Raw genomic sequence first — 72,089 nt, forward strand, 5'->3', positions numbered from 1 at the left:
TTTCCGATGTTCTATAGAACAAACATCCATTTGCTTGAAAAAAAGAAGGTAGGAAAACACATTACATTTCTAAAGGGTTTCAGTATCCTTATAATAAACATTGTGCTATTAAAGCCAGACGGCTGCAAAGAGGTTGGAGTATGACTGAAAACACAGAGAAGTACTCGCAAAAAGTTTCAGAAATAAATTGTACTGCTAAATGCTTCTTGTCCCCACACCACCCCTGCACTTTGTGGCAATCGGTGTCTTGCCCACTGAAACATTATCATGTAGATTAGAGGATTGAAGCACTTCCTTCCAGTTGGAAGACGATCCGTTTTAGCCACGGATTCACAGTGTGCTGGTACCCTGCACATCATTGTTCCTCAGTAGCATGTCGTGTCAGAGGTACCCTTTAACGTCAAGGTCAAACTTAAAGGTGCATTATGTAAATAAATCTAAAGCAACAGGCCATAAAATCCTCCTAATGTGTCACAGAGACTCAGGAATAATGTTCATATAACAAACTGAACTCACCAACAACAACAGTACAGACAAAATATTTGCATTAAAAAAAATATTTTGCAGACTGCAAATCATGTTTATGTTTTGAAATCATGTTTTGGCATGTGGCGCCACCTACCGCCGTCTACCAATCATTGCAGTCAGTAGAGTCTCGGTTGCCAGTTACGTCAGAAAACGAAACCTAAAAGACCTCTGTATTTTGAATTTGAATGTAGTAACCGTTTTTGGCCACATTCTTACACATGGCACCTTTAATTACGCCAAAGGTGGATATTGACTCTGTAACATCAGGAAGCATCAACAGTGTAGTATCAAAACTAAGATTACATTGTTATAAAACAGCAATGTTAAGTCAGTTCTCTATGGCTCACAGTGCTGGAGAGTGGTGCAGATATTTATGAACAGAATCAATGCCTTCCGCAGCGGGCCATCTAAGGAAGATTTGCAACATCCATTGACCAAAGAAAATATCCAAGTACGAGTGGGCAGGCTCGAGAAAGTCGTCCCTGGGGTTCAAGAAGGATCAGATGGTTCAGCTGAGAATGTCCAGGACTGGAGACAGGATTACCGTCCTCAGACTCCAGCGGGTAAGAGAAAGAGAGGCCGACCAAAGACATGCTGGAGTCGAGGCATATGACTGTGATGAGCGCAAGAAATTAAATCACAGTCATATGTTCATACGTGAATATATAGGGCTGTAATCAACCAAAGAAACTCTTGGTCGACTAAAGCCCTGAAATTTCGACTAAAAATCGACTATGCGGGAACGATTATTAGACTAAAACATTGAAATATGCTAATTATTATGATATGTATACTCAAAACAGATGGAGCAACCTTAGCTTAGCGTTTTTAAATGATATGCCATGTTTGTAGTAGAGCTGTGAAAAGCAAACTGTTGCTCGCAAAGTTTGCATTCCACTTTTTTACCGTCATCTACTGTCTGTCGCTCATGAGCCACGGAGCGACAACAACCCACTGGGCTGGACTAAACCAAAATAGTGGAAAACAAGGGGGGTGTTCTCTGAAGACAGGCTGTTACCTGCGAAACACGGGTGCTCTAAAACACCCCTGTTAGACTTGGTACTTTCCTCCTAATAATATTCAACATAAAAAAATAAGCGTGTCGACCAGTCAGACAGAAGTCATTTTAAGAAATGTAATTTTTTGTTGTCAATATAGTTAGTCATTTTTTTCAACAGCTTGGTGCTTAGCACATTGCAATAGCACAAACCAGGGCCAGATGTTAGGTGAACAATAAAGAGAACATGTAAGTATAGAATAAGTGCTTCCAGTTGAGTACAGGCAGACATTGAATCTGTTTTTAATGTGAGCTATGTATGGACGTGGGAACACTATATATTTGCTCCCATAGGCTGAACTGTAAATTGCTGTGGACCTTTATGTTCTACTGATCACACAGTTGTGTCATGTTGGAAATAAAATTGACAGCAGTGTTCACTTTTATTTTTGGCCTTTTATGACCAATCATTATCACGATGACCATTATTATACCGTCTGAGAAAAATGGGCTTATTCTTAATGTGTTTAACATTTTTCAGAACTACACTTACTTCACAATTACCTTAATTACGCCCACAGATGAGATGGTCTGAGAAAGTGAAAAGGATTAAGAGTGCGAGGGAAACGTGAGTGTGGGTGAAGGGGATATTTGGAGAAATGGTTCATCAAAGAACAGCAAAAGTCCAGTGTTTTTCAGATTCCACCACTCTGTCGAACATCATATGAAAAGCAACAGTGTGTGGAAAAACTCTGGCCTACTGTGGACATGACCTAAGGCTAGACAGTAATACAGTAAATAGCTACATCAGCAACTGCAATATCTACTCCTGTTATTGGCCCTCGTCCTCATTACTTGTGGTCACGATTTCTTGCTGAACAAATGCCAAAATGTCCTTTTCCTCCCTGAAAATGATGCAATACTAGACTGGCTTCTTTTTGACCATCAAACAAGAGCCAATGCACTCAGGTTTAACTTTAAGGTTGTTTTATCCACAATAAAATATCTAGAAACTTTAAGAAATGATCAAGAGAGCACAAACTTCCACCACTGTGTTTCCCACAGTCTCAGTGCATATCACCCACCTTGCAAGTAAACAACGCTTTACCAGCTTCAACCACTAAAACATAATAACTTTCTCCTCGTCCCAGAAGCTACATCCCAAATAAAAGTTCATCCAAATCGATCCTATGTTTTTTGAGTTATGCTGATCAAATAACAATAATAATAATAATATATAGTATATATATATATATATACATATACATATACATATATACACACACATACATATATATATATATATACACACATATATATAAACACACATATATATATATATACACATAAAATATATAGACACATATATACATATATATATACATAAACATATATATATATACACATATATATATACACACACACACATATACATATACACACATATATATACACATATAAAATATATAGACACATATATACATATATATATACACACATATACATATATATATATACATATACATATATACACACATACATATATATATATATATACACACATATAAACACACATATATATATACACATGTAAAATATATAGAACCATATACATATATAGACATATATATATATATATATATATATATATATACACATATATATAAATATATATATATACACACACACACACACATATATATACACATATATATATATATATATATATATAGAGAGAGAGGTGTCAGGCCAAATACAAACGCCACAACACAAATACAATGCAAATGCTTTTGTATTTGTGTTGTAGCGTTTGTATTTGTGTTGTGGCGTTTGTATTTGGCCTGACACCTCTGGGCCACCGTAAAAAAAAAAGGGCCCACAAAAACTTTTCAAGAAGTGAAATCTTCCACTCCGAAAAACCCGATCTTTCAGGAGTTTAATGGGATAAATGCTTCTTACCCCTGCCCACCCCTGCTCGACAGAGCCTATTTTCATCAAATAATATTACATTGTTTTCTGGTTCACAATAACGAACCAGAGGCAGAATTATATCAGGAACAGAAATCACCCCAAAAATATGCACTGCAGCTTCAACATAAAAGTGAAATTCTGCGCCCCCCAAACTTCACAGTAGGATTATGTTGGTAATCTTGCCATTGTGTTCGCGGCTGAATTTAGATAACAGTGACCAGTTTGTTCCTCGGATGCTTTGTGATTTTAACAATGTGGGGGCGCTCAATGAGAAGCTGACAGCTGCCTAAAAATAACACCAGCATAAACATTAGCATCACACTTAGTTTTTTATGCTTTGTGGTTGGTGTAAGACTGGACACCGTCTGTAGTCAGTTTTAAATTAGGGCCTCAGAAACGTACACACGTCGATAAAAGTGTGGACTATCTGCAGCGGCTTCAAGTATTAAGTATATGTCTTTTAATATTTCAGTGTACTTGGGCACTGTTTCCCATTCTTCAAAGCCTCAAAAGCTTTGCAGGAATGGATCGCGAATGATCCACTAATGAGACGCATGCAGAAGCTAGACTGAGTTTTCTTCCCCATGTTCTTGAGAGTGTTATACTGAAAGGTGAATTGAATTGTGTATTGCATGGTCATGGCACAACTACAATCTCCCTTTTTCCAGTTCCAATACGGTTTTGATTGCACTCTCAGGACAGTTTTCTCTGGAGGAATTTCTTGTTTGGCTTTCTGATGGAGTTATTGCTCAAATCTCTGTGGCAGATATGATGACAGCCTCAAAGATGTAGCCACAGATATAAAGATACCACTATGTCAAAGTTAGCCGAAGGGCTAAGCATGTTACTGGACTGACGGTCTGTAACTCCGACTCTGTGTATAAACTTTGCTTTGAGGATGGCACACATTTCTCACATTGTATTATGTGTTTTGATTAAAGGTGAGGGATATTAAATTTGTACATATATTGCCATGGTAACTGTGCAGCCACTATAGAGTGCCAAGGTGTTTTAGCAATTGCTTTACAACAATGGAACATAAGCCACTAAGTGAACATTCTGAAACCAGCGGAAGCGTGGTTTATCAAATGTAATGTAATGCTTTGTCATATGATGTTTAAACTGATAGCACACTCGTATAGTGATAGAAAATCAACACCATCTGCAAGTAAATGTATTAAGGTAGCGTCTCCCGTGTGGCAGCAGCTCTTACTATTGTCTTTTGTTTTTTTTTGTAAATGTCCCTATTGTGAGCCTAATAAAGGACTAGCTTATCTTAAAGCCTAGTTTATACTTGTGTAAAGCACCGTGGGACACACCTGCGCAGATGGTGTGTGCCTTACCAACGGGCACAGAGGCGTTTATCGTTGACGCACAGTGTGTGTGCTTCAATATGCTTCAAACAGTGGCGTTCAAAGAAACAAATCTCAGGACAAACAGGAAGTCGATGAGGTAGCTTTAGATGTGTGTAGCGATTACATTAGAATAGATAAAATAAGTGTAACTGATTTTCCCAACTCTAACCTTCTTTCACGTATGTATGTGTTTATACTCACACGCCTCAAATATTTAAAAAGCTACATCAAATTAGTAAAGTGCATCTCATAGATGAGGGAAGTTGTCTGGTTCGACTTTGAGAATGTAAAGGATGTTACATCATTGGACCCCAACAAAGGACTGTTCCAATGTGCAGCCATATGCTCCACTATTCTACAAATTAAAGAGTAATTCCCTGAGATAATTTACAAGGATACAAAGTGTATCATCAATGTAGCGTAACTAGAATTGTTGCAAAACACACGCAAGTCCCAGAACACATGCAAGTCCCAAAACACATGCAAGTCCCAAAACACACGCAAGTCCCAAAACACACGCAAGTCCCAAAACACAAGCAAATCCCAAAACACATGCAAGTCCAAAAACACACGCGAGTCCCACAACACAAGTAAGTCCCAGAACACATGGAAGTCCCAAAACACAAGCAAGTCCCAAAAGACGTGCAAGTCCCAAAACACATGCAAGTCCAAAAACACACGCGAGTCCCAAAACACATGCAAGTCCCACAACACATGCAAGTCCCAGAACACATGAAAGTCCCAAAACACAAGCAAGTCCCAAAACACAAGCAAGTCCCAAAACACGTGCAAGTCCCAAAACACATGCAAGTCCAAAAACACACGCGAGTCCCAAAACACATGCAAGTCCCACAACACATGCAAGTCCCAGAACACATGAAAGTCCCAAAACACAAGCAAGTCCCAAAACACAAGCAAGTCCCAAAACACATGCAAGTCCAAAAACACACGCGAGTCCCAAAACACATGCAAGTCCCACAACACATGCAAGTCCCAGAACACATGAAACTCCCAAAACACAAGCAAGTCCCAAAACACAAGCAAGTCCCAAAACACATGCAAGTCCCAAAACACAAGCAAGTCCCAAAACATGTGCAAGTCCCAAAACACAAGCAAGTCCCAAAACACAAGCAAGTCCCAAAACACAAGCAAGTCCAAAAACACAAGCAAGTCCCAAAACACAAGCAAGTCCCAAAACACAAGCAAGTCCCAAAACACGTGCAAGTCCCAAAACACAAGCAAGTCCCAAAACACGTGCAAGTCCCAAAACACGTGCAAGTCCCAAAACACGTGCAAGTCCCAAAACACGTGCAAGTCCCAAAACACAAGCAAGTCCCAAAACACAAGCAAGTCCCAAAACACGTGCAAGTCCCAAAACACGTGCAAGTCCCAAAACACGTGCAAGTCCCAAAACACAAGCAAGTCCCAAAACACAAGCAAGTCCCAAAACACAAGCAAGTCCCAAAACACAAGCAAGTCCCAAAACACAAGTAAGTCCCAAAACACAAGCAAGTCCCAAAACACAAGCAAGTCCAAAAACATGTGCAAGTCCCAAAACACAAGCAAATCCCAAAACGCATGCAAGTCCCAAAACACAAGCAAGTCCCAAAACACGCGCAAGTCCAAAAACACAAGCAAGTCCCAAAACACAAGCAAGTCCCAAAACACAAGCAAGTCCCAAAACACAAGCAAGTCCCAAAACACAAGCAAGTCCCAAAACACAAGCAAGTCCCAAAACACAAGTAAGTCCCAAAACACAAGCAAGTCCCAAAACACAAGCAAGTCCAAAAACATGTGCAAGTCCCAAAACACAAGCAAATCCCAAAACGCATGCAAGTCCCAAAACACAAGCAAGTCCCAAAACACGCGCAAGTCCAAAAACACAAGCAAGTCCCAAAACACAAGCAAGTCCCAAAACACAAGCAAGTCCCAAAACACAAGCAAGTCCCAAAACACAAGTAAGTGCAATAAACAAAAACATTTCTGATTTAAGGTGAACTTTGAAGAAGGGAATCCTGATTAAATAATGAAAGCTGTGATCTAACCAATACGTATTAGTTATACATTTGAATTCACGTGTCTTATATTCTCTACATACAATGTTTACAATCATATAATTATGAAAATAGATGATCTTTAGACGAACAGAAACAATAAAACATCTATTTGCATCTATTTCTTTGCCACCGATTTAAGAGCTTTTTTGAAGGTCATGGCACTGCAGCACCAGCATGACTCTCTCACATCGGGAACAAATACCTCTTCTATATTTATTACCATTTCAGTCGAAGAGCTTTCATGCCATTTTATTTATGTGAGCATTGCAATGCATATTTTTCACTCCGTGGTTTGTACACCCCCCTCCCTCCCCCCCGCATTTCTCGCAGACTTGGATTTTACAGGTAATTTCATTCATTTTCCTGAATTTATACAATCATTTCTAGAATAGATTTAAACTTTATTATGAAAAGTAAAATGGAAAATTAACCCCTACTGAAGTCTTAATACAGCCATCAGTTTAACAGGCACAATCATACTCGAATGACTCTGTAGGAACATTCAGAACCAAGTGGGAGGTAAATGAGAAAAATGGGTGTTTACTGCAGATGTTGTGTCTGGTATTCCTTTAGCCAGTATGTGTTTGTTAATAGAAGAAAAAAAATCTCAAGCTTTCTTTAAAAGTATTCAGAAAAAAATGTCCGATTTATGTCTGAAAAAATGAGAATGAGATTCAGTCTGGTGTGGAGCAGACGCTAATTATAACCCATTATATGACCGTTCCAGCCTGGCTTATTTAATCTAATCAGGTGTGATGATTTTTTTGCCTTTTAATTGATAGTTCAGACGTCATCCATCCATTTTTTTTTTTTTTTTTTTTTTTTTTTTTACAGTTGCTGTAGCTGCTTATAACATACAATTAATTAATGATAGTATTAAATGCGGTCCCACCTGTACGATAACAGCAGACTCAGTTTGCCTGAGAGTGAATCTCGCTGGGCGACATGAGAGCTGAACCCCACTATACTGAGAAAGAGAGAGATCAGCGTTCTAACTAAACTAATTTGACAGCGGTTTCAATGTATCGGACATTTGTTTTCATTTAAAGGCTTACACACTGCAGCACTGTCAGAAATAATGTGCAACATTTGTACCTTATGGGGTCCAATAGCTTGTCACTGGGGCAGTACCCTCGAAGGTACACACATTGTACCCCTAAACAAGGGTACATATTTAGATCTCTTACAGTTTGTACCCTATTGGAGCAAATATGTACCTCTGGGAACAGTTATGGACCTAAATGCTTTAGGGTTAAAATGTACCCCTTAGAAATGGCACAAAAAAGGGGGGAAAAACACATTCTAATTAGCAACCAAGGCAACAATATGTTCAAAGTTATGCTTTATAATATGTCAAATATACTGTACATTAAGACATTTTCATAAATCTTCACAGTGTGAAAAAAATTATGTCACCTCAGAGTTCACCACCCCACCTTCTAGAGCATTGGTTCTCAAAGTGCGGCCGGGGGGCCAAAGGTGGCCCGCAGAAACATTTCTGGCGGCCCGCAATGAATGTTGCTAGTTTTAATCCAGGAGCTACTAAGCTTGTTAAATGTTTATTGGACGTTACTGGATACAGACCAATAAGTGTAAACAAAAATACTGGGTATTTACCTGGTTTCTATATGGTGAATTTTAGTGTATTATTGGGTAATAAGCTGGTAATAAGCAGGTAGCTACAGCCCCCAATTACTAGCTATTTACCCAGTAAATATAAGGTAACAGAAATGTGTTACTTGGTATTAACCTGTAATTAGAAGGTAAGAACAATGGCCAAAATACTGGGTAATTACCCAGTAAATTATAAAGCGTTATTACATTAATGCTTAAATTACATTATATTAACGCTTATATTACTTAACGCTAAACTGTAGAACTGCAATTGATATTGCAGTGCAGACTACAAATCTGCCAAAAGCTTCTATTTATATTTTAAGAATGTGTGCATTTGTGTAGAACAATATAAACATTGTTATTAGGAGTGCAATTATTGAAAATCATGTTTTTTATGTAAATGTGAGGAAAAAGTGTTCTCTTAAATGATGCTTTGTATATATATATATATTTTTAATTTTCCTACCTTTCTTTAAACAAACACATCTCCTAAATTGAAAACTCTAAAACTTAATGTTGTTGTCAGTTTTTGTTTTTTTTCATCACTCTGCTTTTAATGAACAGATCACGGTCCAGGAAAAACATTTGTTTTTCTTTCGCTCTTCTCTTTGTCCCTGTGTTCTCCTCACTTAATCGTGGTGCTTTCATACTCCCCGTTGTTGCCTAGCACTCTTATATTCACTCAGACGCACATCTGCTTTTATAGTCACGCACACACGGAGTGACACGCTGGTTCATACATTCATCTGTTTTTTTTTTTTCCATTTTGTCTATGAAAAACAACTTTGAGCCTGTTTGTTTAAAGCGCTCTATAAATATATCTGAATTGATGATGATGAATGATGTGATCGGTGCAGAAAATCACAGGTACTTGAAGTCTCGGTATGAAAGTATGAATCCTTTCAGACTTGTTTGGTTGACTCTCAAAGCCAAACTTCAAAAACATCTGCCTGTTTATTTTTGCTTCCACTGCATCAGAAAACAATCATTGATATCATCATCGCAGCAAAATATCAGAACCAGAGCCCTGATTAACCTTTGAATGCACACATGCAACAGAGCAGTGTTTACCAAAGACTGGAATTCATTTGCAGAATCCCCAACATTTTAGTTAAATGTACCATATGTAAGAATGTGGCCAAAAACGCTTACTACATTCAAATTCAAAATACCGAGGGCTTTTCGGTTTCGTTTTTCTGACCTAACTGGCAACCCGTGGTTGCTCGGCAGCTGAGACTCTACTGACTGCAATGATTGGTAGACGGCGGTAGGTGGCGCCACATGCCGAAACATGATTTCAAATCTTGGAGAGGGTTAAATATTGCAATATATATTTAAAGTACGCACTGAACTCTGACAGGTTTAATCCAGCTCATATCCCATTCATTTTTGCTGCATCTTAGGCTGCCAGCATTCACTGATGTCTGCTATTATCCTACTAATTTCCATTCAAATTATCCTTCTTTCTGTGATAAGCGCCACCACAAGGAATTCTGAGATGACCACAGTGAGTCACACTGGTAAGGAAATCTGCTTGGAGTGCCACATTTAAAGGTGCCATATGTAAGAATGTTGCCAAAAACAGTTACTACATTCAAATTCAAAATACCGAGGTCTTTTAGGTTTTGTTTTTCTGACCTAACTGGCAACCCGTGGTTGCTCGGCAGCTGAGACTCTACTGACTGCAATGATTGGTAGACGGCGGTAGGTGGCGCCACATGCTGATTTCAAAACATAAACATGATTTGCAGTCTGCAAAATATTTTTTTTTAATGCAAATATTTTGTCTGTACTGTTGTTGTTGGTGAGTTCAGTTTGTTATATGAACATTATTCCTGAGTCTCTGTGACATATTAGGAGGATTTTATGGCCAGTTGCTTTAGATTTATTACATAATGCACCTTTAAATGTTACGTGAATGTAATGCCTAAAATGGACATCTCTTCAATTTATTATTCATTCACCAATGATGGTGTTACAGATATTGTTGTAAAGTAGTTTCTACACTATACCACACGTGTCACAATTTGTATTCTCTTGGATAGTTTAAGAAACACTGACTGGGATTACTACTTTATAAATGGTGCCAAAGCAATTATGTGGCAGTTGGTGATTAAACCTCAAAGTTATTTGACTCATAGCTGCTTTGTCTAAAAATGTGACACAATTCCAAGAAAGTCCCAGTTCTACCTTGGCCAAGAGGGAAAGGGAAAGCTCCCATGAAGTATTTTACTTTTTAAAGATTAGGGATTAAAAATGTCTGATGTTGACTGGAAAACGTTAACATTGTCTTTAAGTTGTTGTATTATGGCGTTCATGGCTCTTCCAGTGACGACATTGTCCGCCAATCACTGGCAATCAGTCCGTCACATTTCAGTATCGGCTCAGCTCGCTTGGAGCAGGTAACAAAAGAGTTGAGTTGAGCCAAGTATGAAAAGTGCTTTTAGAAGTTAGATGGCCTGAGGGATTTAAAATGACCTCAAATGGAAAAATCATTTTCATCATTTTCAGCATCATGAGGGGAAAACAGCAGAGCACTGCTGCACCCCTCTGTGAATAGCCTCTGCTAAATTCTACATTTCATTGCTAAACACTCCTGGTAACTTCTACAGACGCAGATAGAACATCTTTGCATCTTTGGCCGACACCTTGGGAAATGGTTGGACTGGCTTACTGAAAACCAGGAAGTGACCGTGCATGTAGTCAATTCTGCTGCTTAGAAAAAAAAACACGTTGTTCAGCAGTTTGACGGGATAAATGCTTCTTGCCCACACCTGCCCCTACTGTATACACACAAACAATTAATTTGTTCGATTTAATTGTATTTGTATAGTGCCAAATCTCAACATACGTTATCTCAAGGCAGAAATGTTTACAATATTATAGCGAGAAGAGAAACCCAACAGTTCACACAATGAGCATCAGTGGACAGAAAAAACAACAACAACTCTCTTCTGAGAAAGAAATCTCTGACGACGAAGGACACAACTTAGAAATAATGTTCACCAAATGTGAAATGCTTCAACTTTCATGCAATACAGAAGATATTTTCAGAAATGTTAACGCTCCCATAGAGTGGTCCTGTTGCACATATGTTAGTTATGGAGGTCTACTTACATACATTAACTTGTTTTTATGGTCAAAAACCTCCTAGTTGCTGTAAACGAGCCGATTGAAATCCTCTTTTCTGACGCTGTTTCCCAGCCGCGAGATTTCAGACTCAACTCTCTCAGCCAAAAGACAGAGTCTTGTGATTGGCCAGTACCCGGAAGTGACATATTCAGCACACCCGCTCTCAGAAGCGCAGCTCCCCCCTCTGGAACGGTGGATGCACTGCTACTCATTACCAAAACATTGATTTAACAGTGTTTCAAAATAGCTTCTTCACGACTCCCCGCCGCAGTCCCTTTTATGACTTTGACCCGGAGTCAGACCCAGAGTCAGAAGACACTGTTGCTCGTGAAACACCTCCACAACGGACGTTATTCTTCTTCTGCGGTTTAATGTACGCAACCGGATGTGCCCGGACTAGTGCCCGGAGCAGGACAATCTGCTGTTCAGGAGAACCGGTGTTTACGTAACCGGACCGGGTTTTTTCAGAGATCTCGCTGAGCCCGAGATTACAATAAAACACAGCGTTCTCAGCAGTGGCTGAACTGCTTGTTTTGAACCTTCAGGGCTTCTTAAATATTGTAATGACGCAGATACACACTAAAAAACAGCGTTAATTGGAACTTCCGGTCTGGGTCCGCCTTAACGATGTGAACTAGCTGACAGACCTGTGACCCAATGAGCACATTGCACGTCACATGGACTTTGCACATGCAAATATCCTGGGAAATACTTATAATCGTGACATTTTGGTGACAAACCATCTTTAAAAAAAAGATTTGCTATTACAGTTTCTCTATTAGACATCATTCACAACCATTCACAAGCTGCCAGCATAGCTTCCAGGAGCAATTTGAGGTTAAGTGTCTTTGCTCAGGGACACATTAGCATGTAGACTTTCAGGAACCGTACCATACCAAGTTGGAAAGTGACCCATTAAACCACAGCTGTTGCAGTCATGCCAATGTTCACAGGATCTTGTTTTTAATAAGAGCAATTGAAGACACGGTAAGATAAATAATTGGAATAAAATATAACCAAGAAGTGTTCAAATTAAACTTCACATTGCATGTTTGACAACATGATGTGTTTGATACTTAGGATTATTTAAGCCGTTTACGTGAATCAATGTCATTAAAAAGCCTCAATGGAGGTTTCCTGTATTCCATCCATCCATCCATTATCTACCGCTTTATCCTCCACTGGACGGTCACAGGGGGTGTTGTGCCTATCTCAGCTGACACAGAGCGATAGGCGGGGTAGACCCTGGACAGTTGGCCAGTCCAATCGCAGGGCCACATACAGATCAGAACATTCACTCACACTCTCACACCTAAAAAGATAAAAACGATATCCAAAAAAATCAAATTCAATTTTAAACAAATTAGAGGATCTTTGTCAGATGCAGCTGCCTTAATGTTTTTGCATGCAATGATTTTTTTTCTCATCTCAGCTATTGCATCACCAGCTGGTCTATGTCAGGCTCTACTTTCCTTAAGCCAGTAGAGCTTCTGTACAAAAAGGCCCTTAAAACTCTATAATAAAAAAACCTCTCCTCGTACCATCATTGCAACATTTTAGAGAAATATAACCTATTGAGTTTTGATCATTTCTGTACATTTTCTTCTATCTGCTTGTTTTATAAAGTACTACATGGCCTGGCGCCACCACCAGAGCAGTAGTAAACAGGGACGTTGAGGTTCCATTTAGGAAAACCTCCTTCAGCCATAGTGTACTATCTATTAAAGGTAGTGCACTACGGAATACAATACCGTCAACTATAAGGGAATGTCCCACTCTGGCCAATTTCAACCAAACATGCAATCACTACTAAACATACTAATGAATTGTCCTGTTTTTTTTTTGTTCCTTGCTGTTTTGTTTAGTTCGTTTTATGTATATATTTTGTTCTTTTTATTCCAACATCAATCTTGCCTAATATGGACTACAGATGGCAATTAGCCCCTGGGCTATAATCTGGCACATTTTACATGTACTTTTGTATATGTTCATTAATGTGCATTGTCCTGGAATACTAAAAAAAAAAAAAAAATAATAAAACCTGAGGTCAATTGAGAGTGACCAATTCACCAAATCTCCATGTTTTTGGACTGTGGGAGGAAGCTGGATAAACCCGGAGAAAATCCCCCCCCCCACACACACACACACATAGGGAGAACATGCAAACTCCTTGCATAAAGGCCCTTGTTCCAACCCGGGCGCTAACCGCTACACCAACCATGTGGCCCATCATAAACACAGAAATATATCAAAAGACACAACATGTAACCACATCTTTACTCGGCACTCATATTACAGTCATAACAATTAATAGAGAAAACAGCTGCAGACATTACTGTGGTGCTATACTGTGCAGCTATATATATACACTGCACAAAGGAAGCAGCATGTTTGATAAAAAATCAAATTACATCTCCATAAGATAAAATACCCTTCTGCGTAACGATGTAAGATTAGATCAGACACTAAACAAATATATCCACATGTTCCCAAGGGCACCGCACGATCTGCCGTATATAGAGCCGCGATGATGAGGTTGGAGGAAGACACAGAGGAACACGAGACTGCTGTTTACAATTTAAAACACTGATGAATCGCAGGTCAACAACCTCTCGGCGCTGGTGTGGTTGCACACGCGGGAGGCTATAGGACGGGGAGAACGGTGCGGCGCCGGTTGTGCTGTAGACCGTAATCAGTGCTTACCAGTGCAGCTCTCTGTAGCGGGCGAGCAAATAAATCTGCCAAGCAGCAGCAGATTCATAAAATCCCTCAGGTGGTTCTGTTCATTTATCTACATTTGCCAGGGCTTCCAGCTGCCAAAAGCAGGTGGCACACTTTGGCTTGGAAAATTGACTGTTTTCAAGATGTAGCGCTCTTTAAAGAGGGTGGAAGAGCAGACAGCAGGATACCGGCGTGGAGGATTTAAATGGCAACAGTCGGTTATGGGTGACAAGGGTGTCAGGTGAAGGGTATTGCATGTGCGGGAGTTCTGCGCTGCAGCCTTTTAACTCCCTGCACCCAAATTGTCTCATCGGCAAGAACCATTAAAATGAAAATACCCTCATTTCTAATTTCCTCCACCTCCAAATTCAATTTCTATATTAGGTGGCGGGTAAAAGGCAGAGCCTGTGGGGGGGGGGGGGGGGGGAGAGAGAGCGAGGCAGTCGGAAGGAACACCACCAGATAAGAAATTATAGATGTGAATAATCTGTGGGGATCTCTAGCTTCTCCTCCCTGGTCTGCTGGAATTATGATGTGGTTAAGAGGGAAATTAAAAGTCACGATGATGCACCTCACTGCAGCTAGCACTTGTCGGGGAGCATGGTACTTCTTGGGACTGCACTTGGGGCCCCAAACAGCTGCTAGCCAACATGCACACTGACTGCTTGATTTATATTAATGCTCTGCTAACCTGAAACAGAATCCAGACTGCACCCAACTAAAAAAAAAGCCATGCTGAACAAAAATGTTAAATGCACAGTGCGTAATATTTAGGAGGGTTTGGAACAGAAATTAAATATAGTATCCATAAATATGTTTGTATGTCTAATTGCTTTAAAGGTACAATATGTAGTATTTATGGGTTTATATAACCCACAATCCACTTTTTTATACATATTATGTGCTCCTGCATTGTCCAGTCGCTGTATAATAGTTTTTGTTTCATTTTCGTAGTGTTTCAAAAAGTCATGTTAAATAACATGACCGCGGACCGCGGTTGCATAGCCACTGTTAGCAGCGAGACGCCATGTTTCTACCGGAGCCTGTAAGGACAAACGCGAGAGAACAAAACAAGCGTCTCTTTACTTGTAGCGGAAGTCCCGCCTCCTCTCTCTCCGCTTCGTCTGCTACGGCCGCGGTAGCTCGCCCTCTCCCTCGCCTCACGAACCTCATCTGCTGACACGGAGAAAGACGACGAGGACGACATTTGACCGGCTGCGGATACCGTAGCGCTCAGGGAAGGGAGGGGGTGAGCAGAGCAGCAGGTCTTTGTTGTAAATTTCAGCCTCTCCTCTAGATGGCACTATAAACTACTTATTTCCCCTTTAAAATAATGTTTTTTTTTAGCTTTAAAATTGGACTTTCATTTGTACTTTACTGATATTTGATCTTGCCCTGAAATGTTTCTACAACACCCTGAACAGACACTTTAAAGAAGGATCTTGCTATGCAAATTATGGTAAATGATATAAACCAGATGCTTAATCCAGAGTAACACCGATGATGAATGCAGTATTTATTTATTTGTTTATTTATTTAGTCAGTAAATGTGGCACTCCAAGCAGATTTCCTTACCAGTATGACTCACTGTGGATTCAAATTATGAATCTTGTTTGCTATGTAAAAATGTTCTCTATGAATGGATTAGGATGTTTTGTGTTTTAATACACCCCCCCGACACTGTGGTGTCACAATAAACCAAAAGTTTAAGCAGTTTAAGGTCATCGATCCCAAACTCCACACACATTGTCTACAGTAGAGAAGAGAAAATACATTCAAAGCTAAACATCTCACAAATCATAAAATATCACAGTCAACTCTCCAATCCCAGCCTTCTCTATTTGTTGTTCCAACAACTCTATCACGGTACCGTCACAGGAGGTGTAGTGTGGAGCAGCATGGAAGCAGAGCTGTCTACACAGGATCCATTCAGGCACAGTATTAAGTGGAAGTCAACCGCTGAGAGCCAACCACACAATCGCTGGTGTAGTGCAGTATTAGTAGCATTAAAGTGTAAAAAAAAAAAAAAAAAAAACTAAACAAAAAAACTGCTTAGTGTTGCATTTCTGAACCTACAGCACGAGTAAATCCTGATCTTTACAGGTGGGTCAACGAGCTGGATTGTTTATAATAAAACATCTACTCCGTCGAATGACCTTGGAGAAACTGCAGCATGTGTGGTCCACATTCAAGCTGTTCACAGGCACATGGGTGGTTTGCACTGAATTTTAACATTAAAGATCACATAGAGTGGTCCTGTTGCACATATATGTTAGTTATGGAGGTCTACTTACATACATTAACTTGTTTTTATGGTCAAAAACCTCCCAGTTGCTGTAAACAAGCCGATAGAAATCCTCTTTTCTGATGGTGTTTCCCAGCCGCGAGATTTGAGACTCAACTCTCTCACCCAGAAGACAGAGTCTTGTGATTGGCCAGTACCCAGAAGTGACATATTCAGCACACCCGCTCTCAGAAGTGTAGCTCCCCCCTCTGGAACAGTGGATGCACTGCTACTCATTATCAAAACATTGTTTTAACAATGTTTAAAAATAGCTTCTTCACGACTCCCGCAGTCCCTTTTATGACTTTGACCCGGAGTCAGACCCAGAGTCAGAAGACACTGTCGCTCGTGAAACACCTCCACAACGGACATTATTCTTCTTCTGCGGTTCAATGTACGCAACTGGATGTGCCCGGACTAGTGCCCGGAGCAGGACGATCTGCTGTTCAGGAGAACCGGTGTTTACGTAACCGGACCAGGTTTTTTTAGAGATCTCGCTGAGCCCGAGATTACAATAAAACACAGCGTTCTCAGCAGTGGCTGAACTGTTTGTTTAGAACCTTCAGGGCTTCTTAAACAAGGTAATGACGCAGATACACACTAAAAAACAGTGTTAATTGGAACTTCCGGTCTAGGTCCGCTTTGCGAAACACCGTCAGAAAAGAGGATTTCTATCGGCTGGTTTACAGCAACTAGGACGTTTTTTGACCATAAAAACAAGTTAATGTATGTAAGTAGACCTCCATAACTAACATATATGTGCAACAGGACCACTCTATGTGACCTTTAATGTTAATATTCAGTGATATAATATCACTCAATGGCAGCTGAGTTTGAAAGAGAGACTGAATCGAAAACACCATCATGACTGTAACGCAGTCATTGGTCTGCATGGTGATTTATTTATTTGTATTTATTTATATTTTTGCTGTGTTATACTAGCCTCTGCATTATTCTTTGATGAGTTGGGCGTTCATACCACATTCATGACATCGACTATGACTCACCAAAGAAAAAAGCAAATCTAAAAGCAATGGAAAAGGAGTCAATACCCCTTTTTTTTTTCTATACCCAAGGGATGGGATGATGAGACACTACTGTATTGGAAATTACAAAAAGTAAACTGGTGTATGATCCATGTATATCATGTAAGCACTTCAATAAAAAGCAGAGGTGCAACATGCCGATGGAACAATTATATCGAAATTGGTGTTTATAGGCAGTAAATGCATCAGTAAAAAGAGTGTAATTCACAGCTGAATTGGTGTAAAAGGCCGTATTTGTCTGATGTTGATCGGAATCAAAGGTTGTGATACTAGTATCTGTATCAGACGCTGCAGCAAAAGCGGTAGCAAGCCCGTCCCGAGTAAATGAGCTATAATAGTGACTCGATGACTGTTTCTCCTACTGAGAAATTCTATTTACGTAAAAAGAAACATTTCACAAACCAGATCAGGAGCTTTTTAATTGCTTAAAATACTTTTTTCATGCACTGTATTGATGGAGCAGTCACTTAATGTGGTGCATTCAAAGTCTATCCAAAAAGTACTAAACATGTTTTGAGCATTTAATTACGTTTCCAATTGAATTCAACTGTTGATTATTTTGTATTCAGTTTCTTTGTAGAAGAATATGAATGAAATCAGCAATATACAAACATCCGTTTTTCAAAAAGCCTCGCTCTGCATTTTCCCCTCTAAGAGCTTATAAACGGACAAACTACTTTTAATTTTATCCTCTTGCTCTCAAATGAGTGTTTGGATACCATGCAGTACACAATAAGAAATAATCTGTGAGGCCATTCCAACACACAGTGAAGCATAAAATGAACAAGAAATTAGACAAATTCACGACCTCCCATTTTCAAATGTGTGTGTTTTCAATGGTGTGCTTTTGAAAAAGAGTGGAAAAAATGTGTCATCTCTAATCTTGTCTGTTTAGTGAAGTAGAATATCACCATCTGCCGAAAATGTCCCTGGATATCAGTGGTGCTTGATGGTCTCTCCCAACACTGAAGGCATTATGCAGAGAAGCACAGTGATTTCACATCATTAGAGGTGGTGCAATGCTGCTGACTATTTTTTTTTTTTTTTTTTTTTTCTGAAGAGCAGGTCAGGGGTAAGTAACAGGGAGAAAAGTGCAGGTTTGGCAGATTTCTTCCTATGCATGTGGTCAAGTCCTGCAGCATCACATCATGCCCACTTTGACGCTGCTGCATTTTTATAGACACAGAAAAATTGCTTCGAAGCAGTTTTTATCACTTCAGAAGGAAGCTGATTTCGAGGAAGATTTAAAAAAAAAACATCACCACAACTGGAGAAGCACAAACGACCACAAAGGCGTATCTTATTTTCAGATTGGCTCTCTGTCTGTCTTTGAACGGTCTTGGATTTTGTAGTTGTGTTTTTTTTTTTTAAACCCAGAGATTTAATGGGTTTAATTTGGTCCAACCAAGTGGCAACTGGTCATAACATCAGTTAGAATCTGAATTAGCATTCTGAGGCTGTCAATCACACTGTTGTGTGTATGTGCATATTATGTTTCTGTCTCTTTGTCTATACAGGAACATAATAATAATAAAAATACAAAAAATACCTGATATGTTCTATTGCAAAATACCTGAGAAATTGTATAATGATGTTATAAATCAAGTGAAAAGCAGGTTCAATTTTACCGTATTCTTCGATTCAAACAAAAAAGTTATTTTTACAACCATTAGAGTCACCCCCTGGTGGCTATTTAATATATTTCCACCGTGGTTTGTAACTGTGTTAAATATCCTCACTGCTCAAAAATCTTTTGCAGACTGCAAATCATGTTTATGTTTTGAAATCATGTTTCGGCATGTGGCGCCACCTACCGCCGTCTACCAATCATTGCAGTCAGTAGAGTCTCAGCTGCCAAGCAACCACGGGTTGCCAGTTACATGAGAAAACGAAACCTAGAAGACCTCGGTATTTTGAATTTTAATATAGTAACCGTTTTTTGGCCACATTCTTACATATGGCACCCTTAAGTCAACATGTAATTCATGTAAAGTTGTGGTACGTGTATGCAAGCTTCCTCTATTGTACATGATGTGATGCTGCAGGACTTGACCACATGCATGGGAACCGCCGGTACTAAAATGCCACCACAGAGTTTATAGTCATTCATCGTCTACCCCTTTATCCTCAACATAAGGGTCGTGGGGGGGCGCTGGAGCCAATCCCAGCTGACATATAGCGCAAAAGCCTACTTTCTGGCCATGTCGCCAGTCCATCACAGGGCAAAATGAAGCCACCAGCACCAGATCCATGCCCTTCCAGGACTTAAAAATGAGTGCAGATGCGTCCAGAGTTGTGCTTTTAAATCAAAACCGAGTAGTGCAAATTGTATTGCATTGTTTGATTGGAAGACTGGCTGCTACTTTAGCTGTGACTCTTTTCTCAGACACGAAGCAGGAACGGAGGTGGGCAATGCCTCCAGCAGCTGGAGCCAACCTCACACAGGGGAGTATATCCTGCTTAGCATATACACAAAAAGCACTAAAAGAAAGGTTAGGCACACAGGGAGTGCGGGGCTCCAGCCTTTGGCCATAATACACTGCATCGGGCTCCCTTTAGAAATGTAATATGATTTTTTTATTTTTTTTTTAAAGCTTATTAGAAAAGCAGCATGGGCCACACTGCTGACTGGCTGGCTGTACATGGAGGTCAGCAGCTGTGTTACCCCCACTGGTACAATGTCCATATGCAGAGAAGACTGACAGAGCCAATGACATAGAAAGGCATTCTGACATTGAACCCACAGTTAGAGGAAACCCTGGTGGTTCGATTTGAAGATTGCAACATTCATATGTAAATTGTTTTATTTATTAAAGAATGACCAAACAAAAAGTCATGCAGAATTTGGCAGAGTTAGCCTCAGAAGAGGGTTTTTAGTTACCCTGTAACTTAAAGGTGAAGTAAGTAGTTTATAGTGACATCTAGAGGAGAGGCTGAAATTTACAACAACAAACTGCTCCTCTGCTCACCCCCTCCCTTTCCCTGAGCGCTACGGTATCCTCAGCCGGTCAAATTTCGTCCTCGTCGTCGATCCTTTGATTGATTAAAAAAACAAAACACATATTATTTCAACCAAACTTGTAACAAAGTTTGCCAGCAAGTAGCCTCAAGTTTAACTAATGAATTTCAAATCCAAATCCTTCATTCATGGACTACACAATACATGTATTATTGGTAGCCTTCATCTTTCAATCCTTCACAAAAAAAAACAACTTACCACCTAAACCAAAAGACCCTTAATGGGGAATCAAGCTCGATGAATTCTTTCATCTCCCTTTTCATCAAGGTTCTTCCCTTAGCTCACCATCTAATTAGGCTCTTTAAAAGAAACGTGACCTACTTAATGTCAGGCAGGAGGAATTTCAACATTTTTCCATGTTCACAAACAATTGCTCACAGTTCTGCTGCATGTCTGTCCAGTTAATAGAGTCAATTGAAAACTGTGACGATGGTTTGAAAGAACTGATCATTAGGATCTGAGAGGCAAGTGGCAACAGCCTTGTTGTCATGTCTGATTAGCTTTAGCATTGCTAAAGTGACAGTAATGCCAGAAAAGAGTGCGAAAGGTGTGAGATGATACTCACCCAGTGCTGGGATTGACCAAAAGTCCAGAATCATACAAGGGTTTCCGAAAAACTCTCAGCACAGAAGAGTTTGTTTGGATTCAAAAGATTATTTGAGTCCTTTACAGTGTTCAGCTGTGTCAGGTAAAGTCACCTCCACGTTTGGCTTGGGGGTGTGATCAGAGTAGGGGGAAGGTGCAGGTGATTGGGCCAAGGTAAGGAACAGGTACAGCAGCTGATTGGCAAAGCATACTGGAGGAGCCAATACCAACAGCATGCTAACAAATGGTGGGCCAACCAAAACCCATACCAGAGTAACTCACAGGTTACATTTCTAACAATATCGCTTGTATTTCTAATCCAAACAATGTCAAGGTTGGTACTGCACACACAGGCGCCCTTAGTGAGTCACCTACCAAGTTTGAAGCCAGTCAAACAAACCATTTCACAGTTATGCGCTTAACACACAGACAGACAGACTGCCCTTGAATTAATAGAGATATGTAACTTATAGACTATTTAAGGCTTATGTTATGTTAACAGTCTTAACTTAACATGAACTAACTACCAATCGTACCTCATAGTTAATTTAAGGGGCTGGGACTCGAAGCAACATTTTGCAGATATTTCCAACATAAATCGTTTTGCTGAATTGTTTTTTTTTTGTTTTTTTTTAAGCGGACCTAGACCGGAAGTTCCAATTAACACTGTTTTTTTAGTGTGTATCTGCGTCATTACCTTGTTTAAGAAGCCCTGAAGGTTCAAAATAAACATTTCAGCCATTGCTGAGAACGCTGTGTTTTATTCAGCGAGATCTCTGAAAAAACCCGGTCCGGTTACGTAAACACCGGTTCTCCTGAACAGCAAATCATCCTGCTCCGGGCACTAGTCCGGGCACATCCGATTGCGTACATTGAACCGCAGAACAATGTTTTGATAATGAGGAGCAGTGCATCCACTGTTCCAGAGGGGGGAGCTGCACTTCTGAGAGCTGGTGTGCTGAATATGTCACGGGTACTGGCCAATCACAAGACTCTGTCTTCTGAGGGTGAGATTTATGTCTGAAATATCGCGGCTGGGGAACAGCGTCAGAAAAGAGGATTTCTATCGGCTCGTTTACAGCAACGAGGAGGTTTTTGACCATAAAAACAAGTTAATGTATGTAAGTAGACCTCCATAACTAACATATATGTGCAACAGGACCACTCTATGTGAGCTTTAAATAAATGACTCCAGCTTCAGTTTAGCAAGTGTGAATCAGAGGGTTGTTGTTGACGGTGTGTTTAGTTCCAGATGAGTGTGAAAGTCTGGTGGGGGGTAGAGTTGATTAATGTTGCAGTAAATTCCATTAAACTCCAGCTAATGCTTCAGTTGCTTAATCTGACCACTCGCTAGGAGAAGAAGTGCCGCTGATTTGGTCTCGGCAGAGGATGCGAGATGTGAACTTTAAAAAAAAGTAACTTTATGCATGGAGCAGAAAGCGTGTAGTAATACATACTTAAAATGCTTGATCCACTTGTCAAACATGATAGGTTTAACTTGTTTGTGTGCCTTTTTTAGGTTGTGACTGACTTATAATATGATAATAATATTATCTTGTTGACATTTGAAGACTGAAATAGATGATAAAACATGCCAAACGGAGAGACTTTGTTTTGCAACCGGAAGACGACCTGTGTCCTTTTGTTGTCCTTTTTTTTATGCACAGTCGAGGGCATCCATGCACAAGTGAAAATAACAGATTCATACTTTATCATTGACGTATGGGCAGTCCATGGATGGTTGATGGTTTGAATCCCCACCAAAGTCCCAAGTTGGGATAAATTGGAAGGTGCAACTGGCGTCAATCAAATACATGCAGAAGGGGAGAAGGCGAAACGAAAGGAATTTTATCATTGATGCATCTCGTTTCTTGCCAGTAATTATTTTTTAAACTCAGAGGACTTGAAGTGAAGACTGAATGCAGATAAAATTGCAAAATTGCAGTTATTTTATTGTTGAGAGTGCAGGTTGACTTTCTATGGCAGATACGGATGACAAGCTTATGGCAAACAATGGCAGCTGATGATCTATATATGGTGCCCGTTTTTTGGCCAATTTTATTAAATAGTATTCCCCAAATGATACACAAAATTACAAAATTGAAATGAACACTTATGATGTGCTGTGCACCTCACTTAAAGGTGCCATATGTAAGAATGTGGCCAAAAACGGTTACTACATTCAAATAATAAAAAAAGAGGTCTTTTAGGTTTCGTTTTCTGACATAACTGGCAACCCGTGGTTGCTCGGCAGCTGAGACTCTACTGACCGCAATGATTGGTAGACGGCGGTAGGTGGCGCCACATGCCAAATCATGATTTCAAAACATAAACATGATTTGCAGTCTGCAAAATATGTTTTTTTAATGCAAATATTTTGTCTGTACTGTTGTTGTTGGTGAGTTCAGTTTGTTATATGAACATTATTCCTGAGTCTTTGTGACATATTAGGAGGATTTTACGATCAGTTGCTTTAGATTTATTACATAATGCACCTTTAAAGTCCAAACAAAATATTAAACAAAGTGGGCAGTCAAAAGACCAAACCTTGTCCACAAAGTGTTTTAGTGCTATTAGCAGCATTCATCAAGTTTCTGAGAACAAAATTGTGTAAATGTCCATGTAATGGCTGATTAACTAAATCAACCCAATTAATCGGTCTACTTCATTTCACATCGATCGAAAAGCCCCTCATATCACGGCAGGTTTAGAGATAATAGGTAATACGATATCATTATTCATGTAATCAATATCATTTTGTGGCTTTTTATTTTCAGCCTTCTGTCGGACAGACAGAGAGAGAGAGACAGAAAGAGAGAGTTTGCACATTTTGCCTCCTTGTTGACTTTTCTTTTGTACCAACCACACAAAAACGAAATTTAAATTCAATCATATTTGATGTCTGTCTGCTGTGGTGGCGATTTTTTCTTTTATCTTCGGTGAAAAAAAACTCATCGACATTCCTTCCTCAGCCTCTCGCCCCTTACCCAGGCAGCCGTGACCAAGAGAAAAAGGAATTTGACTTGTAACAGGATGGTTTGCTGGCTCAAAATCCCAGGACAGATGCCAGATACCTCTGAGCAAGGCACCTCATCCCCCATTGTTCCCTGGCTAAGTGCTGCCCACTGCTGCTGTGCCTGGCTTGCGTGGTGTGTGTTTATCACTGGTGTGTAATAAGAATGGGTTCAATCCAGAGGTCAAATTCATTATCGCTAATTGGTGTGTGTGCAAAAATAATTTTCTTTTTTAATACAATTTAACCTTAACCATCACAAATAAAGACCTTAACCTAAATGTAACCCAAAGCTTATTATAACCCTAACCCGAAAACCAAGTTTTAACCCATAAACAGCCATTTTAAGTTATAACAGAAAATGAGGAACAGACAATTTTGTCCTCAATACCTTGGGTTTGTCAGATTTTTTTTTTTTGTCCTAACAACGGTATTTGTACACACACACACACACACACACACATGCTTCACGTTTGAGTGACCATGGCCCAGAAACTAATAGAGAGCCAACAGACCTCCTGTATTGTGCTGAAGGCACAGATTAAAACTGACAAAAACACTCAGTGGCCAATAAAAGCGAAGAAAAAACTCTACCCAACACAACGCTATAATAGCTCCGTTATGTTCATTCAGTTCACTTTGAATCACTCGAAGGGCGACTAATCGATTGATTATCACAAATGGTGCTTGCTGATCTCAAAACTCCACATAAAGTGTTCACAAAGTGCATCCAGTCATAGCTCGGCACCTCTCTGGCTCGTGTGCGTCTAGTTTTTGCTCGAATCCATACATTCTGCTCCGATTGCAGTCATGCTTGTCCCTTTATTTTTCTTTGGTAAACCACTGTGCACACACACACACACACACACACAGACACACACACGCAGTGACTGGCTGCACGGTCATTAGTCTTGCAGAGTGATTTAGCTTTCAGTACGTTCTCAGACTCAGTGTGTGTGCATATACTGAGCATAATGATACTAGTCCAAAAAAATGAAAAAAAAACAAGATAATAGGTTATTTTCTACAAAAGTGTACGACATTCACCTGGAAAAAAAGCTATTTTTCATCGAACTAACAAGATAGGGAGAAGCTCTCCTTCTCCAAAGCTTAGTTTGATGGACGCAAACAAGGTTAATCCAGGTTTTTCTTTGTTTTGTGTTTGTACTACTTAGTCAGTAAATCAGAGCCTACATTATTCAATCATAATAATGTTAATTATAATAATGTATTATTATTATTAAGGTGCCATATGTAAGAATGTGGCCAAAAACGGTTACTACATTCAAATTCAAATCACCGAGGTCTTTTAGGTTTCTTTTTCGGACGTAACTGGCAACCCGTGGTTGCTCGGCAGCTGAGACTCTACTGACTGCAATGATTGGTAGACGGCGGTAGGTGGCGCCACATGCAAAACCATGATTTCAAAACATAAATATGATTTGCAAAATATTTTTTTTAAATGCAAATATTTTGTTTTATTTTTAGATTTATTACATAATGCACCTTTAATACTACTACTAATAATAATAATAATAATGTTATTGTTGCATACCTTTTTTTAGAACTGTAAACAAAGGTTTGTGCAAGCCCAATTTATTTTTAAAGTCAAGTTAAATTTGAGAATCCTGGCGTGTGGGGCAGGCTTTAGGCTGTCCCAATGAATACCTGTGTGTGTGTGTGTGTGTGAGTGTGTGTGTTATCACACTTTGGATTGGAAGGTTTGGCTGGCTTTTAAACTCCACTTCAGGATGGTTTGTACTCCTTGTGGGATTAAAAAACCCCTTTTGAATTCATGTATGCATTCTGATGACATTCTGTCAGACATGCTACGGGCATCAAAGTCCCACCAAGACATTTAAACCACGTGCTGCAAGTTGGGGAATTACAAATGATCCAGAAATTAAACCAAGTCTATTTTAATGGCCCTGTGGCACTAAGGAAGAGTGAAATTATCTTACGCAAGTCTATTTTTAGATACAGGTTCTCCAGGTCTTTTAAATGATTAAGCCAGCCAGTGGGGCCACATTCAGTACTGTGTAGAGTATTATATTATTGTTGTTCACAGATGTAAGCATTTGGAAAAAATCAAATGTCAGTTGATATTTTAAAATGTATTATCAGATATCGGCAAACAGGCCACGATATGACTGAATGTATATTGATATGACCATTGGTTCTCAAAGTGCGGCCCGGGGGCCAATGACGGCCCGCAGAAAACTTCTGGCGGCCCGTAATGAATTACAGTTGATAGTTTTAATCCAGGAGCTACTAAGCTTGTTAAATGTTTATTGGACATTACTGGATACAGACCATTAAGTGTAAACAAAAATACTGGGTATTTACCTGGTTTCTATATGGTGAATTTTAGTGTATTATTGGGTTATAAGCTGGTAATAAGCAGGTTGCTACAACCCCCAATTACTAGCTATTTACCCAGTAAATATATGGTAACAGAAATGTGTTACTTGGTATTAACCTGTAATTAGAAGGTAAGAACAATGGCCAAAATACTGGGTAATTACCCAGTAAATTATAAAGCGTTATTATATTAATGCTTAATTTACATTATATTAACGCTTATATTACTTAACTCTAAACTGTAGAACTGCAATCTGGTCATTAAAATTAGAACATTAGTATACATTAGTACTTCTTTTCCCTTTGGCGGCCCTCAGTCCAATGTTGGGTTCCTAAATTGGCCCTCAGGTATCAGAACTTTGAGAACCCCTGGATATGACTATTGGTATGCCGTCAGATTTATGTCAAATGTCATGAGAGCATTAAAACGTGCAGATTTTAACATCTTGAGTGTAAAATAGGTCCCTCACACACATATTAAACAACCCCGAGAGTTTTGACAGTTTTGGAGTGGAGACCAAGGATGGCACCGGCCCTCTTATGATTGGTCAGTTTCAGTGTGATCGCACGCACAAATAACTTCTTGTACTTGATTGACAGCTATCGCTTCAAGACATCCGGAGTGCAATGTTCATGAAATGGCTCCAGATAAATAATAACACAGCCGTGACTCATATTAAAGCATAATACTCGATGTCAGTTGTATTAAGTACCATTGTATATTGTTACTGTAATAGGAACTGTAGGAACCAATGTTGTGGAATGTATTGTGAGACACGCAGCGAGACCAAGACATTGGGATAAATAACATTACCGAAAAAATGATCTATATTAAGAATATGGACAGTATCAGTACTGTATAACAGCAACACTGTTGAAACTGTAGCAGGGGAGATGGGACGTCCCAGGTACCAGAGGAAGAAAGACTCATTACAGTAACAATATTGTTATAAAAATGACATCAAATATTTGCTTCTCTAGTCTACTTCGGGACATTTGGAGTTATTTACAGATTCCGAAAGTGTGATTTCTAAGCTTTCCAACAATGTCAACACATGTAAATCTGATAATTTTTGAAGAAGATGTGGCCATTTGAATGTAGGCACTCCTCAAAACTGCTTTAGGGAGAAATTCAGCCTGAAAGATTTTGACCTACTTGAGGAGCCAGGCCAATAGCTGCTCTATATTATATATATATATATATAGAGAGAGAATAAAATTGTAATATTTCTAGAATAAAGTAAAATTATGAGTAAAAGTCATGATATTACAAGAATAAAGTCGTAACATTATGTGTAAAAGTTGTAATATTACGAGAATAAAGTTGTAACATTACGAGTTTGAAGTCGTAATATTATGAGAAAAAAGTCATTATTAATCAATCAAAGACGATCGGCTGCAACCTGCAACAACGTGGGGCATTTCGCAAAGTTATATTTTGGTTTGGGCTTCACAAATAAGGAAATACTAAGAGCAATACTTCACCGATTTGCATTTAGCTTTGTATTACTAGAATAGAGGTAGAATTTTTGAAAAATTGTGCTTCTCAATCTCCGTTTTCCCCTGAGTTGAGAAATATCTTAATTCTTTATTTTGTCACAAGCCCACCAGTGGCACTTGGTCCTGTTAGCGTAGCTGTTAGCAAAAATGGCGGACACTATTTACATTCTGGGAATGAGGTCCCGTCCCCCTACGGATGGGTCTAAAAAGTGCAGTTTCAAGCCTCAGACCAAAGCACGCACCAAGCGTCACTGGTGGCCAAAAAAGAATGAAGATATTTCTCGACTCAGGGGAAACTGAGGTTGGGAAGCACAATTTTTTCAAAAATACTACCCCATTCTAGTAAGCTACAAGTACTACTTTAATCTTTTGGCAGATCAGCACCGCATTAATCATGAGCATCAGGACTTTGAAAAAAAATGTGCAAGATACTGAGTTTGTTTCAAAGAAAGAATCACACAGACTTGGAGGAAATTGTCTCTTTTGTGGAGGAGGAAATGGCTGATAGTGGTTGACTGTAAGGTTACTACACCTGTTCAAAGAGGTTTTGTCATTTCTCAAGAAATGATTAGATTGATCATTACATTTTTGGATCAAAGGAGAGGAATTAGCGCGGCAGTCGTCAGTACAATAACAGAGGGCCCAGCACTTTATGGCACATGGATTCTTATGATTCGTAATATTTCAACTTCATTCTCATATTCTTGAAATATATATATTTTTTTTCTCTTTGTTGTTTTGCCCTATACGCCATTGTAAATATGAGCTCTTGTCTGTGCAATTGTTTGTTTGGAGTCAAAGTCATTTTATGAACATTGCAAATTCTCTGCTTCAGTCTAACATCCTCTTTGTGTGTGTGATGTCACTGAGATTGACCAATCATAAGAGGGCTGGTGCCCTCCTTGGTCTCCACCCCCAAAAGTCTGGTGGACTCGTGGAAGCAGATTTCAACTTTGCCTGCAGACTTCACTTGTAAGCGCACAGCTGTCTGAACTGCTCGCAGTTGTTTAAAGTGGACATAGACCGGAAGTTCCAATTAACGCTGTTTTTTAGTGTGTATCTGCGTCATTACCTTGTTTAAGAAGCCCTGAAGGTTCTAAACGAACAGTTCAGCCACTGCTGAGAACGCTGTGTTTTATTGTAATCTCGGGCTCAGCGAGATCTCTGAAAAAACCCGGTCTGGTTACGTAAACAACGGTTCTCCGGAAAAGCAGATCGTCCTGGTCCGTTGCGTACATTGAACCGCAGAAGAATTAACGTCTGTTGTGGAGGTGTTTCACGAGCGACAGTGTCTTATGATGGGTCAAAGTCATAAAAGGGACTGCGGCGGGGAGTCGTGTAGAAGCTATTTTTAAACACTGTTAAAACAATGTTTTGATAATGAGTAGCAGTGCATCCACCGTTCCAGAGGGGGGCGCTGCGCTTCTGAGAGCGGGTGTGCTGAATATGTCACTTCCGGGTACTGTCCAATCACAAGACAGTTGGGAAGCCTCTACGCTGGCTGGCCAATCACAACACAGTCTGTCTTCTGGGTGAGAGATTTATGTCTGAAATATCGCGGCTGGGAAACACCGTCAGAAAAGAGGATTTCTATCGGCTCGTTTACAGCAACTAGGAGGTTTTTGACCATAAAAACAAGTTAATGTATGTAAGTAGACCTCCATAACTAACATATATGTGCAACAGGACCACTCTATGTGAGCTTTAATATCCATGCAAGGGATCACAGAAGAAGAACATTTCTATCATCATCTGCTATGACATGAGTTTGCAAAATATTGTATTAATTTCACATTATATATGTTGTATCAGTTATTGGCCCAACCACTCCCCTGAATCAACATATTGGATATCGGCAACAAGTTCATCGTGCATCACTATTTGATTTTGAAGCACCCAAAACAAGTTTTCCTGCTTCCCTTTTCCTTTTTTTTCTCCAGGAGAAGCAGCAGTGCAGAGAAACGGCGACACGATGGCTGCGTCAGAATTTCCACTGGAAACCGATTAAGCCAAATGACTCGGCTGAGTGTCCAATTATTTTTGTGAACTCGACAATCCCGGGGGGAGACATTTTCTACACCGCGCATTTTCTCCCCCGTTAGAATAATATCTTGAGCGGAGTTATTTATGAAAATGTGTTCTGACCTGCAGAGTATTGCATACATGGTGTCATGTGAGGAAATCACATCGACAGCTGATGGAAGTCATCAAGTTGCGCGCTCAATCTCAAAACATTGCCTCCCATGCTGGATATGAGTGGATGTAATTATAGATATGTATGTTTCCTACTTTGATTATAGAACGTTTTTCCCATTTATACATGATGATGATGTATTTGTTTAGGAAAACATGGTAAGTACATTACACATAGACTCAAAATATACATTTTCGAATACAAATAAAAGAGAAATATCCCTATTATTTGTTGGCTATGAACAATTTAACCATGCTTACTCGTTTTCCAATTAGGTCTCCCCTGCCTGCGCATCTGTCATCATCAATCATAATCAGTTTTATAGTGTCTCCCATTGACCCCGTCATCTGGTCTACCTGCTGCTGCCCTTTCATATTCTTTTCATCTCATTAATTTAACAAATTTCAATTGTGTGCGTTTTAGACAGGCTTCATTTTCGGTGTGAATTTCCGAGCGCTTTTTATTAGTGTGGAATTAAGGACCCGCCAACTCATGCATGTACGCGAGGCTGAGTAAATAGCACCCAGGACCTCCATTTCCTCTCGCTTTTTCACAGAGGTGCGTGTGTGTGTGAGCATTAATAAAGACAAGAGCATTTGAAGAGGAATTAATAAAAGAACAATAGATTCAAAGGGAAAGTGACATACAATTGGTCACACGGGGGGGGAAAGAAGTCAGAGTCACAGAGATGTTGAACTACACAAAGACGGATTAATCACCTCAGTGTGAGCAATACAATATACTGGCAATCAATCAAGCCATGAAATTGCCAACTGTGACAGCAATCTATTCACCCATGTTGTCCCTTTTGTGTATGTGAACTCTTGCGGGCAAACCTCCTCCACTTCAATCTGATCCACCACAGGAATCCACTTAAGCATTAAAATGGTTTCTCGCAGATATCCTTGTGATGAAATGCCTTTTAAATTATGCTCCATAATAACTCATCCTAACTGGTCTAAACATGGGTGACACGGATTGCCAACGCTCGATGAGCGGCAGATTCAACTGACAATTTATCCCAAATGGATCGCGTTTCCGATTAGCGCAATCATGAAATGTTAATTCATGTATCTATCGACTTGTAAATACCTTGATCCTGAACAATATCAGAAAATTGTTGAGACCGGGAACAGTTGGATAATGTAGCTACTGTATTTACAGGTCCAGTGTGTAAGAATTAGTGACATCTAGTGGTGAGACTGCAGATTGCACTCCATTGTTCCTTTTCCTGCTACATCAGGCAACTACTACAGTATTCAACGAGCTTGTTAAGATGTCCGCCAGCTGATTGGTTACTGTCTATGTTGTGTTTTTTGTACTATGCGTTGGGTTTATGTGAACAAAGCAGTTCTTGTACTAGCATAATCTGGTTTGTCTGTTCTGGCTGCTGTAGAAACACGGCAGTGCAAGATGGCAGAATTAAAGTTAAAGAATAACTCTTGTTCCATAAAAGACTTATCATCGGCTTATCCCAGTTGACACTATACTCTTAGAAATAAGGGTTCCAAAATGGTCCTTCTACTAGGGCTGAGGTTCTACCTGGATCCATTTGCTTCTGAAAAACGTTTTCCCGAAGAAAGGGTTTGTCAAGGGTTCTTGGTTACAGTAATGGTTCCAGTAAGAACCATTTTGATCCAGAGAACCCTTTAAAACCCCTTTCCTGAATCAAGAGTTTTAAAAGGGTTCTTGGTGAAGCCCTCCAAAAGGGTTCCATGTGGAAGGTTCTACCTGGAGCCAAAAAGGGTTCTTCTATTAGGACAAGCAGAAGAACCTTATATGGTTCTACTTCGCACTTTTATTTCTAAGAGTGTTTGCACAAGAAAAGGGCATACAGCATACTGAGCCATGGAAGATGACGATCACAATGATACACACATATCACAATGATATGTATTTAAACTGTTGATTTTTACTTGACAGACAATGATCAAGTGAAAGGAATCAAATTATGTTTAAAAACATGACACAACAACTCTTGTTGTTCTTGACTAAAGATCACATTATGCATAGACCTAATTCTTTTGCCAGAAACAAGAAAGTAGACTTACACTTTGGTATTTCCAGTTAGTAGTTATTATAGCTTTACACAGCACACAGCACAACAACTTAGCAAGATATTGGATGATCCACTTTCAATCCTCCCATTTATCTAGACTTGGGACCATCACTATGAGTACACTGAATGTGGCCCCCTGTAACTGGGATCAATTTAGAGTGTTCAATTAACAATGAGCAATGTGGATTGGATACTTTGCTCAGGGGTAGACCAGTCCTTGACCTTGTGGGGGACTCGAACAGGCAACCCCCAGCTTCCAAGTCAGGTTAGCTGGACAGGAAGCGCCGCACAAGGAAATAGGAAGTAGGACTACTATTTATTTCCGCATTCAAACACATGGTCCACACGATGTGAACACAAAATGAGCGAAATGTTGGTCTCAGAAATTTCAAATTATCATAAATGTAAAAAACAATACTGAACCATACATGCGACAAAATAAACCCTTTCTTCAAATTACTTTCAGTCTACTAACTTTAAATATCATTTTGCATTTGCGAAAAAAACACACGTTTCCCCTCATACAACACAAACTGTGTTTTCATCATCAACATTCATGACCGCGGAAGTCAACAGTGTAGGTGAAAACATCAGCAGCTCAATTTGACCAATCACAGTTTTCACAGTTACAAGTGAAAATCATACTTTACTGTGGATCGACGTCACACACAACTTTCTGCATGTAATGACATAGAATGATACATATCTAAAGCCACCTTTTCTGCAGTCATTAGATGAGCAGAATACAGTACAGCAACATACTTATAGTGTTGTAGTTTAAATAATGCATGATTGTATGATTGGATAGAAAATAACAGACTGAGAATTTCTGATGGTCGCAAATAGCACATTTCTCTTATTCATAAGTAAACAAGTCAAATCCATTGATTTTCAAAGCAAACTGCTTGATTATGTCTTCATTTTTTTCTAAGCATGGTTGATTTTTAAATGAGGCGAGGGAATTTCAGGAAATACAACAGGGAGTCTTGGGCTCGTCAAGGTTGCTTGCATGTACACATGCATTCACGGGAATGTGCTTAATGTGGCAAATGGCTTTTGATGCACATTTTTCATTTACATAACGTCGGAGCGAGGGATTGCGGTAAAAGGATTCCCTCAGCACCAAAGGACATGGAAGATATCAGCAGGCGCGTTAGTTAATGACTCGACTCGCCTCGTCTCCCCCAGTGAAGAATCAAACAGAAATTTCAAGCAGGACACACAGAGAGTGCGAGTCCGGGGCAGGAAGATCTGACAGATTCCGGCATCACACACAGTCTGCGCCGCCGCTGTTGCGCGAGTGTGGATATGTATGACCGTGACCCTCTTTTTCCCAAGCTATGCTCTCTGTGTTCTCCTTACCCACATTGCATAATGCCCCACATACATATATACATGTGCACAAACAAACGCACACACACGTCTTGTTTTTTCACAATCAGCATCTGAGGAAGCCAGAACACGAGGGTCATTTAGGGTTCGGCCGGGATCGTTTCTGTCATCACGTGGCTGCGTATGCAGATGCTCAGCTCGGAGCCATGACTTGGAGAATCAATAGTGAATGTTTGCATATTCAGGCACATGCAGGCACAAAAACCTCCTAATTTTACCCGCACTGCATTAGCAGCCAGATAAGAGGACTGTGTGTTTCCTTGCGTGGCCAAGTGGTGAAACACAGGGGGGGGGAGCATATTTATATTGCACCCATTAATATAAAATATAACTAATGAGGTGTGATTATCCCATGTGATTATTGTAATAACGACGTGGATCACGCAAAATAATAATAATACATTGCCAGGTCTCTCCGCGAGGAAAGGATTTGGCTCGAGCTTCTGCAACGACTATGGCGTTCAGAGTCGGAATCTATTTTAATACCTGTGAGCATTTGCTTGCTTCCGTAAAAAGGCGGTAAATCAACTGCGGCGACTGCAGTGGAATATCTAACAATAACGGCGCTCCCGCTGGAGCACGTCCAGGACAAATGTTTACAGTGCTGCATTGTGATAATGATGGGATTTTTTTCCTACGTGACACAATACTCCATTATCAAGCATGAGCATCATGCGGTGACAAAAATGCCCCCGTGAGTATAATTATCGTGTTTAGGATGTACACAACGCGCGCAAGGCCATAATTAATGCATGGTTTGACTGGAGCCCTTATCTGACCTCACAGCTCTCAGGTTTTTCTGTGGAGAACGGCGTTAATTGACCTCCACCAGCAGGTATATGTTTTTGCCGGCGTTTGTTTGTTTGTCTGTCTGTCTGTCTGTTATTGACCAACATAACTCGAAAAGTCACAGGCGGATGTATTTTGTAGGTTATGAGCTGCCTTGGCGGAGGTCTGCGCTTTCCAGGCTTTTAGCCAGCAGGGCGTCCTGTACTGAAAATAATAAGAAATTAATTATTTGTAATGACGCACGGGTATAGGCAGGCGTGTGCTGGTCGCAAAAGATCAGTTTAGAACACTGGAGGACACGGTGGAACAGCACCTATTAAAAGCTGGAAAGTCTGTGCAAAAGTGAAACTTGGCTGCAGCGCAGCACAGATTATGAGCTCCCTGCGACAGAACTCTCTCTCTCTCTTTGAACAGTTAACTAAAGAGATCGGCTCAACTGATGCATCTGTTATTCCCTTAATTACAGCGCTAAAGCGTCTTTTAGATTGAGACCAGAGTGAAAACAATGAAAAGTGTGCTCTTGAGTAAAACACGTTTTACTAAGATCTACTCGGATCTCCTGAATTTTATCCAGACTGCACTCGATCCTCCTCATAAAGATCATTATGTATGTGTCATATATGGATGTGTGGCTAAAACTGCGCATAGAGAAATCTATTCTGCATTGGAGAGGATGCAGGAGAGGGAGAAGAACACTCAGCAGGGGCAGTGCGCAGAAAAAAAAAGGCCCGCACCAGATGAGGGGCACCCTCTATAATTGCAATGCCTTGACTTTAGTGAGGCAAATACACACAGCCCCAGCCATAACAACACAATTAGATTAAAAACATTTTTTTTTTACAAAATTGGCATAATATTTAATTTAGATTTTTGGTTTGTTTGATTTTTCCATTTTGAGTTACTTGCCCTTACTTCATGAGTCCTTCCAATAGCCTCAGAATGTCCCGTTTTTTACCTCAAATTTTCAAAAGCTCCACATGCCCCGCAATTTTTATTTTTTATTTTTTATTTTTTTTGCGGGGGGTGGTACCGGAGGGCAAGGAGGGGACACCCTCTTAAAAAAATCCTACCTAAAAGCCTGGCGCTCTCCGAGTGCTATTCTATTTTTTTCTGGTATTGATGGCATAAGAAATGTGCTATATAGTAAAACATGTGTTGTGGTTAACTTTGGTTTGGTTGGATAATTATGAAAAAGGTGCGTTGTGTCATAATAAAGGATCCTTTGCTATAGCAGATTTTACATTTTCAAAAACGAATATTCCCATGATAAAATAACCTCTCGCCTTTGCTAATGAAATTAAATATACTGAAATATTTGGATGAACCAGTGCAACTGTAATTTTTATGTGTCTTATAAACTACAATGGTTGAGATATATATATATATATATATATATATATATCCAAGCTTGGGTTATCTAGGTCTGGGAGCCTGAGGGCTCTGCACAGTATCTCAGCTGTTCCTACAGAAAAATGTGCTCTTCTGGACCGACATCTCAGATGTTTTTCTTGGAATATGTTGAGACCAAGCACTCTCCCATGGGACTTTTTTTTTTTTAGATCTGTCCCATAGGATCTTAGATCTGACACTCTGAACCACCTTTATAGGCGTCTTCCATCTTGACCCTGGTGCTTCCAATTCCACTGTCTGTGCAGATGTTTCTGTAAACTATTCCAGCCACTTGGTTGTGCTGTTCCGTGTGTGTGCCATCTCAGCCAGCATCTTACACACCCCTGCTGTGATGCTGCTACACAGTCTCAGGGGGATCTTTACACAGTCTACACCTGGAATCCTCAGCCTCCACTGATCCCCTTAGGGCCTGCAAACAAATACAGTGTGTATATAGGTTCTATACTGCATATATTGGTAATCTAACACAGTAGGTGTAGAGTCAGACACAATCATGTGATTTGTGAGTTAAATGTGAAACTATAACTGGAAAAATCTGCAGATCTGCAGGGAACACTTGAAAGTATAACTCATTTTTTAAAATGTAATAACAAGACTTGGGATTATCATCCAACTATTACTAGTTTTTGCTGTGGTTGATCAATACTAAATTAGTCCACGCCAATCAGCTCCACTCTGAAGCACTAATGCAAAACATACAAATGATGGAATAATGACATGTGCAACATTTTCAAAGAATATCTAGTAAAATAATACAATACAATAGAAAAATGTTTTTTTTTTGTGCAATGTCAAGAAGGTCAATATCCTCATGTTATGCTGTTTTTTTGCAAATATTCTTCCCAGATTTTGTCTTTTTATGTATTTGCAGCTACTTTTGTGGTTATGCACAATCGTGGACGTCTTGTATAGTGCGATACAAAGCCGGTTGGGCAGGAGGTCAGGGTATGCTGTGGGGGTGTACTAAACATCAAACTTTAACATTAGAGGCCAAGGATTTCCATTTCCTGCCAACAGTCGCTGGTGATTTGACCCCATACAACATCTTGCCCTATCACCTTCCACAGCTGAGTAACCCTTTTTTTTTTGGTAACACTTTCCTTCCCCCTTCCATAGTGGAGTAGTTTAAGTCGGTCAAAAAACGGACTCTTATCATGCATAATATATACAGTATGTGTGTGTGTGTGAGACTGTTATTAGAAATCATGCACTACATGATACCAGTTATTCATGAGCAAAAACAAAGACAGTTTGGGGGCTTATTGTGGAGTTAAAAAAACAAAAATGTGTGGCGTTCTTTTTCGGGCCATTGTATAATTTCTCCGTGATTTGCCTCTCAGCTCATAGTGGAAAACACCGGGTGCTGAAACTGACTTTGTGAAACTGAAATGTGTCACTGACCATCTCAGCTGTCTCCGAAAGCCATGGCCACTTTTCTGTTCCTGTCAGCCTCAGTCAAGGGGGTTTGATGCTTTATTCAGCATTTTGACCTGCCATTCCTTTTGCAACTGACGAGGCCTCGACACTGGTCACAGCTCTGTACCCAGCCTCACTGCGCTCCACTGTCAATTTCAAGTATTTTCACTTTTACTCTCTTTTTCTTTTTTATATGATTCTTACTTTTCCTGGTTTTCTGTTGGTGAGGCAATTTTCAGTCCAATTTTATTGATAATAAAATAAACATGTTAAAGGGACACTGCGTAGTATTTATGGGTTTATATGACCCAAATTTTTTTATACATATTATGTGCTCCTGCATTGTCTAGTCCAGGGGTCTGCAACCTGCGGCTCCAGAGCCTCATGTGGCTCTTCAGCCACTCTCCAGTGGCTCCTTGTAGCTTTAGAGATCAAGGCGGCAAATGAAAGTGTTTTAAAATGTTGTGCATCACATCCAACGTCTGAGTAAAATGCAATATTAAGTACACGTTTGGATGTCCTGTCCAAATCATTGCTCTTTAACGTAGTATATCTGTATAAAAACCTTTATACGTGTTATTATCTTAATTTTGTGTTTTTTTTGCGGCTCCAAATTACTAAATTTGGGTGGAGAGGCAACAAAAATGTCTCTTTTCATCCTTAAGGTTGCAGACCCCTGGTCTAGTCGCTTTATAATAGTTTTTGTTTCATTTTCGTAGTGTTTCAAAAAGTCATGTAAAATAACATTGTCGCGGGCCGCTGTAGCATTGCCACTGTTAGCAGCGAGACGCCATGTTTCTACCGGAGCCTGTAAGGACAAACGCGACAGAACAAATCAAGCTTCGCTTTACTTGTAGCGGAAGTCCCGAGCGGATCTTTTTACGCGTTTAGAACGGAGGACCACGCGTATTTTACAGCGGATAAAGGAACACCAGTACCCGACCGTACGCCCGCACCACGGAGAAAGACGACGAGGACGACATTTGACCGGCTGAGGATACCGTAGCGCTCAGGGAAGGGAGGGGGTGAGCAGAGGAGCAGTTTGTTGTTGTAAATTTCAGCCTCTCCTCTAGATGTCACTATAAACTACTTATAAAGGAGATAATGTAAAATATGTACAACACTGGCCATTGCCATTCAACCTGAAATCACAATTAAAAACATTGTAGAACGCTTCTGAAAAAAGAAATTGCATTACATTTCATTGCGATCATGCACATACACATTCCCGTACATACTTGTCCAATGCATGAATGAATGAACCTACATGTGTCATCAACAGCCAGAGATTGAAAGTTTGATTTGAAACACTGATTATACTGTATTATCGTGGTTTTGTGAAGAAGGCCTTGGAGTCCACGATGAGTTACGCAAGGAGGCATCAAATGTACTTGGCTAAGGAGAACAAAGGAAAACAACATATACTGCCAAAACTTCCTTTCTAAAGATCATCCCTCAAAGATTACAAATTACTTTAGATTCATCTATCTAATGACCTTAAAAATATTCTGACCTTTTAACCTTAAGTCAGCTGCAGTCGTCCTACATGTGTCTACACCCTTGTTTACATCAGTCTATACAACAGCATGTTGCAACCGTGGAAGGAACACGAAGAACCAGGAGGAAACCCAGGCACACGGGGAGGGAGAAAATACAATCCAAGTTGTTGTTTTTTTTTCAGTAACATGATTGACATTCACATCACATGTCAAATAAACAAAGTTGAACTTAGAAAATATGCAAATTACTACAGACAATGATGTTTCAAACAAGATCAACCCACTTCCTGTCCTCATTTTGTCCATCAATAAAATTCCATAGAGCTTTTAAGGGCCTGTTTTTCACATTTCATTGATGTATTATTATTGTTTTACAATTCTCTCTCTCGTGTAAGGAGCCCCCTCATTGACATGAGAGAAAAAAAAAAATTACGAAAAAAAAGTTTCCCCCAAAAAATTTAAAAAAAATGGAAACTCGAGATCTCCACTTTGAAACTCGAGATTTCAAAAAAAATAATATTTTTTTTTTCAAAACTACCAAACCAATACATAAGCACTGTTTGCAGCCTGCAAATCATAATTCAAATTATGAATATAATGGCAGCACCATTGTTTTGAGTGAAGCCAGTATTTCAATTTAACATGTTTAATCAATCACGGATTTCATATCACGGTCATTCTTATGACTTAATGTAATACATGTTACAAACAGCCCCTTTAAATGTTAATCATGTTTTTCATTGTTTTCGCCTTTTATTGTTTCCGTTCAATGACAGCGTGAGGCAGACTGAGTGCTGCGCAGTCAGCAAGGCTGCGTCACATTTATCATCATTGTTATTGTGACCTTAATCATATCCCCTCTTTTATTTGCTGGCGTGGCGTGTGATGAGCGCAGCGTTCACGAGTATGTAATTATCTGCTTCGCCGTTTTTCCATTTCTGCACAGGCAATAATTTTCAAAATCTTGTTTGAAATGTGGCTCTTTCTCGTTATTTATACACGATCGGAGTTTGAGATTCGCGTAGAAACTGCTGAAGTTAGACATTCATTTACATGGAGATATGTTTTGAGCCATCAGTACAAAGTGGATTTCAGAAGCGCTCCGACCATCCTCTGCAGGTACACGGGTTCAGTAAATGGACGCAGTTGGAAAAAATGAGGCCCGAACACTTTGCGGTTCTTGTAAGAAATGATTTTGAATTTGGTTATTTCCTGTGCAGCGCCTGGCACAGAGCCTGAACATTTGCTATTTTTTATTGGCCTCTCATTCATTCATACATCCAATATTGTTTTGTGTTGTTCTGTTCTTTTCATACTGTACAGTTCACACTGGCTCAGCTCATCTCCTCTCTTTAGCCGAGCTCTTTAACACTGAAATAAGTAGGTTCCCCTGAGGTTATTGATCCTCTGTGAACCTGCCATAAAAAAGCAATTAACAGCATTCCCATTGTCAATGTTATTATGACTTGTGTTTTTTTTGTTTTTTTTTTAACTCCTGCATGACCAAGGGGTTAAATGTGAGGTCAAAAAATGTGCCACAAACAAACATGTATAGGAAGAAGAAAACAAAACCACCACAGTCACTATTATGATGATGACAAAGGCAGCCACCGAAGAGCAACTGCCTTTCAATTTGGCTGTTGCTTCCACTTTAAGTAACTTGCTCGACGGTACAGTGGCCCTGAGGTGCAAAACACAAACGCAAATCACACAACACAAATCAAAAACACAAACACAAATCACAAAACACAAGCGCAAATCAAAAAAACAGAAACGCAAACGCAAAAGTAGAAAACACAAAAACACAGAAAAAACGAAAACATTAACTCACAACGCAAACACAAATCACACAACGCAAAAACAAAAGCAGAAAACACGAAAAACATTAACTCACAACGCAAACACAAATCACACAACGCAAACACTATTATTAATTGATTACTAAATTAATCGCCAACTACTATGATAATCGATTAATCGCTTTGAAGCTTTTTTCATGATTAAAACAAGATTTCTGATTGTTTTAGCTTCTTAAATGTGAATATTTTCTTGGTTTCTTTGCTCCACATAACAAAGAAATCATTAAAACTGAATCGTTTTGGTTTGTGGACAAAACAAGACTTTCGAGAACGTCGTCATTTCCAGGTTTGACAAACACCAATCAACGTTTTTTTTACATTTTCTGACATTTTCTGGACCAACCGATTGATCGAGAAAATAATCGACAGATTAATCGATTACGAAAATAATCGTTAGTTGCAGCTCTAGTTTAATTGACCTCTACGGTTTTTTTTTCTTTGGACTGTGGGTGGAAACCGAAGAACCCAGACCAAACCCCCACACACACGGGTTGAGAAAATGCAGACCAGGCTAAGGTTTTTCTTTTTCTTCAGAAACTTGTTTGACATTCACCATCGCAAAGTTGGATTTTGAAAAGATGCAAATTACCAGAGACGACGACGTTTCATATACGATCAACCCACTTTTCTGTCCTCATTTTGTCGATCAATAAAATTCCGCGGAGCTTTTAAGTGCCTGTTTTTTTCCCCAGGAAAACATTTCATTGATGTTTCTTCCTTCCTCCCGTCCTCTCCCTCACTCTCTCTGTAAACCTCCGTTAGCTAAACGGTATTGTGGCATGAGCAATAGCTGACAAGGAAGCTTAACGAACACCAGGCACAGGGCGCATGCTAGGAAAAAAAAAAATCGTTCTATTAATTAATGGTGTAATTAAGGTTTTGTCATTGACGTGCCACTATAGCTGACAGGGATGGATGGGGTACTTGGCTCTGCACAAGGCAGTTCCACATTCGATAATGAATGGCAGCTATTACCAGCCTGTTTGGGTGGTGATGGGGGCCACCTGCAAAGGCTTGGCTTCACCACCTCTTCTTGCACTCCCTCCCTCCCCTAAGCCCTCTATCTGTTCCCCGACACTTTGGTTTCCATTTCTGACCTTCTCCTTCATTCCGCATCCTCTTAATTCAACACAGTCGCAGTCTTCGCATTGTCCCTGGCACGGATTTACGAGACCCCGCTGCTCTAAGTGCCCAAAATTAATGGCAAGGCCGATTCAAGAGAAAATCCCCCTTTCTCCTCCTAATATTTTCGTAGCCAATTATTATCACCTTTTCCCACATCCTTGACTTAATCCAGTGCAGGGAACGTGTGTTAATGGGGACCGTATCTATGTTCCCCGGGTCCTATGTTCCCCGCTTTGTATGAGACCGGGGAACATAGGACCCTTTCTCTAAAAAAAGGGTCCTATGTTCCCCTCTGTTCACCCAAAGGGTCCTATGTTCCCCGCTTTGTATGAGACCGGGGAACATAGGACCCTTTCTCTAAAAAAAGGGTCCTATGTTCCCCTCTGTTCACCCAAAGGGTCCTATGTTCCCCGCTTTGTATGAGACCAGGGAACATAGGACCCTTTCTCTAAAAAAGGGTTCTATGTTCCCCGCTGTTCACCCAAAAGGACCCGGGGAACATAGGACCCTTTTTTAGAGAAAGGGTCCTATGTTCCCCGGGTCCTATGTTCCCCGCTTTGTATGTGACCGGGAACATAGGACCCTTTCTCTACAAAAGGGTCCTATGTTCCCCGCTGTTCACCCAAAGGGTCCTATGTTCCCCGCTTTGTATGAGACCGGGGAACATAGGACCCTTTCTCTAAAAAAGGGTTCTATGTTCCCCGCTGTTCACCCAAAAGGACCCGGGGAACATAGGACCCTTTTTTAGAGAAAGGGTCCTATGTTCCCCGGGTCCTATGTTCCCCGCTTTGTATGTGACCGGGAACATAGGACCCTTTCTCTACAAAAGGGTCCTATGTTCCCCGCTGTTCACCCAAAGGGTCCTATGTTCCCCGCTTTGTATGTGACCGGGGAACATAGGACCCTTTCTCTAAAAAAGGGTCCCATGTTCCCCGCTGTTCACCCAAAGGGTCCTATGTTCCCCGCTTTGTATGTGACCGGGGAACATAGGACCCTTTCTCTAAAAAAGGGTCCCATGTTCCCCGCTGTTCACCCAAAGGGTCCTATGTTCCCTGCTTTGTATGAGACCGGGGAACATAAGACCCTTTCTCTAAAAAAGGGTTCTATGTTCCCCGCTGTTCACCCAAAAGGACCCAGGGAACATAGGACCCTTTCTCTAAAAAAGGGTTCTATGTTCCCCCCTGTTCACCCAAAAGGACCCGGGTGAACATAGGATCCTACCCCTTACCCTAACCCTTATCCTAACCCTTACCCTAACCCTTGACCCTGGAGTTCCACACCCAGGCTTCCACAAAGTGGGGAACGGTCAGGGAACATAGGACCCGGGGAACATTGGTACGACCCCTGTTAATGCACAGTCCACGTAAGCGATCACTGTTCCCTGAACAATCTGCCTTGTGCTGAAGAGCTGCTGAGGCATTTCTGCCACTATCCTTTTTTTTTTTTTTTGTACAACTTTTACTCCACCGGCGTAACTTTACCGCAGGAAACAGATGAGTGCATCACCATTAATGGTAATTTCAGCTGCTGACATTTATGTAGAAATAATGTAAAATTGGGTAGCTGTTGCAGTAGCTTCTGGACGAAAAAAAAAAATCACATGCTTTACAGTAACCAAGGCTACCACATTATTGCAAGGCACAAGTTTCTCAGCTGTCAGTCTGCAGCCTGAAGACCAAGACGAGTTATTTTTGCCCTCTTTTTAAAGTGCACATGAAAAGCTTGCTCCACTTCACTGGAACCGCGTCTTTCGAAAAAACGATGCACTTGTGCTGAGTGTAGATTAAATAGAATCTAAAGTAATGAGCGAATGATGCATTTTATTTGTACATGTATCTGTTTTCCCTTATAAGCCAACTGCAAGCCTCTAATCAACATCACTGGCTCAGTGTTAAATTATTAAAACCAAAAGGATGGCATGTAATATTAAAACATCTTCAGGCACTGCACAGTTGTGGGGTAGGAGGAGGATGATGGTGGCGGTGGTGGATGTGATTCTCTCGATGAGATAAGGTGATATTTTCATTTCCTATGTCAGGGGTGAGACTGGATGTTTTCATAGTTACATTTGAGGAAAGTGACAGAAAAAGGTACTTCCAATGATTTATGACATAGTTAGTTTTATTATATTCCAGATCAAGTTATTGTTATTATAAAGACAGAAAAGGCCTTTAAAGCGGACCTAGACCGGAAGTTCCAGTTAACGCTGTTTTTTAGTGTGTATCTGCGTCATTACCTTGTTTAAGAAGCCCTGAAGGTTCTAAACAAACAGTTCAGCCACTGCTGAGAACGCTGTGTTTTATTGTAATCTCGGGCTCAGCGAGATCTCTGAAAAAACCCGGTCAGGTTTACGTAAACAGCGGTTCTCCAGAACAGCAGATCGTCCTGCTCCGGGCACTAGTCCGGGCACATCCGGTTGCGTACAATGAACCGCAGAAGAAGAATAACGTCCGTTGTGGAGGTGTTTCACGAGCGACAGTGTCTTCTGACTCTGGGTCTGACTCCGGGTCAAAGTCATAAAAGGGACTGCGGCGGGGAGTCGTGAAGAAGCTATTTTTAAACATTGTTAAAACAATGTTTTGATAATGAGGAGCAGTGCATCCACTGTTCGAGAGGGGGGAGCTGCGCTTCTGAGAGCAGGTGCTGAATATGTCACTTCCAGGTACTGGCAAATCACAAGACTCTATCTTCTGGGTGAGAGATTTATGTCTGAAATATCGCGGCTGGGAAACATCGTCAGAAAAGAGAGATTTCTATCGGCTCGTTTACAGCAACTAGGACGTTTTTGACCATAAAAACAAGTTAATGTATGTAAGTAGACCTCCATAACTAACATATATGTGCAACAGGACCACTCTATGTGAGCTTCAAAAGCACTTTACCCAGCAGGAGCAAATACATGCACGTTTTTCAGTTACACCGAGGAGGTTTTTGTTCCCTCTCGCTTGGAGCTGCCTGTTTGGAGTGAAAATGCAAACACTCAGAGGGAATCTGTGCAAACACGGGGGAGAAGATGCAAATGCAGCACGGGAAGAACAACGGCCGGAATTTAAACCATTGCCGTGAGTCGACTGTGAGCTGGAGGTGTTAAAAAACAAAAAGAAAAAAAAAGGAGCCACTGTGCTGCCAAAAAAACATACAAAAAATAAACACAGCTTTGTCTTAAAATTAAAAATGTAAAAGTGTAGTATAGTACATCCTGGTAGAGGCTTCAACACCCTGCTGCAACGACCTTGCAGTATTCAATGGTCAATTCAGTAAAGGTTTGTCCGACATCACCTTTGAATTGCTTCGGTATCACTGCAGTTTTCAAAGTAACACAAAATGTCCCTTACAATTCAAATAACTGGACGTTTTGGAAGTTTAGGGATTGGTGCTTGTTTGCTTTCTTGAGAATTACATCAAAAATCTGTCATCATCTGTGTGAAGAAGAAGAAGAAGAAAATCTCCAGAGGTAACAAACACTGATGTTTATATTCAGTAGGCAGAATCATTATCTCTATTACTATTAGTTATCACCACGTTATGACAACAGGAGTCTATATAGACACGTATTTTTCAAATGCTAAACATTTTTCTTTTTCAGTTTGCTTTGTAGTGTTGGCAGCTGTTGCTAATGCTGACACAAATGTGCACAAATAGACCTCGAGCACCTTGCCCTTTTGCCTTCTAACCAGCAAGGGGCCTTGTTTAAAAGACAGATAGATTTTATTTATTTCATTTTTTTATTTTTTTATCTGGCCTGTGAGGTAAATTCACAACCTTTGGTCAGTATTTAATCCTTATTAAATACTGTTTAATACAAACATGGGGCTATTGTTATAATTGAAAGTCCAGGCTGAGCTAGTTTCAAGGTCGTCTCGAAGAGAAAACTATTGCGTTCATTCCTCGTCCTTGGGAATTGAATCGTCAACCTTTTCCGGTTGAAAGAGCACACGTTTTTACCACTGATCCATCGACGACTCCAACTCACAAACGTCCGTGCACTCTACTGAACATTGGCCATGTGACTGCCAAACCATGTGATTGTTCAGTGTCTGCTGTCATGGACCAGACCAGAAATCTAATTCACACTCAGATCATTTGGGTTTGAATTGCACAAATATGTTGCCTATACCCCAGCTTTAATTAAACATTAAAAACACTCCACTTTTCTCTCTTTACGAAAATATCTCACGCACATTTTCCCTGCCTTCTGCTCTCTGTGTGTAGATGAAGCCTTCTGTTGTCTTCATAATGACATTATTGTGGCCACATTGCTTTGAAATTACCTGAAAAACCTATTACGGCCCTTCAACCAATCTGCATTGATGCAAGCAGTGTGACTGTAGACACAGACATTACACTGTTCTTCCAGGACACAAATGTCTCGTGGTAATTAAGGCTCTCATTGCCCGCTTGGCCAATGGTGAAAGGTTTATCAGTTCTAGAAATTAGTCATTTCGTCTCTGTGCAATCACTGATGTAATGGTTATTCCGCTATCATATCATGCATATCGTGCTGTGCATTTGTACATCAGTTTTGCACGGTCACATCAGTTTCAAGGTCATAACCCCTCTGTGGATAACCCGACATGTGACCTTTCCCTGCATCTCATTCTCCTCAAGTACTCAATTCTCCCCCCCCCGTCGATGTAATATCAACTCCAGTGATACCAGCTGCACGACGAAAATTCATCATTTCAGGAAATCAATCATCGTCCACATAAATTCCTTTATCATCATGTTGACTTGTTTCCTGATGAAATATCACAGAGAAGCGCGAGCGAGCTCCTGGATTCCCTCCTCCTAGAGGACTCAGCCGTTTTTTTTTCCCTTTGTGAAGGTTGAACAAATTTGCTTATTTGGTTGGTTAGTTTGTTCAGCGCTCTCTCACATGATGAGCTGAATCTAATTTGGGGCTAGAGATGGTGAATCTTCCCGGTGAAGAGCCGCAGAAAAAGGCAACGCCGCGACTCGCTGAAACGCGTTTTTCGAAACATTCTGCTGTGAGTATCTATACAAAGCTAAGTAGAAAAAAAAAAAGTAAGTGATGTGTCAAAAATGAGTCAAACACAGAGGCCAAAGCTGTTCAAATTTCAATTACCCAGTAGGAGGTGAGAGGACGAGAGGAAAGGAGGATGTAAGTCGAATCAGAGAAGAAGAGGAGGAGGAGGAAGGTGGGGGTTGTCACTGCAGTGTGAGAGAGGCAATATCAGTCTGATCAGTCATCCGTCCTCTTCCAATCTCCTGATAAAGCAGGTACTGCAGGAGGTGAAACGATGTGTATCAAAACCTCATGAAGATCGATGGCATCCTTCTGCCGGCTTTGAGAGAGACAAAAGAGAACGAGGGAAAGAAATAACAAAAAAACAAAAAAAAAACAAAAGAAGGCTGTCTAAATTGGTCAACAAAAAAAAAGGTGTTGAGAGTGAAGGGGAGATCGAGGACAAGGAGGGCCATTAAAAAAAAAAAAAAAAAAGTACAAGGACGTTTTTTTCCTCCGCAGCCTGTTCACACAATGTCAGGAACGGCGGTAAATAAATCCCTCTATGGAAACGATAGCGGGGTATAATCAGAAGTCGGCGGGATCTTGCGGCCAGGTGTGTTTATGTGCACAGCACTTAGGCAAACAGCCGAGCGACAGGTGAAAGCAGCTTTAGGAGCTTAACACGCCTACACGTGTAGCGGTCATGTCTTGCTTTCACAAACAAAACTTTCGGTTCATAAAAGAGCTTCGATTTCCTTTTTTTTTTGCTGCAGCCCGTCCTCTGCAGTCACTAGAAAATTCACTGGAGGATTTTTTTTTTTTTTTTTTTGGTGATTGCAGGCTCAGCACAGTTTGTTCTCTGCTCTTGAAATAAAAATAACAATAAAAAATACAAAATAGCTCCTTTTAAAGGCAGCATTGGGTTCATTGAATTACAAAATGCTATAATAAAAGAACAAGAAAGAAACGCATGCAAATCATGTCCCAGGGAATCTTTTTTTTTTTTTTTTTTTTAAGTAGCCTGAATTTAAATGAATATATATTTATAGTGAAGAGCCACATTTAGTGAAAATAGCCAAGAACAAAGACATCATTTCTGTTATAACTTGTTGAAATTATGATTTTTTTTTCATGAGCACATTGTGGCTATTAATAGATCACTATTTGCTTTATAGCACTGGTTCTCAAAGTGCGGCCCGTGGGCCAATTGCGGCGCGCAAAAACATTTGTGGCGGCCCGCAGTGAATTACAGTTGATAGTTTTAATCCAGGAGCTACCAAGCTTGTTAAATGTTTATTGGACATTACTAGGTAAATTCCAATAAGTGTAATCTATAGAACTGCAATCTGGTCATTAAAATTATTACAAATGGGATTTCTTTCTGTTTTTTCCCTCTTTTTTTTTTCCTTTGGCGGCCCTCAGTCCAATGTTGGGTTCCTATATTGACCCTCAGGTATCAAAACTTTGAGAACCCCTGCTTTATAGCATACAATATTGAGCAAAAGTCTTAGACCACCACAAGACCCGCTACTTCATGTCAACAAATGTCTGCAACAGAAGGTCCTGAAAACTCTTCGCTGGGATCACACCTGGTTTATTCACGACATTACATACAAACATCTCAAAAAAATGTTCCATGAGTCCAGAGAAACAACCTTTGTGCACAGCGTTATATTGAGATATTATTTATAAGCCATATCACGCAGCCTCTATTACACAGTATTCACACATGATCTGTTTAAACTGTAAATAATGAAGCCCATTGTTCTGCAAACTGAGTAAACAAACAGTAAAACAAGTAAATATTTGTGAGCCATGTGATTATTTAAGTGTGGGGGGGGGAAAATGTGATGTTGGCTTGTGAAATTAATTTGCACACATCTTTTACACGCCTTTGACTCACAGAATAAAATTAAATATTGCTCTACTGTGGCGCCATTATCTACGGAGCCCCCAAAGTGACATGAGAAAAAAAAGACTACATTTTTTTTTTGAAATCTCGAGTTCCAAAGTCGAGATCTGGAGTTTCCCGAAAAAATATAAAAAATATATATATATTTTTTAATCTTTTCGAAATTTTCCAAAAAAAAAAATTCTCATATCACTTCGGGGGCTCCGTAATTATCAAACTAAAAAACAAAACAAAAAAAAATCACCCTGCCAAAACAGCCCTGTTCAGTATGCTCGCTTTTGAGTGCCTGTCTCTTTAAATGCAAATGAGACACAGGAAATGATGTCAGCTTCACTGAGGCTCCGGCAGCTAACAGCAGTTAGCATTTGGAAAAGCCATCATTTGCTGACTAGCCAGCACATTGCCGTCATATTTAAAATGTATCCACGAGACACATAAATCCTCTGAGGCTGGAAGTTTGTGTAGAACTCTGTGCTGCACTTTGCAGCCAACAATAGAAAACCTCACGGACTTCCGCTCTTCCGGATACTATCGCCCTCGCCTGCACTCTCTTTTTTTTAGGGACAAAATAGAGCTCCGTAAGACAACAATTCCAGGAATGTCTCATTGTGACGTCACAATGAGTGCGGAAGTCAACATCGCATGTCTTATCTCTTGTACTTAGACTGAGGCGGACCACAAAAACACACAAAAAGTGTGAAAAAATAGTATTTTTTCACACTTTGCCTACTCCTAGGACCTCCAGAGCCCCAAATATAAGTATTAAAATGATTAAAAAGTTGATTTTGCACAATACGTCTCCTTTAAAAAAAAGGGACAGATGTAAATAATAGACTTAATTTTGACTGGATTCTATTGAGCCATTTTTGTGTGAGAGTCCAGGTAGACTATTGCATGTGCTAACTCACTGTCAGACTGTCATGAATGAGTGCTACACTTCAGCCACAGTTTAATAACACACAAATATGTGAAGCAAAACAAGCCTGTTGTTGTTGTTGTTGTTGTTATTATGTTTCTGCTTCTCGCTTGCACAGGAATAACTGTCCGAGGCTGTAAAAGCTGTGCTTCAGTGTCTGCAACCTCTCGAGAAAACGTCTGACATATACTGCTGCATTACAGTCATTAGGGACCGACTTAAATGAAAAATCATTCTCACTCCATTTGCATCAGAGTTGCAGTTAGTCTCCTTTTGCTATGAGCTTTATGCTCAGCCCAAACACTTCGGAAGTGATCAGACCTCAGAGTTTCCTGTTGCTTAGTCAGCTTGTTAGGTGAACATACACTAACCAGGATAGAAACATACTGTACAAGTGTGAGGGGAATTCATATTCCTTGGTCAGCCGTTTGCGCTATTAAATATAATTTATTCCAACCGTAGAGCTACTTTGCTAGTTGAAAGTTGAGTTGTTCGGAGAAGATGTTATCGTACACACTGAGGTAGTTTTCAAAATCAAGAGAGAGCTAGTGTGTAGTAAGAAGCCAATCAGAGCCTGGTGTAAACCGAAACACAAAGATAACAATGGAGCCGAGAGCAGCTTCTTCCTGATTCTAAGGATCAGTCATTAGACAGATTATTTGTCATCTTGAGGACTGATCTTCAGACTGTGTACATGCCTGGCTTGATGTCGCCTCTGTTGTCCTTGGTTTAGTATATTCAAACAATTAGCTTCACCTCAAGAGTTATGCATGATTGTTACCCTTATTCAACAGCTCTGGCGTCATTGTTATGGTTGAATTAGGGCTGGGCGATATAGCCTCAAATCAATATCACGATATATTGAGCAGCTCACCTCGACAACGATAAATGAACGATAATTTCGAAGACGCTAGATGACGTCATCGCCTAATTTGCATAAATGACTGTGTATGTCTGATATGTATCAAATGCAGTGATTTATTTTGTGTGAGACTGAGTATAAGAAACATCGACACCGCTCTGAATCACTGCCTGAGCCCTCGATCAAGCATTTTGTGTTTCTTCTCCCTCGTTGTGTTCGCGTGGTATGTTGTAGCACGTCGTATTGTGTAAAGGTGTAAAAAAAAACCTGCGGCCGTGAACGCATCATTTAAAAAAACAGGAAGCGTATCGTCATTAGCAACATGTGCGGATCTCACCGACTCTGTTATTGTTGTAAATTGGACTGTGGCAGCAGATACAACAAGCTTCTGCTGTGGGGTGGATGTAAGTGTACATTTAAGGCTCACGTATATTAAAAATTGTCGGGTTTAAATCGGGCTCCGCGCCAGCGCATTCTGGAGTTCCTGGTTTGTAGGAGCCATCAAGACCACATCATCTGCAAAGAGCAGAGATGAAATCCAGTTGCTCCCGAGCCGGACCCCTTCCGGTCCCCCGGCTGCGCCTAGAAATTCTGTCCATAAAAATAATGAACTGACACAATGACTGTAAAAACAAAAATTATGACATAAAGTTAAATACCCAGCAACAGTACATATATGTTCCGCCACGGCAAAAGTGGGAACAAGTTGGCCCAGCGCAAACCGAGTAAACAAAGAAAAGCTGTGGAGCTTTGTTCACCGTTGAATGAAGATGGACAAGGAAAAACGCAGAAGAACTAAATCTTGGCTGGACTTCTTAACAAAGACAGAGGCCGACACAGATATAATTTCTGCTATGTGAGTGGACTCGTTAGCGTTAGCATTTCAGCTAACAGACGTTATGCTAACGCTTAGCAAACTTTCTCCAGAGCTTATGTACAACAAACGGATGAATTATTTAGCAGCCGACATTCTAGCCTACATCCAAATGACCATATCTTCTTTAAATATTATCCGATCTACATGTGTTAGACATTGTTGGAAAGCTTAGGAATCACACTTTCAGAATATGTAAATTACTGCCGGTATGGCCACGGCTGGCCATATATGAGAGAGAGGAGAGCTGCGTTATTGAGTGTCTGGTGATGAGTGACATAATGGGCCAAAACACTGAAGTGACTGAACTTTTTTTTAAATATTGAATTCAACAAATAAGATCAGTTGATGATTAACACCTGGATAGCTCCGTTTAACATTAGACTATTTTTTTAAGTTAACAGACAGACATTCCTGGAATTTATAGATAGATATTATCTATTGTAACCTGCTTTATCCTGGACTGTGGGAGGAAACCAGAGAAACAAAAGAAACCCTACTAACACACAGGGAGAACATGCAAACTCTGCCTTGCTTTGTGGCCCCTATATCTACATTATAACGCTTTTATGTAGAATCAAACAAACAGAAAAAAAACCCTCATTTAATTTGAATGGTGTTGCCAAACTGTATTCTGGGTAACTTTGTTTGTAAGATTGGAGTACAGGCTTTTACAGCAGGACACTTCAGATAAGCTACGTGTAATAAACATAACGCATTTAGTGCTGACCCCACCATAACCACCAACCACCTCCTTCCTCATGGAGGGACCAGTACTGTCTTATAGCAACAGTCAAACACAAATGATTTACTTTCCTTCTTTTGCTTTGCCACACATGTCATGCACCTGCTCCCTTGTGGGAGGGGCTACAGCTGGTGGGGAGGAGCTTGTTCACAGTCCATGAATCAAACACAGAGCTGTATACAAAGTGGGGGGTGGGGGGTGGACATACAGCACACAACCTTCGAAACAGTAACACAGTGATTTTCTGCAAAAGGAACACACTTGGAAACTTTAGTTGTTTGTGTTCTGCTGCTGGGACCAAGAAATTAGAGACGTGTGAAAGCCATTTTGCAAACTTGTGAAAATATTTGTGAAACAAAATGGATTTAAAGAAAGGAGAAACAGTTGTTTATTCTGTGTGGCAAATTGCTGTAAACACTTTCTGTCATTTTGGCAGCATCCTCCCACAGAGTAAGGCTTTAAATTCTAATGTGTGTGTGTGTGTGTTTTTTAAGTACAAGGGGACTTTTGTTCTCTCGGCAACGACTGGAGGGACGCCAGAACTGGGTCGGCCCACTCGTCACGTAGCCAGCCACGAGAGATGTGCAACACTGTTCTTTTGCTTGTTTCCCTCAGCAAATAATTTAGCCGTTATATACAATAACTACCTTTATAGTTGCTGACTTCTGTTCACGGCCAATTCCGTGATCCGACAAACACGGCGTTAATCGTCTTTGCTTTAAACTCTGCGGGCACGACTCGCCGCGAACAATAAAAGTGGACACGGAGATGCCGCACATTAGAGTTTTACGAGGCTGAGTTTTCATTCGCCCTGTTCCATAATCATTATCGCGTGTGCGACCATCAACTCCTTCCCCTGAGGATTTGGACCAAGCAAATTTATGACAACAGGAGGCAACAGAAATCCATGGACGCAGAAAACCACAAAATCTGGAACACGATCAACAAACTTCTATTGCCGCAATACATCTTAATCCAGATTTCTTGATAGGGTCGTGTTCTAAACTCACTGTGGTCGATGGGTAATGGATGGGTTAAGAGTGAGTGGGTGTTGTAAATGATTAATTGAAGTCATAAAAATGATAATACAAAGCCTTGGTTTTTGAAACTGTCATACTGGGCTGCTGTGGTTCAGGAGGTAAAGCTATCCAAGTCCATGTGCCTAAGTGTCCATGGTCAACACACTGAACCTTAAATCGCTCCTGACAGTTCTGCGAATTAGTCGGAATGATGATGTGTGATAGTAATTAGAGTCAAAAAGACAAAGAAAATGATCAAACTATGTCATTTGCGCATATACATTTAAAATGTAAACCATTGGAAGAAGAGGCAAAATTAATTGACAATGTATCCACATGGAAAATGTCATTTTGGGAGCCTTGGTCCCATGGATAAAGACTTTCCTGAGACAATGCCGTGTTTATGGAATTTGTTTTTAAAGAAAAATATCATGTTTTATTGACATTATAAATCAAATGAAACATAAAAGCTATTTTTTAAACCATTCTTTTTGCAACCGGGGGAGTCTTTCCCCTGACAACTAGCTGCTACTTCTGTCATACTTCATAGGCTTCCCTTTTCAAACCTGAAGGGAAATTAGCTCCTATGTGTAAGATATGAATGAATCGGACACGAACAGACAAAAATGAACCACAAAATCAAAACACACAAATTGCAAACAATTGAATAATTCCAAATTGTTGAATTGAATGCTGTGGCTCAAAACTCAGTAGCCAATCAGCAGGCAGCTTCCTGAGGTCCGTCCAGGGTCAGAATTACAAACCCAGGGAGTGCAAATGCAAAATAGTCAGAGAACAAAAAGTGTATTTTCAAACAATTCCAATACAATCATTTTGAATGACTTAAATAGATATTTTATTTGCAATTTGTGTATTTTTATTTGCTCAATTCATAAAGTGTTGTTTGCTTCATAAAACACGTTGCTTGCTTCGTGAAGTGTTGTTGAATAACTTTAAAATAAATCTAATTCCATTGTAAAAAACAAAACAAAACCATGAAGAAAGTAAACCAATTCTACAGTAACTATTTAAATCAAAATAACAAGATATTCCCTTCATTATTGTTTTGAAGGATGCAACTTGTGGGATGTAAGTGTAACTACAATAGAGACAGAAACCATGTTACATAAATCTGCAAACTCGTTATTGTGATAAAATATGGAAATGTTTGGTATAAGCTAACATCGCCATCGATCTACAGTGTAAACTTTAGTCGCTAACATTACCTTAAAAACTCAACGTTTCCCCTCAACAACAACAACCGATCTGAAGTAAAGGAGCTGGCTTATCTTTCAGTGGAAGTACTAAGTGGTGTTCCGTGCGTATTGTTAATTGAGAAAATTGTGTGGTGTTTCTATTTAAACACCGTATTTGTCAGATGTTTTTGTCATTGTTGTGCCGCTATCATCTGCTTTCAATACAACCATGAAACATGGGCCAGGTTGTTGAAGGATCCGCCCTTTTGGATCCATTGGTGTTGCAGTAATGGAAGGACACATTTGAAGAAGCCAAGTCACGGCGACGAGGTGGTGCCTAAATTCAAACATGGCCATTGTTTTTCACATGTACGAGTGTATTTTATCGGCCTCTTGTGAAGTGGGAAATAATCACTTGACCTCCGATGATTGGACTCCAGTGGTGACCTGGGACGAGATGCAATCTGCAATCATGCTGCGCAGGAAATGTGTCACAGCAGCCAAGGTTGGTGTTATGTGATGTAAATTTAAATTCAAACGACGAGAAATAAATATATAAATCTTCCTGGGTCAGAACAAATTTGCCTGGGCCTGTTGCCCAGGTAAAGGCCCATATATGGGAAACAATGATTTGGCCAACACCGTTTGGGCATTTTCCAAGGAACCACACAACACGGTCCAACATTTCCAAACACAATTGAGTTTGGTTTATTTGATGGTCATTCCATTAAAACTGCCTTTACCTATACTAAGTTCAGAGATTACTACTAACCACATCTATATATAGTTACGTTAACAACACTTTTGGCAACACTCTACTCATCTTATATGTCCTCCTACTTTTCTAATACTTAAAGGTGCATTATGTAATAAATCTAAAGCAACTGGCCATAAAATCCTCCTAATATGTCACAGAGACTCAGGAATAATGTTCATATAACAAACTGAACTCACCAACAACAACAGTACAGACAAAATATTTGCATTAAAAAAAATATTTTGCAGACTGCAAATCATGTTTATGTTTTGAAATCATGTGGCGCCACCTACCGCCATCTACCGATCACTGCAGTCAGTAGAGTCTCAGCTGCCGAGCAACCACCGGTTGCCAATTAGGTCAGAAAACGAAACCTAAAAGACCTGTAGTAACCGTTTTTGGCCACATTCTCACATATGGCACCTTTAATGTAATGTGAAAGAGGCACTTTTATTTGTCAAAGCAATGCATTTTTAAAGCTGTAGTAACTTATTAATACAAGCAAATGTCTGTTTGCATCATATGAGGAGTGGAAGTAACAAAAGCGAAATGATAAAAACGCAGGTTGCCTCTAATGTTAAACATATGCATGAATACTAGTTACTCTTAAAGTTAAAAAATAAATAAAAAATAGGGCAGACGTCCCCACCAAGACCATGCTCAGATAGAAAGATAGGTAACGTTATTAATCCCCACAGGGAAATTATGTTGTCATAGCAGCACCACCTCTGCACATTACTCTCAGAAAAAACTCCTTCCTCACTCCAAACTGTGTAAATTATGCTGTGGAGATATCACCACAGGATTTTCCATTCATGCTGCTTTTCCATTAAACAGTTCTAGCGCTACTCGGCTTGACTCGACTCAGCTCCACTTGGTTTGGTAACGGACACGTTGTTGTCTTACTTCAAAACGTGGGCAGAGCTGCACGAAACTTACTTACTATGGCTGTTGTTTTATATGCAATGCTCACAAACTTGTAATGGTCAAAGCAGTTGTCTTCAGTGTAACTGAATCATTAGAATCAATTAAATCAAACATTTTTAGAAATGTCCTTGCTAAATGTTGGAGATTAACGCATGTTTTCAGGATTTTTAAGTCTTTTTAAACTGATCTAGTTTATTGTTGGTTCTGATTCTTATGTCGGACGTCACGCCCATGACACTTCCAGCTAGGTTTCGTTTTCTGACGTAACTGGCAACCCGTGGTTGCTCGGCAGCTGAGATTCTACTGTCTGCAATGATTGGTAGACGGCGGTAGGTGGCGCCACATGATTCCAAAACATGATTTCAAAACATAAACATGATTTGCAGTCTGCAAAATATTTTTTTTTAATGCAAATATTTTGTCTGTACTGTTGTTGTTGGTGAGTTCAGTTTGTTATATGAACATTATTCCTGAGTCTCTGTGACATATTAGGAGGATTTTATGGCCAGTTGCCTTAGATTTAATGCACCTTTAAATATTTCACTTACATGTAACTTTGTCTTCGGAGGTCACGTGACTTCCTCAAACAATTCCATGAAAGTGGAATTATGTTCACATCTGCAGAGTGTTCACTGACTGGGAATTTTAATTGTTTCCTCAAGATTCTCTCTTAGCAACAAAAAGTAATTAAAATAGTTTTTCGCTTGAGCAAATCAACCCGTTCAGTTAAGGTTACAGAAAAAAATGGCATCTTAAACATCTTACCAGACAACCTCCCCTTCAATGTGCATGTGGCAACATGGCGTTTACATAGATTTTGGATGGATGGTCAGTCAGTTAGACGGATGATTGCAGGCACCCTACAATGCTAACAATAATATATAATATACATGCATATACAATAAAATGTACACAAAATATGCAAAAAATATATAAGAATAAAGTGACAAAAAATGTAAAGGCACACACATACAACCAAAAGAGCAATGACAAACTAACTAACTAAAAATAAATTATAATATAAAACACATACTATATACATATTTCCTGTAAAACTAACATTATTTGTGCAGTCATGAATACAATGATTGGAATAACCATATTTTTACATTCAAGTCATGTTTATTTGAAACATTAATTAATAGTAAATGCTTATCATAGCATTTACTTATGTTAATTAATGTACCCTTGTTGTAAATTGTAATCGATGTCAAATCAAACTGCCTCTTCTACTTGCCTTCGTCGCGAATACATTTGCAGTCTTTACACATGTTGTTTACCCGGGAGACGAGCGAGGAGGAGGATGTTTGTCTGTTTCAGCGTTTGCAGCAGGAATCGGTCAGCCGCGACCCAGATCAGTGTGCAAACACTTCTGTAATCAGAAATTTGTATCTAAGTATATCCCCTTTCACTTTCTCCAACTACAGTGCAATTTCATGGTGTGTCGTGCTTATTCTCCCAAGATGTTTGACCCCTTGTGGAACCATTTTGAATTTAATTTGTGGGGCAGAGAGAAAGAGAGAGAGAAAGATAGAAGGATCCAAAACACAACAGACATCAAGTCTGTGAGTTAAGCCTCCCATACACGGAAAATCACTGTGGGGGCAGAGGGTGTGATTTGTTGGAAAAGCAGTTTATTTCTAAGAGGATTTGTGCTGATGTGCACACAAACACAAACAATGGAAAAAGGCTATTATCCCATCACAAAGTGTACAATAATAGTGTACAATAAGGTTTTTAATTACAGCACTTTTTTTGTCCCCTGATATTACACGCTATTTAATGGAAATTTATACGGACAGATTGGCTTTACAAGAGTTGAACATGTGTTGTATTTCGATTATTTTTCATGCCTAAAGTACATCTGTGTTCAAATAACAGAGGCAGTGGTCTTTATAATCTGTCGCCTGCTTTTGTTTTAAATCAGTAGAATTTAAAAAATTAAGCTCAGTAAAGCAACAAGGTGTAAATTCATTCATAAAATAATTCTTATCCATTTTCTTTTATTTCTAATGAGAATAAAGCCAAACCCTGACACTGCTGAAAACAGCATCTCTGAGGGCCTTTAACTGGTCGTTCGGGGAGAGGAGAGGGGTGGCGGCCTCGGGGGGGGGGTGGTGAAACGCTTGGTCGCTCAATATTCCCAGCAATCAGGGTTATCTGACCTCTTTATGCTGTACAGCAACTGTTATTAACATACACTGTGTGATTACATTGTGATTGGACAGCGCAAAAAACACATAAAGTCCAGATTGAAACACTTCCTGGAGGCATTAAAAGCCTGATTACCTCGGCAACTTCTCCAAGTCCATTATAATAAAAATCTAAAACAGGGAATGGCTTCGACGTGACCGTAGAGTTGAATCAACACTTGACCCAGGCACAGAAGAGTTAACATCCAATGGTTTTACTTATTGCATGCTGTGTGTGATGGATTGCACATCCACACCACTTCTCAATGACTTAACATTAAAGATATAATATGTAACATCTCTTCAATAATATACCTAAAAACAACCAGATTAGTGCAATGTGTTTTGTTGACGATTGGGCTGAGAATTTCCATTCAAGGCAATCTGTTTGTCACCTTTCATGATTCAAGATGATTTTATTGTCATGTACTCAGAAACAACACAACAATAATATATATATAATAATATTATTTTTCAGTTACTATTTACTGTAAATAGTAACACAGGGAGACATCTGAGAGACTGCCGACCACAATTCAAGACCATGTGTCGGTCAATTTGGTGCACATTGTAGCTGTGTTACGATAGCCTGGCTAGTGCCAGACTGATTTGGGATGCAGACTGGAAGAGTCCCACTTCCAAGAGGTGTCATCGACGGATGTAGATAAAAATGCCTCTGCCACACAACGTACGCAGAGCGACGGAAAAACGTGTCAACAAATGTGCTCGTTGTAAGTTTTCCTTGCCTGGGGAAGCTCTAAAACGGAAGCACCAGCTAAACCGAAAGACAGCTGCTCTTCGGTGGCCCCAACATGTTGATCGTATACTAAAGCTGCGAGATGTTCTCTCTCGTCGTCGTGATTAACCTGTTGGATCCTGAGATTCTGTAGTTGGCCCAAAATGGTGTCCTTGGCTGTGTTCTCCCAGGCTATGTGTTATGTGGGGATCGCAAAGAATGTGGGAATAATATGAAGGGGAAACCATTACCCTTTTCCTAACTGTAACTAAGTGCTTTTGGTGCCTGAATTTAACCATATCCATGTCCAGTAAATGGTTATATCCATTTTCTAGTCTTACGCAACGCACATATGTGTTAGATACCCATCCATACCACGCTGCCGGGACAGCCATCGGGAGCAACTTGGGGTCTTGGGCTCTTAGATTAAACCCCCTGCTGGTTGAAAGACAACCTATCAAACTATTTTTACAGTGGTCAATGTCAATAAGTAACATTATTTATGTTTAGAAACTTGATTTCACATGCATTTTTGATGTATATGATCCTGCAATGGTAAAATGAAGGATGGAAATTTGACGCAGTCTGTCCAAATGTATCTATCCATGTCGGACATGACCAACTTTGAGGTTCCACAACAGTTTTTTTTTTATGCATTTAGTTAATCTATCACATTATTATCACAGTCCTGGTAACTATGTGAGCTGCTGTGAGATATGCTGCGAGATATGCTGCATAATTAGTTCAAAACAATATATTTCCTATGATTACACTTGTTTTTTCGCCAAATTAAAAGGCAAAAAAGGCACAAAAGCAGGTTGCAACAATTAAAAAAACGAGTATTTACGAAAAACTAACAAAGAGGCAAAAACTAAAACACAAACAGAACAACCTTGAAACACAGGGAGTAGAAACCGTGGGAAAACTGCAGTAACAAACTGAACTGAAACAAATAAATTAACCAACAAAGACACAGGTTAGACTAAATAAGACACCGGTTTAAAAAAGAGATTATTTTACTTTGTATTTACTTAAAAGTAATGTAGTGCCACCTCTCTTAACTAACATCCTTCTTGTTAAAAAGCAGCATGTTATCATCGTAATTGTGATCATCAACATAGAACGCTTTCATTAGCATTTAGCTCAAAGCATCACTGTGCCTATGTATAGCCTCAATACAGTCACTGGGTCGTACATGTGCATCAGTGCATAACGTGGTTGAATTAGCTGGTTAGACCCTGACGTAGTGAGGTAGTGAGAAGTCCCACAGTCTGCAGAAAGTGGAGCAAACGGCTACTAATTAAGTCTACAGAGCACAGTAATTAACAGTGCAATTATGTAATTATTTTTTTAAAGGCGTGGGATGGAAACGATGTATCCACTCTGAGTGCTATATGCTACAACGGGGGGGGGGGGGGAAGGAAAAGTGCACACCCACCATTTTTTTTTAATTCACAGTGTATCTTTTTCCACGACATGGCTTCATTACAGCGTTTCTATTAGAGGGCGAATGATGGTCGATTCTTAATGGCTAATAGAATAACGATAGTGTGAGGCACGAAAGCCTCCTCATCCACACTTCCAAAGGACCAAACGGGTACATTTTGTTATAGATAAATTAGTGTCAATATCACACATATATATACATATATATATATACACATATATACATAGATGATTGAAAACCTGGCTATGAAGTACGATGAGCCAACATCTGGCTTTAATGCATGTCCATTCTGGATATGATTTATAAGCACTTGTCAGGGCTTTTATTAGCAACACACCTGAGTGCAAGGCCAAGTTTGGTGCCCTTTAAGCCAAGGTAAGATGTGTTTATTATGATGTTGTTGTGTTGATGATGTTACTCAAGCATTCATTTTCTTTCTTTGCATGTGTGTTCGCTGAGATGTGTGTTCGCTGGGACAATGTGAGCCAGGCGGGTAAATATACTTTGCATAGGTACAAACAATGACCCGTTACCTCATTATTACAAGTTGCTTAGTTTGAGGACATGTGTGGTAATATTATGGGGACACTGTGTAGTATTTATGGGTTTATATGACCCAACATCCACTTTTTTTATACATATTATGTGCTTCTGCACGACCCATTGGTACGTTTTTAGCATGTTAGAGAGGTTAGGATTAGGACTCCGAAAAAAAACACGGTGTGCAAAAGCCTAACATGGGAGCCAAACCAGTGTCGATCACACCAATGTACAATGCTTTAACTACTAAGCAAACTGCATGTGGAAACCTCATCGAAGCTGATGACACACCCAAGGTACCAGATTGTTGTTATTTATGCTACAGCGAGAGACACCTGTTTTAAAAATGTACATATGGGTCGTAATTCCTGCATACAACCCATGATTACGTTTCGCTAGAGCACAGTCTCACCACCGCGCATACATACATCATTTGGATCTAATTGGTTGTAGCTCCATCCAACAGGGGCATTCTGACCTACAGCCGTTTGCCATATCTCTTGGAAGTGGGTGGTAACTATAACCTTTACAGACTGCATCTCAATCTCAAACGGCTGCAATGCATCTGCAATTATCTCTCTCAATCTCTCTCTCTTTTTCCCCAACACAAACATGTCTGACCTCTAAATATCCCGAGAGTTCTTCAGCAGGTAGATGCAGTCTGAAGAACCTTTATCCTACAGCTTGTCATTGCTGCTGTGAAGTGCACGAGATCTACTCTAAACGCTAAACATACTCAGTGATCAATCACAATGATCAGTCGCCATTAGGACACTCCAGACCAGTGTGTGAAAGGAACCCAGTCATCCTTAGTGAAGAGGATCTGGACCACATTTCACAATTGGAGGTTCAGAGGTGTTGCCTGCAACTAGGAATTAATCACACTGGTATCCACTCATATGAGACGTGCTTCTTCATCTATTTTCCTCGAAAAGGAAAAAAAAAAAAATTCTAAATCATGACTCCGTCATCTTCAAGTCTCTGACCACAACAGCCATCACTACAGGCTGTGACAAACCCAATGATCCAGATGGACCCTGGCATTTAAAGACTTTTTCACTTTTATCCTTGTCATTATGTATTGTATGTTTTTGGGTAACATCTACTGCACGTCTGTCCGTCCAGGGAGTGGATCCCTCACCTGTGGTTCTCCCTTAGGTTTCTACCCTTTTCCCTGTTATAAGGGTTTTTTTCCCCTGGTAGTTTTTCCTTACCCTGGTCGAAGGTCTAAGGAAAGGACAGAGGATGTTACTAACCCTGTGAAGTCCCGTGAGACATTGATTGATAAATCAACATCATATTGTATTCAAGAAAACCTGAGACTAGTGATCTAGACCATTAGATCCTCAGACAAAAATTTACTGATGTCATAAGTCAATTGGGAAGTAGGCTCATTTTACCATAGACTTCCAATCAAACTGAGTAGTTTTTTTTGCAGCAGACTCACCCCTGATGGTATATTTTTACTTCCTAAATTGGCTTCAGGAGGAACCCAGATCCCCATTTTTTATATTCGGCCTATGATTCACATTCAGATAATTGTTAATAAAGATTAAGAAACTCAAAAAACATGCTTGTGTGAGAAAAAAACAAAACATATGTGTTGTAGATGCCATCTCCCAACCATGTGTGCCAATTGTAAAATTATGTGGGACATAAAAGTCTTGGCCTCGCCATTTGAAAGGGCCCACAATACTTGCTGTTGCTCCAGAGGCTAATTCATCTCCAGATGATATATAGCCAAACCCAGGCTAAAAAGGCTAACTGGTGTCTAGATAATACTCTCTTTTAATTGGCCCCATTGCTTTATTTAAAAAAAAAATTTTTTATCATGGTTTATTAAAGTAAACATACCCCAGAAACTACTACTGCTGCAGACTGGAGGAAAAACCAACAGACCGACTTCTAGCAGAGAGAAGGGCCCGTGTTGCTTGCCAGCGGATGAGCTTATTATGGGTGTTTTAATGGAAGAACACACTTCATTAGTCAACACTTGTGGTTAGATTTTGCCGATGCTGGTGTGTGTTAACCATAGATTGTAATAGACAATGTGATCCTCCCTTAGCGGGGAGAGGAAACTGATTAGGGAAACAATTACAGGCGCGTTCCTCCTCTGAATCCCCACAGAGCAGCAGCCTCCCTGGTCGTCCCAGGTTGTGGAAAGAAACCCTGCAAAGTGAAATGTGTCAATCTACACCTGTGATTGGTAGTCGAGACATTTCCAACCAACTGCTGCCCCTAAAATGCTGGAGGTAATAATTACATTTAAGCATTTATTATGGATAAACCAGTGAATGGTTTTCTTTGAAAGGTACCTTGATTACGGAGTTAACTCCAACATGGATGAAGGGTGGATGTTTGTAACATTCAGTGACTGAATGACTGGCTGTCTTGAGGTGTGCAGGAAGCCATTGTTATAGCATTATCAGTCAACAACTGCGCTCTACGTGGTATTTTGTGTCCACAAACAGCATGGGGTTACAAATCAAACAGTGTGTTCAACTGATTTACTGTGAAACAAATGAGACAGAAGTGCAATTAATGGCAAAAGTATATATATATATATATTTAACATTTTTAAAATACATTTGTTCTTTGCGCTCCCTGAAGTGTTCTTTGCTCCGTGGTTTTTGGTTTGTGGGCGGGCCTTAGGAAGCCGTCTGCTGATTGGCTACTGAGTTTTAAGTGAGTGACAGCTCAATGGACTCGGAGTCGCAGATTTACGAGATTAAAAGTGTCAAATATGCATGAAAATAAAGTGGCAGATTTACACCCACGATTTCTCCCGATGTGTTTCAAATTAGAACCGTATCTACACTCTTAGAAATACAGTTAACGTTAATAAGTTCCAAGTAGAACGATATCCATATGGTTCCAGTTCCACCAAGGACCCTTTTAAAACCATTCATTGGGGAAAGGGGTTTTAAAGGGTTCTCTGGATCAAAATGGTTCTTACTGGAACCATTAGTGTTACCAAAAACCCTTGAAAAATCCTTTCTTCGGGAAAGGGTTTTTCAGAAGCAAATGCTCCCAGGTAGAACCTCAGCCCTTGTAGAAGGACACTTTTGGAACCCTTATTTCTAAGAGTGTGCGGGAATAAACTGTTCTTGTGTCTGGGAGTTTTGGTGTACAGTGTTCTGTAACGCATACTGGAGGGGAGAACAGTGACGAAGGTCCTGGAGTCTATGACGAGTGAAGTTTAAGGGATTTATACTTGGCCAAGCGGAGAACAGAGGCAACATCAACACAGGTGCAAGGCCTGACACTACCTCCCGTTCTGAAGATCAGTCCTAAACATCATCTGTCTAATGACCTTTAACATGTTTCAGGCTCTGGTTGGAGTCAACCTTGAGCATGACCATCCAGGTCATAGTCATGTTTAGTGGTTAGCTGTAGGCAACTGGACAACCTAACTCAGGCAAGTCCAGTTGCGTACAACACCCTACTGATAATATAATACTTAATAATACCGACTAATATGTAATAACACAAAGGCTGCGGAAGGGTTACGAATTTCCCTCACAGTGAGTGAGGATGTTGAACTACGTGGTAATTAACTGTGAATGTGTGTTTTGTCACTTTGATTTAAGCTCTTGAATCGAGCTTTTGTTAGTTGGCTGTTGGTGAGCAAGTTAGTGAGAGCAAGCACATCTTTATCAAAAATGCCGAGAGCGCAAATAAGCAACGGTGCATGCATGTGACCATATGAAACAACACTGACAGTCAGTGTCAGTCATGGGAGAATTGTTCGAACCACTTTCAATGCGCAAAAAAGGATTAACCGCGATCACATGTCGTAAACCATGCAAAATGATTAACAACAACACATGACACCATTAGTCGTTATGTGCAGCAATGGAGAAATACATTTTCCTACCGTGCGTCTGGTTTGCTTTACATGTCATTTGATAATAATACCTCTTGGCAGTGATTTGAATTCTAAAAGCATGTGTTGTGTTTTTGAGCAAACCTGACATTTGCCAACATTCAGAGCGAGCACAGACCTCTGCCAAGGATTAAACACTTTTTCACCTGGGATTTACAAACTGGCACCTGAAATGTTTACATTTCACCTGCTTATATCTACTATCATTTTTACATAATGCATGGCAAAATCCATCCATGGTCTATCAAGACGTTGCTGAGATATATACGCATCTTAAGTTGTTAAATGGGACTCCCCATGTTAAATTTAAATTGCCACCGTATTACATTATTACATTACATGTCGTTTTTTTATCCAAAGGGAATTACAAGGTAATTGAGTACAACCTGACAGGAGTGCCGGGTATCCTTAACTTAGCCTGATGAGAGAGTATCTGATCCTGAATACACATCCCACATTTTATTCAAATGTAATAAATTTTGACGGAGATATGTCAAGATTTCTTGACATAGTTTCACCCATAAAGAAAAATGGGATATTGTCGGAACATACTTCAGTGAGCACATACCCATCATAAGAAAATCCAGATTAATCAGTCAAAAAACTGTAGACAGGCTTTTGCCAAAAGAAAGGACACATTTTAAAGCGGACCTAGACCGGAAGTTCCAATTAACGCTGTTTTTTTAGTGTGTATCTGCGTCATTACCTTGTTTAAGAAGCCCTGAAGGTTCAAAACAAACAGTTCAGCCACTGCTGAGAACGCTGTGTTTTATTGTAATCTCGGGCTCAGCGAGATCTCTGAAAAAACCCGGTTCTGGATCATCCTGCTCCAAGCACTAGTCCGGGCACATCCGGTTGCGTACATTGAACCGCAGAAGAAGAATAACGTCCGTTGTGGAGGTGTTTCACGAGCGACAGTGTCTTCTGACTCTGGGTCTGACTCCGGGTCAAAGTCATAAAAGGGACTGCGGCGGGGAGTCGTGAAGAAGCTATTTTTAAACACTGTTAAAACAATGTTTTGTTGTAGCAGTGCATTCACCGTTCCAGAGGGGGGAGCTGCGCTTCTGAGAGCGGGTGTGCTGAATATGTCACTTCCGGGTACTGGCCAATCACAAGACAGTTGGGAAGGCTCTATGCTGGCTGGCCAATCACAACACAGTCTGTCTTCTGGGAGTGAGATTTATGTCTAAAATATCGCGGCTCAGGAGAGCGTCAGAAAAAACTGATTTCTATCGGCTCGTTTACAGCAACTAGGAGGTTTTTGACCATAAAAACAAGTTAATGTATGTAAGTAGACCTCCATAACTAACATATATGTGCAACAGGACCACTCTATGTGAGCTTTAAATCATCCCACATCAATGAAAATATATTCAAAGAAAGATCTTCTGCAATTCCGACTACATTATCCAGGAAGAGGTATTATTGTTTGTTCTGCATCTAACCACCAAATCCAAAGCCAAAGGGAATTGCATCAAGGAATACTGTGTAACAGACAAACTAGACTAGATAGCAATAGTACGTTTTACCTTGTTCAAATGTATGTTCGAGCCGCGGTTGTGTACTTCATCACGAACGAAAAGAAAAGTGTATTTACGAAAATTAGCATTAAATGAAAGTGTTTAAGTGCCTTGATTTCGGTGGACTCTCTTTCAGTGTAATATAATATAGGCTGCCATAATTACCACTTGTAGGGTATTTGCAAGGTTGAAATTGGTAAATTTATGGCGTGCACGTTGTATTGTGAACACAAAGAGATCCAGCATCAGGGGTGTTGTCGAGCTGCTTGTTTAATTACGTTGAAGTGTCACTTTTTTGTGTCCATTTGTTATGGTTCGTTTCTCTCTTTCTTCATATCCAACATCAGACGACACATCGGTGACACCTCACTTAGATCTTCAGAAATGAGTGATTAATAAAAATGATAAGTGGATACGTGTTTTTTTTTTTTATTAACAAATGTTCAGCTGCAGCAGTAACTGCACACCTACATATTTTTTATTATTATTATTATTCTGTAACTTCTGTAAAAGAAAGACTTTTAGCAGAAGAGTCTTTAAACTTTAGTATCTTTTTTTTTAATTAAAATAAAGATATTGGGTAGAAAACTTTTATTACTCAGACAAAACATGAGCCTTGAGCTTTTTCCCCGTAGTTTGCTGTGTGGCTTTTTTTTTTGTTCTCTGCGGGTTTATTAAAATGGCATAATTTACTTTTTTCAAATAATCTTTTGTTATGTGTCTAACACGTGAATACAGTACAGTTAATCACATTCAGCCCCATGAACACATGTTGCAGCCAAATAAAATAAGTCAGTTGAATAGACATCTGGGGATTATTGACTATTAGCTAAAGCATTATTTCCTAATTTTCTCCAGGTTCTTCGGTTTCCTCCCACAGTCCAAAAACATGCAATATGGGGATTAGGTAAATTGGACACTGTAAATTGGCCATAGGTGTGAGTTTGAGAGTGAATGGTTGTTTGTCCCTATATGTGGCCCTGCATGGACTGTGACCCAGACTATGTCAGCTGAGACTGGTATACAGCATCCCTGCAACCCTCATGTGGAGGATGAAGTGGTACAAAATGGATGGATATTTTGTGCAGTGCAGCCAAGTGGCAACCGGTTGTAAGTCGCCCATAAGAATCTGAACTTACCAAATGTGTCACGAAGAAGTGCACTGTAAAAAAGAAAACTCAAAATTTCAAGGCAACTTGCTGCAATCAATTTTTGAGTTTACAGCCCAACAAAACATCAACTAATATTATTTTGTATTACAAATTTTAATTTTAATTTTTAATTGTTTACATTATCTAAACAAGATTAGCCAACTCTTTGAAAAGAGAATGTTGAGTTGGCACAACTCTAACTTACAAGTTTGTCTAACAAAATAATATTAGTTGATGGAACTTTGTTAAAACCTCACAATCTTTTATTGGGCTGTAAACTCAAAAATTGATTGCATCAAGTTGCCTTGAAATGTTGAGTTTTCTTTACAGTGTTGTTATGTTAGTTTAGTTGGTGTTTGTAGTTGTTTTGTTATGTCACTTCCTGTTTTATTTTGGTGATGGGTTTCTGATGATTGCCACTTCACCTTTAAAAGATGCATGTGCTTTTATCTCGTCGTTCATGGTAATATCGCAGCAAGCCTGTCGTTTTATTTTCAGATTTTCACAACAAAGCTGTAGATTTCTTCTCCTGTTTGTTGTTGGGGTTTTTTGAGCCTGTTCGCTCCCTCCCTGAGTTTTTGTTTGGACTTTTTGTCTCTAGTTTTGAATTGCTTATTAATTCAAATAAACCTTTTGAAACCTGCTCCAAGTCTCGTGCAATTGAGTCCAAGACCTTGAATCCGTTTCGTAACAAAATGGCACCAAATTCCTGTTTATCACACTATTGTCCACGCAGTTGTGCTGCACGTAATTGTCTATTTCGAAACTAAATGGGAAGATCCATCCATCCATTGTCAATCGCTTATCTGAGATCGGATCGGGGATGTATCAGCTTCCAGCAGGGGGCGTACCCATACATCCCTTTCAGTTCAGTTCAGTTCAGTTTAGTTTATTGTCCCAAAAGGGACACTTGTCGTCTTGCAGTCAGGTACACATCGATAGCACAAAGATACACAAAGGACACACAACAGAGGGATACACTAGCTAATATAAGTTAAGTTAAAAACACTATCCTACTTTTCTTGATCTACTAATTCAATGAGATTTCCCAGGTTGTGCAAATTTAACAAACGTATTGCACTGGAAATAAAATAGTTCTTTGTCCTGTTAAGACTTAAAACAGGGGACTCTAAATCTCCGGCCTAAGGGAAGGACCCTTGCCACATTGTCCATAAATTAATAACATTGGCATCATGTGCTACTGGGAATCGGCATCAGCAGTGAATATTTAAGACAGTAACGGTTAAAGGTCCTATATTATGCAAGATATTTTTTAATCGTTTTAATACTTGGGGACTCTGGAGGCCCTACCAGTCAGTGTGGAAAAAAAAACATGACTCACTCATGTGTTTGCGGTCCTCCTCAGTCTAAGTACAGGAGACAAAACACGCAATGTTGACTTCCGCGCTTCCTTGGGACGTCACGAGATGCTGAATTTCCTGGAATTGTTGTGGTGTCATAAAAAAAAACTGTACTCCGAAACTATAGGGGGAGCTAGGGTGAAAAAGCAACCAGACTTGCTTTCATTATGAGTTCTCAAAGTGCGGCCCGGGGGCCAATGGCGGCCCGCAGAAACATTTCTGGCGGCCCGCAGTGAATTACAGTTGATAGTTTTAATCCAGGAGCTACTAAGCTTGTTAAATGTTTATTGGACATTACTGGATACAGACCAATAAGTGTAGACTGTAGAACTGCAATCTGGTCATTAAAAATAATTACAAATGGGATTTCTTTCTGTTTTTTTTCCTTTGGCGGCCCTCAGTCCAGTACGTTTGGGTTCCTAAATTGGCCCTCAGGTCTTTGAGAACCCCTGCATTATGATGATTATGATGAGTGCAGCCTTTTTTCAAGTCAAACAAGAGTTTTTCTCAAAGAGAGTTTACATTTCTGTGCAGAAAAGAAGCAAAGTTGAGAAAAAAAAGTAATTGTGCCGATGACTAATTAGCCAAATCATCTTAGTAAATGTGAAGCTGGTTAATGTATGATCACAACTGCTGTGTAGAAGTTTAACCTTTAGAATGACACATTAGAGTCTCAGTACTGTATATTGGCATTTTTTCTTTTTGCGGGCTGTCTCCACTCCACATATATCATAATTGCCACTGTTTCACTTACAGGGTGATCGTGACATTTTTTTTTAAAGATCACAGTTCTGTATTTGCACATGCAGAACTTTAAGGAAATCGTTACGCCTTTCACTCTCGAGAAGGATCCTGCTCAACTTTCAGCCGCCACAGACAGACTGAAATGGATCTTCTTCTTCCTCCGGCTCTCAACGACAGTGAGAAAAGTGAATGGGAGGGAATGTTTGACCTTTATTCGGAGCACTGTCTGGAAAGTGATATGTGATTCAAATGTGTCAGGGAAAAGAAAGGAAAAAAAAAACATAAGAACGGAGACAAGAGGGCAAGGAGGTGAGCAAATTACTGTCGGAGGGAAAAGACAGGATGAAGGATACCTTGCACTTTGAGGACTTTAATACTAATTCATCTTCTTTGATCAAACAACATGTCAGTCTTTGTGCATCGGATTATTATGAATGATATTATGCTTCTTAATGTCAACTGTCTCTCACTAAAGGATGTGCTGGGTGCAGGGAAAAAATGTGGGTGTTGGGAAATTAAAAATAAAAAAAAAATTACCTTGAGCATGCATTCATATTTTATTTTATAAGCCTACAGTGGTAAAGCTCTGATCTAGAACATAACACACATCTTGTTACTCCTCAATAAGAGATGTGACATCAGTTCCCCTGAGGGAATTCAAAGTCTGATTTCAAAATATCTTTAAAAGAAAATTAAAAAAATGAAAAAAAAACATTTCCTTGCCAAATTTTCCCTCACATGCATCTCAGCTTTTCAGATTGGAGATGCCTGATTAAAAGCTCTGATTAGTATTCACTGTTCACAGCATGTGTGATGCCAATTATCCACTGGGTCATTACCACTCTTGAGAGAAGTCGCTTTTTTAAGAGAAAAGGCCACATTTTCACATCAGCAGCTGCTGTGGCTCTTTGGACATATTGACAAAAAACAACTGCAACCCGTGCACTGAAACTGATACAGCGTGGAACTAGAAATATGGTTACTATTTATGCCTATATCCACACATCCACTTGTGAAATAAAGGATCAATGAAAGTATCGTCTGTGGTTTTTGATTTTTTTTACCAGAAATTATTGGCCAAGGAGAACAGAGTCAACATCAAGACAGGTATGCACACAGCCTGATGCTACCTCCAGTTCTGAGGATCCTAAGTCCTCAACATGTAATCATCTGACTACCTATAACGTGAACATATTTCATTAGAATCAGGAAGACACAAACTCCCCTCTGAAGTAATCTGGTCCTGGCCTCAACATTAACTTTATTTTTGGGTACACTAGGCTCTTACTGTCAAGGAACGAACACAATAGCCAAGTCTGTACAACATGTTCTCCTATCAACACCCCATTGTGTCCTCTTCTGTTAAAGCGGACCAAGACCGGAAGTTCCAATTAAACGCTGTTTTTTAGTGTGTATCTGCGTCATTACCTTGTTTAAGAAGCCCTGAAGGTTCAAAACAAACATTTCAGCCACTGCTGAGAACACTGTGTTTTATTCAGCGAGATCTCTGGAAAAAAAAACCGGGTCCGGTTACGTAAACACCGGTTCTCCGGAACAACAGATCGTCCTGCTCCGGGCACTAGTCCGGGCACATCCGGTTGCGTACATTGAACCGCAGAAGAAGAATAGCGTCCGTTGTGGAGGTGTTTCACGAGCGACAGTGTCTTCTGACTCTGGGTCCAACTCCGGGTCAAAGGTCGTCAAAGGGACTGGCGGGGAATCGTGACAAAGCTATTTTTTATTTTATTTCTTTTGATAATGAGTAGCAGTGCATCCACCGTTCCAGAGGGGGGAGCTGCTCTTCTGAGAGCGGGTGTGCTGAATATGTCACTTCCGGGTACTGGCCAATCACAAGACAGTTGGGAAGCCTCTACGTTTGGCTGGCCAATCACAACACACTCTGTCTTCTGGGGGTGAGATTTATGTCTGAAATATCGCGGCTGGGGAACAGCGTCAGAAAAGACAGATTTCTATCGGCTCGTTTACAGCAACTAGGAGGTTTTTGACCATAAAAACAAGTTAATGTATGTAAGTAGACCTCCATAACTAACATATATGTGCAACACGACCACTCTAGGTGAGCTTTAAAAATACCAAGTCTGTACAACATGTTCTCCTATCGACACATTTGTCCCCGTAAAGCTCACCTCATTGGATCATCTGCCATCTGCCTGTCTTGTCCACTTGTCTGTGTCCTCATGTCCTCCTTCACAACATCCAGGAACCTTCTCTGTGGTCCTAAAATCACCATCCCTCCTCTGCAGGTGACCAGCTCATCTCAACCCTGACTCTTTCACTTTATCCTCAAACCGTTCAACCTGAGCTGCCCCTCAAATATGCGCATGTCTAATTCTGTCCCTCCTGGTCACTCACAACAATAATCTCAGCATCTTCAGCTCTGCCTTC

Source organism: Microchirus variegatus, assembly GCF_963457635.1.
Source record: "Microchirus variegatus genome assembly, chromosome: 6".
Lineage (NCBI taxonomy): Eukaryota > Metazoa > Chordata > Actinopteri > Pleuronectiformes > Soleidae > Microchirus > Microchirus variegatus.